The sequence below is a fragment of the Zingiber officinale genome, chromosome 6B, assembly GCF_018446385.1.
Source record: "Zingiber officinale cultivar Zhangliang chromosome 6B, Zo_v1.1, whole genome shotgun sequence".
NCBI classification, from domain to species: domain Eukaryota; kingdom Viridiplantae; phylum Streptophyta; class Magnoliopsida; order Zingiberales; family Zingiberaceae; genus Zingiber; species Zingiber officinale.
This window is the reverse complement of record NC_055996.1, coordinates 133,904,098-133,968,382: the sequence shown is the minus strand read 5'-3', so window position 1 is coordinate 133,968,382 and position 64,285 is coordinate 133,904,098. Positions and strand designations below refer to the sequence as shown.

Below are 64,285 nucleotides of genomic sequence, written 5' to 3'. Positions count from 1 at the left end.
AATCGAAGAATTGCCTGAAAATTTTTGTGAATCATTGAAAGAGTTTTTTATATTAGAAAATCAATTGTCAAACTTATCCTGCAAATTTGAAATATTATCGAAAGAGTTCTTCGAATTTCAAAATATGTTAATAAAAGAATTTTGCAAGTTGGAAACTTTGCTAAAAAACTTTTGTGAATCACAAAGAAGTTTTTCGAAAGAATTATGCAACTTAGAAATATTATCGAAAACTTTTTCTGGTCCTAAAAATTTGGAAGTACAAATTACTTTATTGAAAAAGTTTTATGAATTAGAAATTGATTCATCGAAAAATATTTTCGGATTAAGAAGCCTATTATTAATGGATTCCTGCAAATTCTTATTGTTAAAAAATTCTAGCAAATTACAAAATATTCTTTCAAACGAATTTTGCACATTGCCAAAAGATTTTTTTATATTATTGAGGAATTTGATCAAGTTAGAATTTATGCTATTTGAATATTTTTGTGAAGTTGAAATTCAAAAAATAATAGAAATTAACATGATACAAATTGTTGCATGTTTAATATTTGTGGCTTTAAATTTGAAACAGTGTGATTTAAGAAGTTTTGATAAATTAAAATGGAAATTTAAATCCTGTTGATAAAGAGCATTAGAACAACAATTAAATAAATGCAAAGAAATTTTTTTACGTTATTAATTTTGCTAAATTTTCTTAGAATGATTTTTTTTTTTGGGTGAAAATTATTGCAAAATTTTCAAAGTTCTCGAAATTGCTCTAAAAGGATCTTAATGACTTAGAAATTCTTTTGTTTAGAGGTATTTTTTTCTAAGTCTTTAACCCTTAGATTATTTTTTTTAAAACCCCATTTTTATTGTGATCAAAGGGGGAGAAGAGAAAGTATAAGTCTAGGGGGAGGTAGAGAAAATTGAAATTTTCTGTTAAATTCTGTTAAAATTTAATTTTATCTATCATGTTGCATGTTATTGCAATAAACTGTTTAATTTCATATCTATTTTTGACCCTAGCTTAACTTGGGTTGATCACACCAAAAAGGGGGAGATTGTTGGAACCCCAAGGTTGTTTTGGTGTGATCAACAAGTTAAGTTAGGTCCTGCGTTGTTTCTAACCTTGTGTCTAAGTGTGCAGGAGCTTAGGAGCACAGGTACTCGAGCGGAAGACGCAGCTAGCGAGAAGGACGGCACGCTGTGCGTCCGAGGGACGAGGTGCTGCGGAAGAGTACACCGGCGGACGAGAAGGAAGTGCGCGCGGTGGTTCCGAGGTACGAAAGCCAGAGCGGAAGATTGCTCGGGAGCAAGAGACGCAGTTAGCGCGAAGGTCGGCACGGGGTGCGACCGAGGGACGAAGTTTGCGGATGAGTATCCTGGTGGACGAGAAGGAACACGCGGCAATTCCGAGGGACGAGAAGCCGGAGGGAAGCACGCTCGAGAAGACCGGAAGATGGGTTCGGGTGAGGCCTATTCCGGATGGCAGAGATCACCCAAGCAAACGGAGCCGGAGCGAACAGATCCGGACCGAGATGAGCTGGATCGAGACGAGCTGAACCGGAGTCGAAAAGTCAACTTATGTTGACCTTAGGGCTCCGGGCGCCCGGAACCGACCGGGGCGCCCGGAACCCTTCCGGGCGCCCGGAATCGACTTTTCAACAGGATCGAGTTTTGACTCGATCCGACCGTTGGGGGATAAAATTTATCCCCCCCAGGGCGCCCGGAACCCTTCCAGGCGCCCGGACCAAGACTATAAATATAGCCTTGGTCCAGAAGCTTAAACAGAACTCACTGATTGTAAATCCAGTGCTTGCACACTCTCTTTTAGTCTAAGCTTCTGTTTTCTGCACTTCAACGTTGTACGAGGCTTCTCCGCCCGAAGGAGTTTTATTGAGCTTAATCTTCCTTGGATTAACAACCACATCGGTTGTAACCAAGTAAATCTTTTGTGCCTCGCTTTTCTTTATGCTTTTAATTTATCTGCTTAACTTAATTATGCAAGTGTTAGCCTAAAGAGTTCGAGGAGGGTTTGTTTTCTTTTTTGTGTTAGCAGGATATCCAACAACCCCCTTCTAGCCGGCCCAACGGTCCTACAGTATAGACTTTGATTGATCCACTTGAAGGGATCAAGCCCATTAGGTGATGGTCACATGCATACCTATAAGGGGCGATTGGTAGCTATAAGATTTAAGTAAATTCATGGTATAGACTATGATAAAACTTTTTCAACAATTGTGATACTTAAGTCTATTCTGATCATGCTTGCTATTGCATCTTCCCATGATTATGAGATCTGACAGATGGATGTCAAAACTACATTTCTAAATGGAAATCTACTCGAGGATGTGTACATGATACAATATAAGGGTTTTGTAGATCCAAAGGATACTGGCAAAGTATGTAAGTTACAAAAGTTCATTTATGGATTAAAGCAAGCTTCTAGTAGCTGGAATCTTCAATTCAATAATGCAATCAAAATGTTTGATTTAATAAAGAATGAAGATGAACCTTGTGTCTACAAGAGGATTAGTGGGAGCATAATCATCTTTCTAGTCTTGTATGTAGATAATATACTTTTTATTGGAAATAATAGTGGAAACCTGTAGATATATATGAACACTACTCTTAACTATTCTCAGTCAAACATTAATATACAAGAATAATATTAATGCATTGAGACTAGCATGTAGGTCAATTGATGACTCAATCCCACAAGTCCTGATATGAGATATCACATCGACACATGAATATATATTAGAGAATATGTATTAAATTGACTTGTCATGAGATGTTTCATGAATCATTATATGAGTATCATAAACATTCTCATAGTGACTATTGGTATGAATAATCTTTAGACCTGAAGTCACTACGGTTCTATACATAAAGAGTTGTGTACTTTGGTATCAGTAAATGCCACATGTAATAAGGTGGACTATAAAGTCTATCACTGTGTATATAATGAGTTATGTGGAGGGATGTGAGTGATATAAATACGATCTATCTCTTCTATATGACGGAAGTGATATCTGTGAGCCTATTGATTAAGTATGATACAAGAATGCATGACCATGCTCAAATTAGTCAATATGAGATATTGAGCTTATTTGATTGAGTGTGCCTACTTAGGGATCAAGAAACATAAAGATTGATAAGAGGATGATACAATCTATGCCTCATTGATTAATCTAGATATCAATGATAGAAGGATTGAGTTATACAAGATAATAGACATAGATAAGTTAGGTCGGATCTCGACATTCTTGTCACTTAGGTAGCAAGGATGCATTGCTAGATGCCACTCATTGCTTATGTATTTAAAGTGGTTTTAGATAATTGTTAATGTTACAAAAGTCTATTAAATCACACACAAAGAACATGTTATTTTGGAGATGAATTTAATTTAATTTGACTAAATTATTATGGGCCTTAAAAATAATGGGTTAATCTAAAGTGTTAGTGTTATCTTTGTAGTGATTATCATTAGTGCTAATGAAAGATTGTTAGTATTAGCCCTAAGAGTCAATTTTAAGATGATTAGACTTATTGGGTTATGAATATATATAGATTAATTTATTGAGTTAAAGGTTAATCCAATATGTTAAATCCAACCCATTAAGATTAATTCATCATTAATCAAAAGAAGATCAAAAGACATAAAAGACACAAATATTTGATATTCCTTGGATGAGTATAAATGCTTTTGGAATTTTTTTAATAAGATGAAATTTGATTCTTCTTCTTCTTCCTCTCCATCCTTTCCGGGCCAAATCTCCTAAAGTGGCTAGCACCACAAAGGTGGTTTCTCTTCGAATTGTAAGGTTGTGAGATGAATGGGAGAACATATTAGTGTGGATACCGGAAGAGGGGCGAACACTTGATTCTTCTGAGATCCATCGAGGACAAAGTTGTTGTCGGGAGTTCGTGTTTACGTAATAAATGTAGAATTCTTAATTAAATTAGGACTCTTAATTAAACTAGTATACGATTTCATTCACATGAATTTTCTAAAAAAATATCTTGTTAATATTCCACCGTACTTGTGTTATTTTGCACTCAAGATCATTATAGTGATGACCCCGCATGACAACAACATGCGATGAGCCCGTGTGACAATAAGGTGCGACGGCTAGGCAGGGGTGGCCCGCGCGACCGTCTTGCACGACCAACAATTTTTTTTTTTTTTGTTTTGTGTTTTTAATTTTTTTCTTCTGGGTTTCTTTTTTTTTTTTTTCCTTTCCCTTTCATTTTCCCATTTTTTAGAGATTTTTTTTAAATTTTGTTCCCTTTACTTTATCTTTCTTTAAGGATTTTTCCCATTTTGAATTTTTCCGTTCCATCTTTTGCACGGTTTAATTTTCGGGCCTAACGTTTATTGGGTCAAAATATCGGGCCTAAGTTTTATTGGGTCAAAATATCGGGCCTAAATTTTATTGGGTCAAAATTTCGGGCTAATTGAACCTAGGAATGGAGCCCGGCCCAATACTGACTCGTCTATGTTGACTTTGGAATTTGACCGGTGCATATGGTTCGGTCTAGTTGAGCCCAACTCCCTCGCTCGTTCGGTCATGGCGTTCCCTTCTTCCCGTGGCCGGCGTGGAGGCCGCGCCGATCTCTACTCCACTGTCGTCGTCCATGGAGACGACGATGACGCCGGATCTCAGCAGGACGCTGCCTCCTTGGATCAGGAGGAGGAAGATGAGGACCCCTCCCTTCCTCCCCTCCTCAAGCGCCTTCCCAAGGACTTCGGCGCCGCTGCCGACGACGACGAGAGCGAAGGAGACGACGGGAATGAATTATACGGAACTTTCATCGTGAGGCGAGATGCTCACCCCTCGCCCTCTCCTACTGGACGGCGAACTCTCCGGTCCCCCTTTATGGATCTACAGCGAGCGAGCCCAAGGAGCAGAGGAGGCGACCAGGATGACCCCTACTCCACGTTCCTGGTTCATTCTACCGCGGCGGGGTCGAGCATGAGCGAGTCCGTGTCCGGGACTTTTGTCCGGAAGACGGGTCGTAGGGATGAGGGTGGGTTTGGGTCTCCTTTTACGAGCGTGGCAGTGGAAGGGGTGCGGGGAGGAGAGGGAGGAGGGTTCGTTCAGTCCCAATGGGAGGAGTCGAAGCAGCAGCACCAGAGGAGGAAGGCGTCGGTCAGTTCGGTGCCTGACAGCGTCGCCAAAGATGATCCTTCATCTAAGTATGAATTACTTCATGAACTTGGTAAGCATTGGTGAGCGAGTAGATTATTCTCTTCAGCAAAGAACGAGTATTTCTGATCTCTCCGGACAGAACATTATTGTCTTCGGAAAAATGGAATCTTAGGGTAACACAGCGAAACAGAAGAATCAGCTTCTCCATATTCAGATTGTAGTGCTAGTAATCAGTTACCGTCGAGACTGTTAGGAATGATAAATTCGGCCAGAAATTGTTTTTTCATAGAATTCTCGATCTTTCTGGAAATGTTTCTTCTCAGGCGTACTTAGGAGCATATTTTTTCATGATTATTTTATGTCGTCCTCTGCAAAAATTTCTTTACTGTTCATATGGTTCCTCATGTTGCTTTGTGGCTAATTTACTAGAGAGATAAAAGGCATATCTTCTTTGTTGAATGATATTAATGCCGAAGTGCTTGGTCAATCAAGGATCTTTTTTTACCTGGCTCTTGATTGTCTGTGGAATTGTTCAATGGCAGGAAAAGGTTCTTATGGTGCAGTATACAAAGCAAGGGATGTAAAGACTTCAGAGCTTGTTGCTGTCAAAGTGATATCCTTGACCGAGGGGGTATTATTTTGCCCACATCATTTAATAATTTTCAGTTTCCTTTGAAGAAATTGTTGGCATTGTTCATGCCTATTTAGTTCCAACTATTTGGTATTGGCTGCATGCATCTTATTCTACTATTGAATTTTATCTTTATGCAAGATTGTATTACTATATTACTAGTAATATTTAATCACTTCAAGGTTAATTTGATTTTATTTTGGTCAACCTCTATCTTCTGCACGCCCAGCTTTAATTAATGTAATTTGCCTAAACAGAGAATAAATTCACCATCTTTGACATGTTTGTACTATCCTAACATATTTTTGTCATTTTATCCTCTATTGCATCTAACAACTAAATCTTACTAGTAATAGTAAGCTCACAATTTATCTCAACACTTTCATCTCTATTTGATTGGTTATATATATATAGATATATAATATTTGGATATTTTAAGCGTGATAGTCCATACTATGATTTTTATCAACTTTTCCTTTTAACCAAAGGGCAAATGACACTCACATAAGACTCCAGAATTCCAATTCCCCTAGAACTTATATTTAACAAGTATAAGATCTGATCCCTTTCACCATGATGTAAATATTTAAGAGCTTGTTGCCATCAAAGTTATAGCCTCGAGTGATCTGGTATTCCTTTCTTCATACCATTTAATAAATTTTGTTGTCAATCTCTAAAGTAAAGAAGATGAAAGAGTTGTTTGAGAGAGAATTCAAAGTAATTTTCTAAATGCACGTTAGATAGCAACACAAGAAATTTGGTCAACCTTAATTTTTTTGTAACTTATATTGATGCAACAATTAACCCTAATGCATGGTAGGTATGCTGTCTAGTGTCATAGCTATGCATGATGGTTCATTAGTGATTTATCTAACAACTTTATTTTCATACTTTGTAGCCTATAACATCAATGAATGCACTGTTCTTCTTCTGGAATTACTGTGTTCAAGAGAAATTAGTTTGTGCAAATCCCAGAATCTGGATAAAATATTCAAACTTGATAGTGATGCATCTAGTTTTTGTTTATGATGGATAAATTCATTTAACGTCAGGAAACCTTATAGTTAATTGAAGGATCAACAAAAGTTAGACCTGCATACTTGTCATAACATGAATCTGCAAGTGTTATCTCTATTAACTCTAAAATTTAGAATTTAGATGTGAATGTGCACATTCTTTGAGCTTATTTTCATACATCTTCAGGTAATTAATTGCTTATGATTGATTGAAAATCATAGAGAACTTAGATTTCCAATGATTATTTTGATGTAAACCTTTTTTCAGGAGGAAGGTTATGATGATATTCGTGGAGAAATCGAAATGTTGCAACAATGTAGTCATCCAAATGTTGTTCGTTATTTTGGGAGTTACCAGGGAGAGGAATACCTATGGGTAAGTCCAATGGCCTTCACATGTTCATAAACAGTAACACCAGAGTGAATATCTGTTTTTTTTTGTGTGTGTGTGTCCTTGCTGAGAATCTACCTTCAGATATAACCTATGAACTTTATATTGGCTGCAAATCCAACATCATGTAGGGGATGCTACTCTTCTCAGTGCTTTGTTTATGTCTTGGACTAAATGTGTTCGTATAAGATCGACATTGCAACCATACAAATTGTTTACCAACTCCAAAGCAGCTGCTTGTGGCAGTTAGAATTATTTCAATTGTTCATCTAATCATCTACCATGTCATATATGTCTATATATTGATAGAACAACGAGAGGATCTTGATCTTGGAAGTAAATTTCAGATTGTCATGCATCTTGATTGGGCTTTGCTATTGGATTATAGAGTTATTTTTATGTAATGTATAGGTGATTCTTAAGTTTTGTATCTCACATATGTTTTAGTTTACATTTGGCAGATAATAATGGAGTATTGTGGTGGAGGAAGTATTGCTGACTTGATGAATACTACAGAGGAATCTTTAGATGAGAACCAAATTGCCTATATCTGTAGAGAAGCTCTAAAGGTACCACTTAATTGTTTTATGGGTGAGACTATAGGCTGATCCATATTTATTATTGGATAAACCTGTAAGATTTCATATGAAAATATTACAGTATCATCAAGAAGAGTATTGAAATCACCATTTCATTTATGATTATCAATAACATAGTGGGTATATCATATTCGTTCTTGACAAATGAAAAAAGAATAGATTAAGAATCTCATTCTACCTTGCTTTAGACGGGCAAGAAGTACTGTTTCTTGCATACGTTGAGATGCAGAACATCATTGAAATGCTTGCCTATATGTTCATGCTTACTTATCTCATTAAGATTTTAGTAATAAATGCATAACAATTCTCTCATCAAAGGTTGACATTCCGTTCAAGGCCAAAAAACAACTTCAGCAAGGAATGCGATAGACAAACAACACAATTGGCAGCTTCACATCTCAGAGAACCTATTCTAGTATGCATAAATGTTCCTTTCTAGTAAGAACTCTTTTGAGGATTGAAAAATCAGGCTAGCATCCACATACTCTGGCTGGACTAGTGAGGTCATCATTAGGCAAAAGGACATGTATGATAGTAGTGATGAGTTAGCTGTAATGCACCGGAAGAAGAGTGGTGGTGTACCTGTTAATTATTAAACACAAAAAATGTAGAGAGACAGTTAAGCAGCTACTTTCTTTTACTCTTTTTCATCATAGTTTACCTTCTCTTACACTGCAGCTTTAGGAGAGACACTCATTAGTTGACCAGTACATGAACTTCTGTGTAGGTGCTATGTGCTAATCGATCTAATATCTGACTAGTAAATCTGGCTTGTCCAATCAATGGGAATCTAATTTCAAATGTTCAAATTAATCAATCCATCCAATATAATATAAGCTTTGGTAACCTATGATGGTCTAGCTGGATAAGGTGTAAAATGAATCATAATCAGTTATAACCAATCACACTAGAAGTGATTAAAGCTTCATTATACTCCCAAAATTGTACCATCCTCCAGCTGTTTTTGATTTGCAACTGGAGCATTAGAAGTTGTTCATTCAAAGATTCAGGCTGATTTATACTAAACTTGCAATGGTTGAATATTTACAGTAACAAACTGTCCAAATGAGAGACTGGACCCATTTATGTGATAGGTGCAAGCATCACTTCATTATGAAGCTGTGTTAAGAGTCCCAACTATTTAGGGGTTGACTACAAGGATTTTATCCCTTCATAGAACTCTATACAAAGCTATATCACTAATACTATTCAAATCTCGTAATTGTTTTATTATGTTAGCTAAGATTTATTTGGCCTTCCTCTATTTCTTGCCACTTCACCAACAACCAAGCCTTATCCCACTAGGAGGTCAACTATATGAATCTTCCTACACTATTATGCTTTATTTCCTACTATATCATCATCTATATTTAAAAATATTTTATTTTATTTTATAATTGCTAATCAAGCTTCTTTGTCTTCCTATTCCTCATTTAATATGTGTATTTGTCATAGTTTCACATTGCCTCATTGGAACATTTATTAATCTTTTAGGTACATATCTATGCTATTTTAAATGTGTCTATGGAAGTTTTCCTTCAATAGGCGCAATCTTGACTTTCTCTTTAATGTTCTCATTTCTTATTGTGTTCATCCTCATATGTTCGCACATCCACTTTAATATCCTGATGTTTGCGACTTTCATCTTCTACTTGTGTGCACCTTCAACACTAATAATTTATTTGACTATGGAATTTCTTGGTTGAACAAGCCTATATCAGCTTAACCTTTTTTTTTGTTATTTTATACACAATTACTTTTGATAGATTTTTTTTTTCTTTTTTCAAAAGTTATCTTTTCTAAATAACCGCATATATTTGTCTTGGCATATTGCCCTATCTTCTTATTAACTCTATTATACTTATTCTTTCTTAATTATCCAACTCTTCATTTGTAAAGTATGATGGCCATATCATAGCTTTTTAACCTTAGGGCACATTAATCATGATGATCACAAATGCTCACCTCCAATCCAGCCAGACTTTAATAATATCTTCATAAATGTTTCCTTGATGAATAACGGATCGAATATATTCTAACTCATAGAAATTCCATGTCCATTCATCTTAACTATTTCCTCGCTTATTTCCATCATCATTGAAACTATCTATATTTTGTTCTATTCTTCTAAACATTTTTTCTTTAAACTAATAACCTTTTGAATTTGTTGCACCTCCACTTACTCTCTGTGTATGTCACAGTCACACTTCTACCTTTGTACTCTCCTCTATCTTAAAGTATTCCTAACCTTATTAGCCATTGAACTCTTCACGATGTCATTTATGATCTCTTGTAGCTACACTTGACTGCTTCCTAATGCTAATAGTATATATATATATATATATATATATATATATATATATATATATATTCAAATTTTATTTTTCTTCTATCCTCTTATATATCATCATGTTCTGATCTATGTGTTCTTTCTTCTTCCCAACATTTGGAGGTTTGAATCATAAAGTATGATTGCTTGTATCACAATCTCATATTTTCTTTTAGCACAAGGAGCACATAGTGATCACAAGTTTTTAGAAAATTTTCTCCATTTTTAAAACTTAAGATTTATATTATAATTGATTTTTTTACTAGTATCTCCTTGTTGAATAATAGATTTGCACCAAAGTTGCCCTCCAATGGATCCTTGTTAACCTCATTAAGGGATTTAGATTGTACTAATTCCAACTACCATCCTCGAAGAACTTGATATGATATTCTTATTTATTGTTAGTACCTCCCCGCGTCAAGATTGAATTATTTGTACACTTGCTGCTTTCCTTGGATGTGGTAGCCATTTCACTCTTATAGAATATCCCAACAATCCAACCTATATATACTCTTTTCTTTTCGATATTAAAATTACATTTCATATATTGAACTTTAAGTCTACATTGTTTAAAATTTTAATTATTATAATTCCTCTATGATTCGAGCTTCAAGCTTACTCTAACTGGAGGCTTATCAGCTCTGATAATATCATATCCAAATAATATTAACTGTGATATTTTATCTTGAAGATGAATGGTAAATTCATTGAGGAATATAATATCCCTGAAACTTTCTATAATTCATCTAGTAAACAGAACAACAAATCATTTGATAATTACAAGGTTTTGGGAATGAGAAATCTTATGTAATTATTGCATATTGCCCCTTTTCTAAATCTAAATATTTAAATTTATTGATGCAGGGGCTTTCATATTTGCACTCAATTTTTAAGGTCCATAGGGACATTAAAGGTGGTAATATTTTACTTACGGAACAGGGAGAGGTAAAGTTGGGTAAGCACTTACCTGAGAAATGCTACTCTGGCTGCATCCATTTGAAGATGTATATGCATTGTAGCAAAATAGTTACCATTCAATTTTTTATTACCATATTTGTACCTGAAACAGGTGACTTCGGTGTGGCTGCCCAGCTTACTAGGACCATGTCAAAGCGTAACACAGTATGCTGAATTTCTTATACATTAGTTTTTTTTTTCACCCTAGATGATTAATTGAAGCAATTTTTAATATACTTAGATTCTTTGTGGTTTATTGATACAACAACAACAACAACAACAACCAAGCCTTTTCCCACTAAGTGGGGTCGGCTTTGTGGTTTATTGATATGCATAAAAATTTGTGATTTTTAGCTACACTTGGATTTTTCATTCTGATAAAGTTAGGATGTGTCACTTGTTCCTATATTTGATGCAATTGTTTACATCGTGGCATGTTTGGAAGAAAGACCCTAGTTACTAAGTTCTGTGCGTTACTTGATCCTCATGTTAATTTCTTGAAATAACATGTCATGGTGGAACTTATCATCTAACCATATATTCTCAGGAGCATTTATTATTCTAGGCATAATCATAACTTTTTTTATTGTGCCTCATTAGAAACTGTACTACCATAGCAAATGTCTTGGCAAGTGACTAGTTATTTTTGTTACCCCACCTTTGCACAATCTTTAATTTTGTTTAGCGTTTATTATCATATTCCTCATTAATCTTTAGCAGATAATCAACTGAGGAATTTTGCTAAGGTGTATCCAATTTGATGTTTCGGGCTTATGTAATGTTCTAATTATTTTGAATACACATTTATCAGTTCATGGGATTATCTCAAAACCCTAAAGTTCTTTGACTTGCTGTATAGTGTTCTTGCTAATATTATTGAGTAAATGATTCTGATGTGAGGTTCTCTTGTATAATTTGAATCTTTCGACTGTCTTTTCTCTTCACATTTGATGTCTGGTCAAGCCTAGACTTTGGATGCTTGTTTTAACACAAGTGCTTCAAGTGGTTAATAAACCATTGAGACTTGGAGATCACTTAGTATTTGACTGCATTTTCTTGCTGTAATGTGGAAAAAAAGGAATAATCACTTGTAAAAATAGTTTGAGTGAGGTCTATTTCGTTAGGGTTGCTGGTTTTCTATGATTCTCCAGATAATGTCATTTCACTAGTTTCATTCTTCTAAATGCACCATCTAGTACAATTGAAAATTGAATATCAAATCTAGGAGTGGCATTGGATCTGGTTTCTTTGTCAGAAAAAAATTCTAATGGATTTCGAATCATTTTCAGGTTTTGTCAGATTTCTTGGTTTTGTGTCCTATTGGTTGTCTTTCATATTTTCTTAATATTTAACAATTTTTTAAACAAAGTTTCTAAATCAAAGTTAGTTTCATTTTAGTCAAATATAGTCCACCTGAGTCACTTTATCATGGATAGTGAATTAGGATCATTTCTAAAACTTTTTTTTTCCTGATGAGTCAGGAATTGTGGTTTTTTTATATCACGTCTTGAAACTCAATAATACTAAAATGTGAAAAATCCAAACTCTGAACAGTCTAGGAAAATGCATTCTAATTTTTTTTTTTGTGTAGAGTCAAATCTCCAATTAAATGAGGTGTCTAGTGTGGTTCTTGCCCACCCTTGGTTAATTTATTGCCAAATAAGCTTCTCAATATTGGATTTTGAAGATTTTCTTTTGGATTTTAGTTTTTCTCATTCTCCTTTTGTCTTAATCTCATAATAATTTAATATTGTATATGTTGCTCAAGGTTTCCATGTTTAGGAGGGGAAAGTTCATCAAATTTGTGATACCAATTTACTCTCATATAGTGAGTTGTGGGCTAATAAATTATGTTTATAAGCTTAGATGGGTAGTTATTATTAACCTGGGCTTCACTATTTTGGGTCATTGGTTGAGCCTTACAAGTTAATAAGTCAATTCTCATATTTGATCATGACAAATGGTGAGTAGATTTAATTTTATTCATGGTGAGGTGATGGAAAAAAATGTCTAGGTGATGACAGAGCCATCATTGGACCTCATACCGCCAACTAAGACAATTCTAGAATGTGATGGAATATGAGTTGTACCACAACAACAATTAAGTCTTATCCCACTAAGTGGAGTCGGCTATATTGATCCTTTTACGCCATTGAGTTCTATCTCCTACTATATCATCATCTATACTTAAATAAATTTTATCTTGTTTTGTTTTATTGTTGCTAATCAAGTCTTTTTTGGTCTTCCTCGTTTGATATGCGTGTTTGTCATAGTTTCACATCGCCCAATTGGAGCATTTATTGGTCATCTAAGTACATGTCCGTATCATCTTAAACGAGTCTCTCGGAATTTTCTTTCAATAGACGTGACTTCGATTTTTTCTCTAATACTCTTATTTCTTATTCTATCCATAGGAATATGAGTTGTACCCATGGTTTAAAATCTTTTTTGCGTGATAAAGGTGAAGCATTTCGTTCCGCCTGCAGACCGACACAGACACTCCTTCGGTGCCAGCATGCTCCAAGGCCCCGTAGACGTGTTGCATGAGCCCAGCCATGCGTACGGAAGCAATGCGCGAGCCTGGTGAAGGGTTCAGATGCGTCTCATGAGCTAGGTGACGCTTCTAGACACTTTCCACAAGCTTGACGATGCCTCTGGACGCGTTGTGGAACATGGTGGAATAGGAGTGTGATGTGTCTGGATGCGTCACACGAGCCTGACGATGCTTTCAGACGCTTCGTGCAAGGCCGACAACGTGTCTGGAAGTGCCGCGTGAATCGGACGACGCCTTCGGAGGCGTCACACGATCCCGGGAGCATTGTGGAAAATGGCGAAACGGGAGGGGGTTTAGTTTTTAATTAAAAATTTAGATTGATAAATTTAATTAACTCATAGTTATGATTGAGATAATTAGATAAGGTTAATATAAATAAAATTTTATTTTTAATTAATATATTTTATATTTTAAAAATACCGAAATCATATCGGCATGACACGATATGGTACCGAAATTGTATCATTCCGATTTAGAGATTTTAAACCATGGTTGTACCTCCAATTTAATTCCATGTTATGAGCTGTGAGCTAATGAAGGGGTTATAAACGAACATTTTGGGTCAATAGTTGAGCATGGGTTAGTTCTCTCATCTATAAGCTTTGCATCCTTTTGATTTGATTATTGCTACTATGTTGTTCTACGGTTAATTTCATAATGTGTGAGACCCTTGAATTTCTTTGTTATATCAATTGTATTTTCATGTCATCTTCAGGTTATTGGTACTCCACATTGGATGGCTCCAGAAGTTATTCAAGAAAGTCGGTATGATGGAAAGGTAATTTGACTGTTGATTGCAAATATGTTAAACTAATTATGCATTCTGTAAGGTGTAATATAGAATCCCTTTAACATCTTCAAAAACTTCCATCTTCATGGATTCTATGAATTCATACAAGGGCGGAACCAGAAATTTTGTTTAAGGGGGTTGAATTGCACAGATATTTTTTTTTTGCGGCTAAATAAATATATGAGATTACATTAATCATCAGATTTCTCATTTGTTTACATAATTCCCCATGCCTATAGTCTATAGACTATAGTCGCAAAATGTAGCAAGAAACAACCAATAGTGATTTTGAGCATCCTTCCATAATTAAACAGGACATTATCACACTAGGATCTAGCAAAAACACAAGTGAGAGTTACCATTCTGTTGTGCATTTAGCTAATGAGCTGCACATCTACACTCCTTTGAGTTCCTTCACTTCACACCCTTTCCTTCCTCAGACAGTGGAAGAACTTAAGAACCTGTAGGGAAGCTTCACATTATGTCATTTTTATTAGGAAAGTTTTATTATTTTGGTAGAATACAACTATACAAAACAATGTAATCGCCAGTAAGAATAGACTCCACAAATTCTGGTAGAATACAACTATGCAAGGTGAATTGAGACGTCGAGGAGGGGGAGGAGGTCACCTCATCTATCATGGGAAGAAACTCCTTGGCTGGTTGGCACAGAAGTCTGCGATGGCCGACGAGTCGGCACAAGAGGAGGCAATTGGATTCTATGAGACTACATTTGTTGAAAATGTTTCAATGTTTGCTCATTTTCAATTGTAGAAAAAATATCCTTCTCAATGTACACAACTAGACTGTCATTCATCCATTCATCTCCCCGTAAATCAGTCTTCACATTCTTCAGTGCAGAAAAAACTCATTCAATGAAAGTAATTGCAACTGGTAAAATTAATGCCAACTCTATCATACGAAAAACCAATGGAAAACCAAATGTTTTTTTTTTTTTCAGTTTCAACCTATTTCCGAGCAAACATTCCCAAGTCATCAATTGAAGAAAATTGAGGTTCATCCCACAAATTATAAAAGTAACTCATAAGTTGTTCCAAAAATAAATAATCAGTACCAAAGAAGTCCTCGGGATAAAAATCAGCAAGATGGATGAGTTTGCGAACATCAAATTGAGAGAGAATTTCTTGGTTGAAGACATGTTATGCAACCGAGCAATTCAGTACAAACTTATGAAAAATGATTATTCATCTCTTGTATAATTAAATCAACAACTTAGTATTCAAATTTGCAACCATGATAACATTAATAATCAATGAAATCTCTTTAACAAAAAAAGGTTTTTTAGAATAATACCTGACAAAAAATCTCCACATAGTAATGATGAAAATTGGTGATGAGATGCCCTCTATGCTTGCCATGACCACAAGTTAGCATATTGTCCTCCATATTAAGTATTGGGATTATATTCAATTCACAAAATGTGTTAACTTGTTCCAAAATTATCTGCCATCCATGTCTTGTAGTCGACATTTCACACTTCTAATCAAGGACATGACTTGAATAATATTTTGATCCCCTTGTTGTAGGGAAAGTGATAACTCATTTGTAATTCCCAATATATACTTCATCAAATGCAGTACAAAAACAAATTGGTAACTCTCCATCTTTTCAATTAAACTTGTAGGAGCACCTTTATTCGCAGAATAAGAGATGCCATCATATACATTTCCTAACACTTCTATCACTGAAGACCACATAGAACATAGACGAAGTAATGTTAAGTAGTGTGATCCCCAACGAGTATCCCCAGGTCTTGCTAAACTGGTTTCTTGATTTTTTTTCCTTTTCCACTAGTGATTTCTCCACTTTCCAATTCAGCAATTATCTTGTCATGTTGAATCTTTCTAAGTTGAGCTCTCCTCTTACAAGATGCTCTAGATATATTCACAATCATGATGACATATCCAAAAAATTCACTAAAGTTGTCATGGGCAATAGCAACAAGAACTAATTGGAGTTGGTGAGAGAAACAGTGAACATACATTGTAGATGGATTTTCTTGTAGTATCAGATATTTCAACTCATTGAACTCACCATGTATATTGGAAGCTCCATCATATCCTTGGCCTCTCAATCTAGATAATGATAAATCATGTTGCATAAATAAAGCATCAATAACCCTTTTCAAAGAAAGATAACTAGTATCGGGCACATGCACAACTGCAAAAAATCGTTCAATCACACATCCTTTTTTATTCATATACTTGAAAACAACTCCTATATGCTCTTTCACTAAACTGTTCCGAGCCTCATCAACCATCAAAGAAAAAATTTTATCTCCAATATCATTGATTATAGCAAGTGTGATATCTGAGGCACAAGTACGTGTTAAATCCTTATGAATTTTTGGAGAAGTTAATTGATTGTTTGCATGAGCATTTTGTTTTATAACTTTGGAAACCTCTTCATTTCGTTGACTATACCATTCAAGCAACTCAAGAAAATTACCTCTATTTGAAGAACTAGTTGACTCATCATGTCCTCGAAAAGGCAATCCTTGCTTCAATAGAAAGCGTGTCACATTCAACATCATTGTTAAACGGGTACAATAATCAATTTCTATATCTCGACCATGTACTCGTAAAATATTTCCCACACTATGCCTTTGATCTTGAAAAGACTCAAATTGTATTCTAGCTTCATTGTGACAACTATTCACGGTCCCTTGTGACGATTGAATCTTTCTATTGCCCTTTTCCAATTATTGTATCCATCTTTTATAGAGGCATTATCTACATTTTATTTATTTAACGGTTTGAAAAGATAACACCAAAAATAAAATGTCGCATCTTTGATATGCTATACTCTAGCCATGTATATTTTTTATACCAAGTTTATTGAAAACTCGGATACACATGACTATTTGGTTGACAAAGCCCTTGGAGCGCATACTTCTTTGAACTTGATCTCAAATAGCAATATCAAATTCTTCAATTGGTTTTCGTAATCTTGGATCACTAATAATATCCTGCAAATTTAATTCTACACGGGATTGATTTTCCACTTGTTCAATAACATTAGGCTCATTAAAGGAGCAGGATTCGGAACTACGAATTTGTTTAAAAAATCTCTCCATATCCTACACAAATAAATAAGTAAATAACTAAAAATAAATTCATGTATACTGTATAATTTAATCGCAATTAATTTCAAATTTTGAACTAAAATTTTAATAAACTACAAATGTAAATATGTAATGAAAAACTAAAACTACAAATGTAATTGTGTAAATTTACAAAAAAAAATCAAATAATAATTAATTTAACACAACAAATCTAACCTTATCCACATGGCAAATGGTGTTGGAGACTTGGAGTGCTGTTGGGCGCTGGCTGTTGCTGCGATGCCGCCGGCGCTGCCGTCGCCTGGAGATGGAGGGTTGGAGGCTAGACTCGAGCAGTCTAGTCCGTGGTCCGTGGAGTTGGAGTTAGGGTTTTCACTTTCGTGTTTTCCTCCCTTTATGTTTGACGACAAAATGAGGAAGAATATTAGAAGGGGATTTATTTTCATTTGTTGACTTGGCCCCACCCCGCTTGCCATCTGACCCGATTTGGTGGTGTTTGGTTTCTTTTTTCTTTTTAATTTTGTTTAACTAAAAAGTAAAAAAAAAAAAACCAGGATGAAAAAAAATTGAATACTTGCCTTATTCGGTTCTTCTCCAGCATGACAACATCGACAACAAGTCGAGAATGTCAGAATGAGCTGTGTGGTGGGCGGTGCGCTAACGGCTAGGCGCGGGTTGCTGCTTGCTGGCGCCTGGCGTCTGTGGGCGACGACCGTCGGCCAGGGGCCCGCCAGGTTGGGGGAGGCTGAACCACTGAAACCTCCCTCAGCCTCCTCAACAACGTCCTGATTACTGGCGACATCTATGAGCGGCAGCCTGGTTGGGGGAGGCTGAAGCCTCCCTCAGCCTCCCAAGTCGGTCCGCCCCTGAATTCATAGTAGTCATATAATAGAGATACATTGGGATCTTTAGATTTTCTCAAGTATATGGTTCAAGTTAATCTCTAATTAGACTGTTTGCAATTCAGTTCACAAAAATCTGAGGTGGAGACAAGACTCCAGCTCATGAATAAAGTTATTCAGTGTTTCAACTTCTTATTTTCCCCGTAAATCTGCTTGCTGATAACTATCCACAAAAATTGATGCAAATAAATGTTAGCTTATTGTACCTTGGCTCAAGGCTTTCTTACTAACTTGACTTATTACTTCTTGCAAAGTTTTAAATTATGAATTATTTTTATGGCTATATTATGGCATGTGAGTTGGAATATTTTCCTTATCATAATCAAAATTATCAATCCATGTTTATTCCAACTATCTAATATTTGTCTATCTGTTAGATGTTGGATACATGGATCTAACCCTTTATATTGAGATTTATGCTAGACTATATCACTAACAATAGTTAAATCAATTAAATGTTTTTTTATTACAATAGCATGAGTTTGAATTTTCTTGTTCCCCTTTGACCTTCTGTTCTAGTCAAAATACCTTATCTAAACATAAAACCTATTGGTAATCTTTGAATATGTTCATATTACATTTTCTTCGTTTATTATCTATTGGAGCTACATATAATTTTGATCAAACAATAATATTTTATAGTTTTCCTTTCTAATTCATGTATCTATCTTTTCATTTTCATCTCTGTCATCCGAACTATTTTTTGTATGTTGTTTCTTAATTATCTAACACTTTGATCTTTGAATTATAGTGAGTTGTATTGCAATCTTTTAAAACTTTCTTTTTGCCTAGGTATTTGATGAGCGCATGACTCCAGAAACTTCTCTCCATTTCAACAATCCACTTTTTATCCTATCAATAATACCTTGAATACTCAAATATATCTAAAGATATTTAAAACTTTTACAAGAGTTTTATATCCAACTATTCACACAGGTTTTTTCTTATTATTAAAATTACATTTTGTTTTAGATCTACTTATCTTAAAACCTCAAATGTAAAAAAAATCTGAGGTGGAGACAAGACTCCAGCTCATGAATAAAGTTATTCAGTGTTTCAACTTCTCATTTTCCCCGTAAATCTGCTTGCTGATAACTATCCACAAAAATTGATGCAAATAAATGTTAGCTTATTGTACCTTGGCTCAAGGCTTTCTTACTAACTTGACTTATTACTTCTTGCAAAGTTTTAAATTATGAATTATTTTTATGGCTATATTATGGCATGTGAGTTGGAATATTTTCCTTATCATAATCAAAATTATCAATCCATGTTTATTCCAACTATCTAATATTTGTCTATCTATTAGATGTTGGATACATGGATCTAACCCTTTATATTGAGATTTATGCTAGACTATATCACTAACAATAGTTAAATCAATTAAATGTTTTTTTATTACAATAGCATGAGTTTGAATTTTCTTGTTCCCCTTTGACCTTCTGTTCTAGTCAAAATACCTTATCTAAACATAAAACCTATTGGTAATCTTTGAATATGTTCATATTACATTTTCTTCGTTTATTATCTATTGGAGCTACATATAATTTTGATCAAACAATAATATTTTTTAGTTTTCCTTTCTAATTCATGTATCTATCTTTTCATTTTCATCTCTGTCATCTGAACTTTTTTTTGTATGTTGTTTCTTAATTATCTAACACTTTGATCTTTGAATTATAGTGAGTTGTATTGCAATCTTTTAAAACTTTCTTTTTGCCTAGGTATTTGATGAGCGCATGACTCCAGAAACTTCTCTCCATTTCAACAATCCACTTTTTATCCTATCAATAATACCTTGAATACTCAAATATATCTAAAGATATTTAAAACTTTTACAAGAGTTTTATATCCAACTATTCACACAGGTTTTTTCTTATTATTAAAATTACATTTTGTTTTAGATCTACTTATCTTAAAACCTCAAATGTAAAAAAAATCTGAGGTGGAGACAAGACTCCAGCTCATGAATAAAGTTATTCAGTTTTTCAACTTCTCATTTTCCCCGTAAATCTGCTTGCTGATAACTATCCACAAAAATTGATGCAAATAAATGTTAGCTTATTGTACCTTGGCTCAAGGCTTTCTTACTAACTTGACTTATTACTTCTTGCAAAGTTTTAAATTATGAATTATTTTTATGGCTATATTATGGCATGTGAGTTGGAATATTTTCCTTATCATAATCAAAATTATCAATCCATGTTTATTCCAACTATCTAATATTTGTCTATCTGTTAGATGTTGGATACATGGATCTAACCCTTTATATTGAGATTTATGCTAGACTATATCACTAACAATAGTTAAATCAATTAAATGTTTTTTTATTACAATAGCATGAGTTTGAATTTTCTTGTTCCCCTTTGACCTTCTGTTCTAGTCAAAATACCTTATCTAAACATAAAACCTATTGGTAATCTTTGAATATGTTCATATTACATTTTCTTCGTTTATTATCTATTGGAGCTACATATAATTTTGATCAAACAATAATATTTTTTAGTTTTCCTTTCTAATTCATGTATCTATCTTTTCATTTTCATCTCTGTCATCCGAACTATTTTTTGTATGTTGTTTCTTAATTATCTAACACTTTGATCTTTGAATTATAGTGAGTTGTATTGCAATCTTTTAAAACTTTCTTTTTGCCTAGGTATTTGATGAGCGCATGACTCCAGAAACTTCTCTCCATTTCAACAATCCACTTTTTATCCTATCAATAATACCTTGAATACTCAAATATATCTAAAGATATTTAAAACTTTTACAAGAGTTTTATATCCAACTATTCACACAGGTTTTTTCTTATTATTAAAATTACATTTTGTTTTAGATCTACTTATCTTAAAACCTCAAATGTAAAAGAAATCTGAGGTGGAGACAAGACTCCAGCTCATGAATAAAGTTATTCAGTGTTTCAACTTCTCATTTTCCCCGTAAATCTGCTTGCTGATAACTATCCACAAAAATTGATGCAAATAAATGTTAGCTTATTGTACCTTGGCTCAAGGCTTTCTTACTAACTTGACTTATTACTTCTTGCAAAGTTTTAAATTATGAATTATTTTTATGGCTATATTATGGCATGTGAGTTGGAATATTTTCCTTATCATAATCAAAATTATCAATCCATGTTTATTCCAACTATCTAATATTTGTCTATCTGTTAGATGTTGGATACATGGATCTAACCCTTTATATTGAGATTTATGCTAGACTATATCACTAACAATAGTTAAATCAATTAAATGTTTTTTTATTACAATAGCATGAGTTTGAATTTTCTTGTTCCCCTTTGACCTTCTGTTCTAGTCAAAATACCTTATCTAAACATAAAACCTATTGGTAATCTTTGAATATGTTCATATTACATTTTCTTCGTTTATTATCTATTGGAGCTACATATAATTTTGATCAAACAATAATATTTTAGTTTTCCTTTCTAATTCATGTATCTATCTTTTCATTTTCATCTCTGTCATCTGAACTTTTTTTTGTATGTTGTTTCTTAATTATCTAACACTTTGATCTTTGAATTATAGTGAGTTGTATTGCAATCTTTTAAAACTTTCTTTTTGCCTAGGTATTTGATGAGCGCATGACTCCAGAAACTTCTCTCCATTTCAACAATCCACTTTTTATCCTATCAATAATACCTTGAATACTCAAATATATCTAAAGATATTTAAAACTTTTACAAGAGTTTTATATCCAACTATTCACACAGGTTTTTTCTTATTATTAAAATTACATTTTGTTTTAGATCTACTTATCTTAAAACCTCAAATGTAAAAAAAATCTGAGGTGGAGACAAGACTCCAGCTCATGAATAAAGTTATTCAGTGTTTCAACTTCTCATTTTCCCCGTAAATCTGCTTGCTGATAACTATCCACAAAAATTGATGCAAATAAATGTTAGCTTATTGTACCTTGGCTCAAGGCTTTCTTACTAACTTGACTTATTACTTCTTGCAAAGTTTTAAATTATGAATTATTTTTATGGCTATATTATGGCATGTGAGTTGGAATATTTTCCTTATCATAATCAAAATTATCAATCCATGTTTATTCCAACTATCTAATATTTGTCTATCTGTTAGATGTTGGATACATGGATCTAACCCTTTATATTGAGATTTATGCTAGACTATATCACTAACAATAGTTAAATCAATTAAATGTTTTTTTATTACAATAGCATGAGTTTGAATTTTCTTGTTCCCCTTTGACCTTCTGTTCTAGTCAAAATACCTTATCTAAACATAAAACCTATTGGTAATCTTTGAATATGTTCATATTACATTTTCTTCGTTTATTATCTATTGGAGCTACATATAATTTTGATCAAACAATAATATTTTATAGTTTTCCTTTCTAATTCATGTATCTATCTTTTCATTTTCATCTCTGTCATCCGAACTATTTTTTGTATGTTGTTTCTTAATTATCTAACACTTTGATCTTTGAATTATAGTGAGTTGTATTGCAATCTTTTAAAACTTTCTTTTTGCCTAGGTATTTGATGAGCGCATGACTCCAGAAACTTCTCTCCATTTCAACAATCCACTTTTTATCCTATCAATAATACCTTGAATACTCAAATATATCTAAAGATATTTAAAACTTTTACAAGAGTTTTATATCCAACTATTCACACAGGTTTTTTCTTATTATTAAAATTACATTTTGTTTTAGATCTACTTATCTTAAAACCTCAAATGTAAAAAAAATCTGAGGTGGAGACAAGACTCCAGCTCATGAATAAAGTTATTCAGTGTTTCAACTTCTCATTTTCCCCGTAAATCTGCTTGCTGATAACTATCCACAAAAATTGATGCAAATAAATGTTAGCTTATTGTACCTTGGCTCAAGGCTTTCTTACTAACTTGACTTATTACTTCTTGCAAAGTTTTAAATTATGAATTATTTTTATGGCTATATTATGGCATGTGAGTTGGAATATTTTCCTTATCATAATCAAAATTATCAATCCATGTTTATTCCAACTATCTAATATTTGTCTATCTGTTAGATGTTGGATACATGGATCTAACCCTTTATATTGAGATTTATGCTAGACTATATCACTAACAATAGTTAAATCAATTAAATGTTTTTTTATTACAATAGCATGAGTTTGAATTTTCTTGTTCCCCTTTGACCTTCTGTTCTAGTCAAAATACCTTATCTAAACATAAAACCTATTGGTAATCTTTGAATATGTTCATATTACATTTTCTTCGTTTATTATCTATTGGAGCTACATATAATTTTGATCAAACAATAATATTTTTTAGTTTTCCTTTCTAATTCATGTATCTATCTTTTCATTTTCATCTCTGTCATCTGAACTTTTTTTTGTATGTTGTTTCTTAATTATCTAACACTTTGATCTTTGAATTATAGTGAGTTGTATTGCAATCTTTTAAAACTTTCTTTTTGCCTAGGTATTTGATGAGCGCATGACTCCAGAAACTTCTCTCCATTTCAACAATCCACTTTTTATCCTATCAATAATACCTTGAATACTCAAATATATCTAAAGATATTTAAAACTTTTACAAGAGTTTTATATCCAACTATTCACACAGGTTTTTTCTTATTATTAAAATTACATTTTGTTTTAGATCTACTTATCTTAAAACCTCAAATGTAAAAAAAATCTGAGGTGGAGACAAGACTCCAGCTCATGAATAAAGTTATTCAGTGTTTCAACTTCTCATTTTCCCCGTAAATCTGCTTGCTGATAACTATCCACAAAAATTGATGCAAATAAATGTTAGCTTATTGTACCTTGGCTCAAGGCTTTCTTACTAACTTGACTTATTACTTCTTGCAAAGTTTTAAATTATGAATTATTTTTATGGCTATATTATGGCATGTGAGTTGGAATATTTTCCTTATCATAATCAAAATTATCAATCCATGTTTATTCCAACTATCTAATATTTGTCTATCTGTTAGATGTTGGATACATGGATCTAACCCTTTATATTGAGATTTATGCTAGACTATATCACTAACAATAGTTAAATCAATTAAATGTTTTTTTATTACAATAGCATGAGTTTGAATTTTCTTGTTCCCCTTTGACCTTCTGTTCTAGTCAAAATACCTTATCTAAACATAAAACCTATTGGTAATCTTTGAATATGTTCATATTACATTTTCTTCGTTTATTATCTATTGGAGCTACATATAATTTTGATCAAACAATAATATTTTTTAGTTTTCCTTTCTAATTCATGTATCTATCTTTTCATTTTCATCTCTGTCATCCGAACTATTTTTTGTATGTTGTTTCTTAATTATCTAACACTTTGATCTTTGAATTATAGTGAGTTGTATTGCAATCTTTTAAAACTTTCTTTTTGCCTAGGTATTTGATGAGCGCATGACTCCAGAAACTTCTCTCCATTTCAACAATCCACTTTTTATCCTATCAATAATACCTTGAATACTCAAATATATCTAAAGATATTTAAAACTTTTACAAGAGTTTTATATCCAACTATTCACACAGGTTTTTTCTTATTATTAAAATTACATTTTGTTTTAGATCTACTTATCTTAAAACCTCAAATGTAAAAAAAATCTGAGGTGGAGACAAGACTCCAGCTCATGAATAAAGTTATTCAGTGTTTCAACTTCTCATTTTCCCCGTAAATCTGCTTGCTGATAACTATCCACAAAAATTGATGCAAATAAATGTTAGCTTATTGTACCTTGGCTCAAGGCTTTCTTACTAACTTGACTTATTACTTCTTGCAAAGTTTTAAATTATGAATTATTTTTATGGCTATATTATGGCATGTGAGTTGGAATATTTTCCTTATCATAATCAAAATTATCAATCCATGTTTATTCCAACTATCTAATATTTGTCTATCTGTTAGATGTTGGATACATGGATCTAACCCTTTATATTGAGATTTATGCTAGACTATATCACTAACAATAGTTAAATCAATTAAATGTTTTTTTATTACAATAGCATGAGTTTGAATTTTCTTGTTCCCCTTTGACCTTCTGTTCTAGTCAAAATACCTTATCTAAACATAAAACCTATTGGTAATCTTTGAATATGTTCATATTACATTTTCTTCGTTTATTATCTATTGGAGCTACATATAATTTTGATCAAACAATAATATTTTTTAGTTTTCCTTTCTAATTCATGTATCTATCTTTTCATTTTCATCTCTGTCATCTGAACTTTTTTTTGTATGTTGTTTCTTAATTATCTAACACTTTGATCTTTGAATTATAGTGAGTTGTATTGCAATCTTTTAAAACTTTCTTTTTGCCTAGGTATTTGATGAGCGCATGACTCCAGAAACTTCTCTCCATTTCAACAATCCACTTTTTATCCTATCAATAATACCTTGAATACTCAAATATATCTAAAGATATTTAAAACTTTTACAAGAGTTTTATATCCAACTATTCACACAGGTTTTTTCTTATTATTAAAATTACATTTTGTTTTAGATCTACTTATCTTAAAACCTCAAATGTAAAAAAAATCTGAGGTGGAGACAAGACTCCAGCTCATGAATAAAGTTATTCAGTGTTTCAACTTCTCATTTTCCCCGTAAATCTGCTTGCTGATAACTATCCACAAAAATTGATGCAAATAAATGTTAGCTTATTGTACCTTGGCTCAAGGCTTTCTTACTAACTTGACTTATTACTTCTTGCAAAGTTTTAAATTATGAATTATTTTTATGGCTATATTATGGCATGTGAGTTGGAATATTTTCCTTATCATAATCAAAATTATCAATCCATGTTTATTCCAACTATCTAATATTTGTCTATCTGTTAGATGTTGGATACATGGATCTAACCCTTTATATTGAGATTTATGCTAGACTATATCACTAACAATAGTTAAATCAATTAAATGTTTTTTTATTACAATAGCATGAGTTTGAATTTTCTTGTTCCCCTTTGACCTTCTGTTCTAGTCAAAATACCTTATCTAAACATAAAACCTATTGGTAATCTTTGAATATGTTCATATTACATTTTCTTCGTTTATTATCTATTGGAGCTACATATAATTTTGATCAAACAATAATATTTTTTAGTTTTCCTTTCTAATTCATGTATCTATCTTTTCATTTTCATCTCTGTCATCCGAACTATTTTTTGTATGTTGTTTCTTAATTATCTAACACTTTGATCTTTGAATTATAGTGAGTTGTATTGCAATCTTTTAAAACTTTCTTTTTGCCTAGGTATTTGATGAGCGCATGACTCCAGAAACTTCTCTCCATTTCAACAATCCACTTTTTATCCTATCAATAATACCTTGAATACTCAAATATATCTAAAGATATTTAAAACTTTTACAAGAGTTTTATATCCAACTATTCACACAGGTTTTTTCTTATTATTAAAATTACATTTTGTTTTAGATCTACTTATCTTAAAACCTCAAATGTAAAAAAAATCTGAGGTGGAGACAAGACTCCAGCTCATGAATAAAGTTATTCAGTGTTTCAACTTCTCATTTTCCCCGTAAATCTGCTTGCTGATAACTATCCACAAAAATTGATGCAAATAAATGTTAGCTTATTGTACCTTGGCTCAAGGCTTTCTTACTAACTTGACTTATTACTTCTTGCAAAGTTTTAAATTATGAATTATTTTTATGGCTATATTATGGCATGTGAGTTGGAATATTTTCCTTATCATAATCAAAATTATCAATCCATGTTTATTCCAACTATCTAATATTTGTCTATCTATTAGATGTTGGATACATGGATCTAACCCTTTATATTGAGATTTATGCTAGACTATATCACTAACAATAGTTAAATCAATTAAATGTTTTTTTATTACAATAGCATGAGTTTGAATTTTCTTGTTCCCCTTTGACCTTCTGTTCTAGTCAAAATACCTTATCTAAACATAAAACCTATTGGTAATCTTTGAATATGTTCATATTACATTTTCTTCGTTTATTATCTATTGGAGCTACATATAATTTTGATCAAACAATAATATTTTTTAGTTTTCCTTTCTAATTCATGTATCTATCTTTTCATTTTCATCTCTGTCATCTGAACTTTTTTTTGTATGTTGTTTCTTAATTATCTAACACTTTGATCTTTGAATTATAGTGAGTTGTATTGCAATCTTTTAAAACTTTCTTTTTGCCTAGGTATTTGATGAGCGCATGACTCCAGAAACTTCTCTCCATTTCAACAATCCACTTTTTATCCTATCAATAATACCTTGAATACTCAAATATATCTAAAGATATTTAAAACTTTTACAAGAGTTTTATATCCAACTATTCACACAGGTTTTTTCTTATTATTAAAATTACATTTTGTTTTAGATCTACTTATCTTAAAACCTCAAATGTAAAAAAAATCTGAGGTGGAGACAAGACTCCAGCTCATGAATAAAGTTATTCAGTTTTTCAACTTCTCATTTTCCCCGTAAATCTGCTTGCTGATAACTATCCACAAAAATTGATGCAAATAAATGTTAGCTTATTGTACCTTGGCTCAAGGCTTTCTTACTAACTTGACTTATTACTTCTTGCAAAGTTTTAAATTATGAATTATTTTTATGGCTATATTATGGCATGTGAGTTGGAATATTTTCCTTATCATAATCAAAATTATCAATCCATGTTTATTCCAACTATCTAATATTTGTCTATCTGTTAGATGTTGGATACATGGATCTAACCCTTTATATTGAGATTTATGCTAGACTATATCACTAACAATAGTTAAATCAATTAAATGTTTTTTTATTACAATAGCATGAGTTTGAATTTTCTTGTTCCCCTTTGACCTTCTGTTCTAGTCAAAATACCTTATCTAAACATAAAACCTATTGGTAATCTTTGAATATGTTCATATTACATTTTCTTCGTTTATTATCTATTGGAGCTACATATAATTTTGATCAAACAATAATATTTTTTAGTTTTCCTTTCTAATTCATGTATCTATCTTTTCATTTTCATCTCTGTCATCCGAACTATTTTTTGTATGTTGTTTCTTAATTATCTAACACTTTGATCTTTGAATTATAGTGAGTTGTATTGCAATCTTTTAAAACTTTCTTTTTGCCTAGGTATTTGATGAGCGCATGACTCCAGAAACTTCTCTCCATTTCAACAATCCACTTTTTATCCTATCAATAATACCTTGAATACTCAAATATATCTAAAGATATTTAAAACTTTTACAAGAGTTTTATATCCAACTATTCACACAGGTTTTTTCTTATTATTAAAATTACATTTTGTTTTAGATCTACTTATCTTAAAACCTCAAATGTAAAAGAAATCTGAGGTGGAGACAAGACTCCAGCTCATGAATAAAGTTATTCAGTGTTTCAACTTCTCATTTTCCCCGTAAATCTGCTTGCTGATAACTATCCACAAAAATTGATGCAAATAAATGTTAGCTTATTGTACCTTGGCTCAAGGCTTTCTTACTAACTTGACTTATTACTTCTTGCAAAGTTTTAAATTATGAATTATTTTTATGGCTATATTATGGCATGTGAGTTGGAATATTTTCCTTATCATAATCAAAATTATCAATCCATGTTTATTCCAACTATCTAATATTTGTCTATCTGTTAGATGTTGGATACATGGATCTAACCCTTTATATTGAGATTTATGCTAGACTATATCACTAACAATAGTTAAATCAATTAAATGTTTTTTTATTACAATAGCATGAGTTTGAATTTTCTTGTTCCCCTTTGACCTTCTGTTCTAGTCAAAATACCTTATCTAAACATAAAACCTATTGGTAATCTTTGAATATGTTCATATTACATTTTCTTCGTTTATTATCTATTGGAGCTACATATAATTTTGATCAAACAATAATATTTTTTAGTTTTCCTTTCTAATTCATGTATCTATCTTTTCATTTTCATCTCTGTCATCTGAACTTTTTTTTGTATGTTGTTTCTTAATTATCTAACACTTTGATCTTTGAATTATAGTGAGTTGTATTGCAATCTTTTAAAACTTTCTTTTTGCCTAGGTATTTGATGAGCGCATGACTCCAGAAACTTCTCTCCATTTCAACAATCCACTTTTTATCCTATCAATAATACCTTGAATACTCAAATATATCTAAAGATATTTAAAACTTTTACAAGAGTTTTATATCCAACTATTCACACAGGTTTTTTCTTATTATTAAAATTACATTTTGTTTTAGATCTACTTATCTTAAAACCTCAAATGTAAAAAAAATCTGAGGTGGAGACAAGACTCCAGCTCATGAATAAAGTTATTCAGTGTTTCAACTTCTCATTTTCCCCGTAAATCTGCTTGCTGATAACTATCCACAAAAATTGATGCAAATAAATGTTAGCTTATTGTACCTTGGCTCAAGGCTTTCTTACTAACTTGACTTATTACTTCTTGCAAAGTTTTAAATTATGAATTATTTTTATGGCTATATTATGGCATGTGAGTTGGAATATTTTCCTTATCATAATCAAAATTATCAATCCATGTTTATTCCAACTATCTAATATTTGTCTATCTGTTAGATGTTGGATACATGGATCTAACCCTTTATATTGAGATTTATGCTAGACTATATCACTAACAATAGTTAAATCAATTAAATGTTTTTTTATTACAATAGCATGAGTTTGAATTTTCTTGTTCCCCTTTGACCTTCTGTTCTAGTCAAAATACCTTATCTAAACATAAAACCTATTGGTAATCTTTGAATATGTTCATATTACATTTTCTTCGTTTATTATCTATTGGAGCTACATATAATTTTGATCAAACAATAATATTTTATAGTTTTCCTTTCTAATTCATGTATCTATCTTTTCATTTTCATCTCTGTCATCCGAACTATTTTTTGTATGTTGTTTCTTAATTATCTAACACTTTGATCTTTGAATTATAGTGAGTTGTATTGCAATCTTTTAAAACTTTCTTTTTGCCTAGGTATTTGATGAGCGCATGACTCCAGAAACTTCTCTCCATTTCAACAATCCACTTTTTATCCTATCAATAATACCTTGAATACTCAAATATATCTAAAGATATTTAAAACTTTTACAAGAGTTTTATATCCAACTATTCACACAGGTTTTTTCTTATTATTAAAATTACATTTTGTTTTAGATCTACTTATCTTAAAACCTCAAATGTAAAAAAAATCTGAGGTGGAGACAAGACTCCAGCTCATGAATAAAGTTATTCAGTGTTTCAACTTCTCATTTTCCCCGTAAATCTGCTTGCTGATAACTATCCACAAAAATTGATGCAAATAAATGTTAGCTTATTGTACCTTGGCTCAAGGCTTTCTTACTAACTTGACTTATTACTTCTTGCAAAGTTTTAAATTATGAATTATTTTTATGGCTATATTATGGCATGTGAGTTGGAATATTTTCCTTATCATAATCAAAATTATCAATCCATGTTTATTCCAACTATCTAATATTTGTCTATCTGTTAGATGTTGGATACATGGATCTAACCCTTTATATTGAGATTTATGCTAGACTATATCACTAACAATAGTTAAATCAATTAAATGTTTTTTTATTACAATAGCATGAGTTTGAATTTTCTTGTTCCCCTTTGACCTTCTGTTCTAGTCAAAATACCTTATCTAAACATAAAACCTATTGGTAATCTTTGAATATGTTCATATTACATTTTCTTCGTTTATTATCTATTGGAGCTACATATAATTTTGATCAAACAATAATATTTTTTAGTTTTCCTTTCTAATTCATGTATCTATCTTTTCATTTTCATCTCTGTCATCTGAACTTTTTTTTGTATGTTGTTTCTTAATTATCTAACACTTTGATCTTTGAATTATAGTGAGTTGTATTGCAATCTTTTAAAACTTTCTTTTTGCCTAGGTATTTGATGAGCGCATGACTCCAGAAACTTCTCTCCATTTCAACAATCCACTTTTTATCCTATCAATAATACCTTGAATACTCAAATATATCTAAAGATATTTAAAACTTTTACAAGAGTTTTATATCCAACTATTCACACAGGTTTTTTCTTATTATTAAAATTACATTTTGTTTTAGATCTACTTATCTTAAAACCTCAAATGTAAAAAAAATCTGAGGTGGAGACAAGACTCCAGCTCATGAATAAAGTTATTCAGTGTTTCAACTTCTCATTTTCCCCGTAAATCTGCTTGCTGATAACTATCCACAAAAATTGATGCAAATAAATGTTAGCTTATTGTACCTTGGCTCAAGGCTTTCTTACTAACTTGACTTATTACTTCTTGCAAAGTTTTAAATTATGAATTATTTTTATGGCTATATTATGGCATGTGAGTTGGAATATTTTCCTTATCATAATCAAAATTATCAATCCATGTTTATTCCAACTATCTAATATTTGTCTATCTGTTAGATGTTGGATACATGGATCTAACCCTTTATATTGAGATTTATGCTAGACTATATCACTAACAATAGTTAAATCAATTAAATGTTTTTTTATTACAATAGCATGAGTTTGAATTTTCTTGTTCCCCTTTGACCTTCTGTTCTAGTCAAAATACCTTATCTAAACATAAAACCTATTGGTAATCTTTGAATATGTTCATATTACATTTTCTTCGTTTATTATCTATTGGAGCTACATATAATTTTGATCAAACAATAATATTTTTTAGTTTTCCTTTCTAATTCATGTATCTATCTTTTCATTTTCATCTCTGTCATCCGAACTATTTTTTGTATGTTGTTTCTTAATTATCTAACACTTTGATCTTTGAATTATAGTGAGTTGTATTGCAATCTTTTAAAACTTTCTTTTTGCCTAGGTATTTGATGAGCGCATGACTCCAGAAACTTCTCTCCATTTCAACAATCCACTTTTTATCCTATCAATAATACCTTGAATACTCAAATATATCTAAAGATATTTAAAACTTTTACAAGAGTTTTATATCCAACTATTCACACAGGTTTTTTCTTATTATTAAAATTACATTTTGTTTTAGATCTACTTATCTTAAAACCTCAAATGTAAAAAAAATCTGAGGTGGAGACAAGACTCCAGCTCATGAATAAAGTTATTCAGTGTTTCAACTTCTCATTTTCCCCGTAAATCTGCTTGCTGATAACTATCCACAAAAATTGATGCAAATAAATGTTAGCTTATTGTACCTTGGCTCAAGGCTTTCTTACTAACTTGACTTATTACTTCTTGCAAAGTTTTAAATTATGAATTATTTTTATGGCTATATTATGGCATGTGAGTTGGAATATTTTCCTTATCATAATCAAAATTATCAATCCATGTTTATTCCAACTATCTAATATTTGTCTATCTGTTAGATGTTGGATACATGGATCTAACCCTTTATATTGAGATTTATGCTAGACTATATCACTAACAATAGTTAAATCAATTAAATGTTTTTTTATTACAATAGCATGAGTTTGAATTTTCTTGTTCCCCTTTGACCTTCTGTTCTAGTCAAAATACCTTATCTAAACATAAAACCTATTGGTAATCTTTGAATATGTTCATATTACATTTTCTTCGTTTATTATCTATTGGAGCTACATATAATTTTGATCAAACAATAATATTTTTTAGTTTTCCTTTCTAATTCATGTATCTATCTTTTCATTTTCATCTCTGTCATCTGAACTTTTTTTTGTATGTTGTTTCTTAATTATCTAACACTTTGATCTTTGAATTATAGTGAGTTGTATTGCAATCTTTTAAAACTTTCTTTTTGCCTAGGTATTTGATGAGCGCATGACTCCAGAAACTTCTCTCCATTTCAACAATCCACTTTTTATCCTATCAATAATACCTTGAATACTCAAATATATCTAAAGATATTTAAAACTTTTACAAGAGTTTTATATCCAACTATTCACACAGGTTTTTTCTTATTATTAAAATTACATTTTGTTTTAGATCTACTTATCTTAAAACCTCAAATGTAAAAAATCCCAGTTGGAGACAAGACTCCTAGCACAATATTTTCAACAAATAACATACACCTATGAGCTTTTTCTTAAATGGAATCCATGTGTTCTTAGTATTAACATAAAAAAATGGAACAGACCCATTCCCATGATACAAATCAACAATTACAGAAAAATCATTGTCATAGAAAATACTTGTAGCTACATTATTATTGTTATTATTATTTATCATATCAATAAAATTGCTACATATTTTTCTCAAACAACCACCTCACTATTCTAGAACTCTATCAGAAACTCTTTCCAAGTTTTTAAAAAGTACGTGGACATCTATTTTTCATTAGTTGTCACTAAGAGTAGTATTCATATGCGATCTTTTATACATGTATCCAAATTGATTTTCAAAGGTGCCTTAACTCTTATTTCTCTCAGTGATTCTTTATTGTGCATTCATAGTATGAATCATAAGTTTGATCCCTCTATAATTAGAACATCTACACTTTTGTTTCTTTAATGGTACTTAAACAATTTTCCTTCTACAAGCATCGTATTAGTCCTCAAAATTTTGTTGAAATATAACTTAGTTAACCAAACAATTTCTCCTATAGTGCAATATGCAGACCTACAATTTAACCGTCATTTTCCTTCTTATTTAACCTCATCTTGAATTGGAATATTGGACCACATTCTGAGTTGGGCATCAGCTTTCAATCTCATCCGATTGTGATATGGATCAACAAATTTTGACTGGATTGGCAAACTCTGACAATCTTTCCTAAGAAATCAAACATCTAAAGAAGAATGACAACAACCAAACCTTTATCTCACTAAACGGGGGTCGGCTATATGGATCCTCCTTCGCCATTGGGCTTAATCCCCTACTAATGACATAGGAGGATCTATATAAATTTGCTAAGATTGCTAGAGAAAGTAACAAAATAACTGAGTTGTAGAATTATGTTTGAAATAGGATAAATTTGCTATACTTGGGTTAAAATTGATTGAAATTTGGTGAGATTGAGTTGCACATGTGCACACGAAGGAGAGAGATTATTGTCGTCACTGTTAAGAATGTCTTCACCATCCAAAGATAGTACCTTCTGAGTTCCCATGAGAGATATATGCTACAACCTGTTGTTGCCATTGACTCATGTCTGAATCTTCTCCTTCGATTCTTCTGCTTTACATTCTGTCAGATTTACTAAAGGTACGTGGACATATTTTGCCTTTAGTAATCTGGCACTGAAACATTTTTCAGGTTGATGTTTGGGCGCTTGGTGTCACAGCTATTGAAATGGCAGAGGTATTTTTCTTAAGATGCTAGTTCTGTTCTTTTGCTTCTCGTATAGCGGGCAATACTTGTCATTTATCTGTGATCTCCTAATCATGCTAGGTAACATTCTTATACTGCTAACATTTTATTGCTGTATCTATTGATTTCAGGGACTACCTCCAAGATATGCGGTGCATCCAATGAGGGTTAGTACAAATATATGATTCATCTCAAAGAAATTATTCATGTATTTATATCATGATAAGTTTTTGTTCAATAGTTCTTTCATGTCCTTGCATTAGCCTACTATTGCCATTGCATTGTGCAATTGTTTCCTTTTTCTTGGTCTTGGGTTTTATTGGTTAATACGTGATCCTAATCTTATGCAAGCCAGTAGTGTGTTCAATCTGTATCTGCAGAAATTGAGAGAATGAATAGCTGCAAAGTTTTAGCACATACCTACAGTTGTTCCCTCCCTCCATTTACGTGGTAGTTAAGAGGTTGAAATCAATGTTTCGGTTTTCTCAAATCTGTTCTTTCAATGAGTATCAAAGGCAGTTTTAGGTCCTGCCGATTGGGTTATTCTCTTTCCTACCTCTTGGTCTACTGTTTTCCATTCAAGCCATTGTTTGCCCAAACATATCATGATGATGCATTCCATGATTTAGCACATAAAAAAAATGTATTCTTGGACATTACACTGTTTTTTTAAATTCAGCTCGAGGTGTAGAGAAAGACAATAGTATATGATGTCTTTTAGTGCAAACATAGATATTTCTGCAAAAATTTTAGTCAATAGTGTGCATGCATGCATGCATAACTTTTTCTATGCATTAATTTTACAATAGTTATAGGTTTGATGCTTAGGATAAAAACAGCTGAATCAGTCATTTCTCTATTTATCATCTGATCATGAAGGTGGTGCAACAAGCAAACATCTTAACTAATCTTAAACCATGTATCATTGTCAAACAAGTTTCTTGGTTCGTAATAACACATGGTTTAAGAAACTTCTTTGTGCCACTAGTTTTCGATTCAAATTGACATACTATTTAGGTTGCTAAGTTATTTTTGTTGTTGTCAACCATGCAATGGATTTGATTTTAATTAATCTATAGCATGAAAAAATGACTATTACCAAATATGTGAATTGCAACTCCAATGTTTGGTGTTCTTGCCACTTCTGTTGTTGGTTTTCCTCATTCTTACTCTTCTTCATTTGCATTTCCTTTTCTTTCAGTATATATAATAAATTGATCATGTTGATATTTTTTCCAAGTAGGTGCTGTTTATGATATCAAGTGAGCCTGCTCCAATGCTTGAAGACAAAGAAAAATGGTATGTTTTTTTACAGAAATGATTCTAGAATTTGTTATTTATGTTTTTTCTATTTAGTTAAAAGGGATATATATAACTAGTCTATTCCATGTGAATAATAGATATTTAAGATTACCAGAGATGGTGAAGTTCAAGATCATGCTGAGACCTGACTTTCTACCAACTTATTGCCATTATCTCTATTTTAAGATCATCCTTTAACCATCATATACCTTGTATTTGGTTTCTCACTTTGCTTCGAAATTCAAAATTCTTGTGGTACAGTTATTCTCTTTTGTTGCTTATTCTGTGCTTATCACAAATGGAAACTTGCACATATATTATGATGGCTTTCTCACTGTCGTATTATTCTTAGAATACACAACTTTTTGAGAGGACATGATAAGAGATGAGATCACCACTTGAAGACAACACGAAAGAGAAAGACTTTCCTCATAAAATCCAGATTAACAATATAGGAGAACAATCAACAAAATTTCTATTTAGTTAAAAGGGATATATATAACTAGTCTTAATAAATATTTAAGATTACCAGAGATGGTGAAGTTCAAGATCATGCTGAGACCTGACTTTCTACCAACTTATTGCCATTATCTCTATTTTAAGATCATCCTTTAACCATCATATACCTTGTATTTGGTTTCTCACTTTGCTTCGAAATTCAAAATTCTTGTGGTACAGTTATTCTCTTTTGTTGCTTATTCTGTGCTTATCACAAATGGAAACTTGCACATATATTATGATGGCTTTCTCACTGTCGTATTATTCTTAGAATACACAACTTTTTGAGAGGTATAAATGTGGTAATGTTGGACATGATAAGAGATGAGATCACCACTTGAAGACAACACGAAAGAGAAAGACTTTCCTCATAAAATCCAGATTAACAATATAGGAGAACAATCAACAAAATGATAACAAAACCTGATTCACTTAGGAGATAATTTCTTTGTTTTTACCTTGAGTTATTTTGTACATTACAGATATTATAGTTGATTGATATAATTTACACAATTATACATGGACAGCATAGCCTCATACATCCCTTTAGCAGCTATGGCATGCTTATCTTAAATAGCACCACTTTTTATACTTCCTTTGTAATGAATGATGTTAAATTTTATACTAGCTCTTACAATTCTATTACCCAGTTCACATCTAGGTGTGTGGAAAAGTAAGTCCAACAACCTTGCTCCTAGATACATTTGATGTTCACTTCATGCCATTAAATTGAATATTATGATTTGGTTCTTTTATGGTCATTTCCTTCTTGCAGGTCACTTCTTTTCCATGATTTTATTGCTAAGTGCCTAACAAAAGACCCACGATTACGTCCATCTGCAACTGAGATGCTAAAGGTATCCCATATTGTCAAACTTTCGCATGCTATGTAACCTTAAGTTTCTTATTTAATTGGAGATATGAGTTAGTCCTATTAGTTGGTCTTGTTATATTAGTCTCAGTAGTAGTTTTGCTCAGATTATGATTGTGAGGTTACGACTACTTGATCACTTTCATATTATTAATTTTTCCTGCTATATTTTAATTAAAGTAGTTTACAGCATAAATTCATTGAAAAATGCAATTGGGGGCCTCCAAAAATGTTGCCAAAAATTAAAAAAGCTAGGCAAATAAGAGCATCAATGGCTGCACAGGCCCAACATCAACAAGCAGGAAGTGAACCTGTATGATCTCTCTGATCAATTTTTTTTTTTTTTCAGAATTAACATAAACCAAAGTTCTTACTTATTATCCCTAATTTCATTCACTGTTGCAGAGAGTAGAAGGAGCTGTATATGGAGACACTGTTCCTTCAAGGCCTATGGGTTATCCAATCAACAGTGTTGAAACTGATGCAGGTAATTAGAAACTTATTTTGCTAGTGTTGTATCACATCAAATAAGTAGCATAATCTTTTGTATGCCTTCTCTTCAGCAACTTGTAGTTTTGCTTTGTCTTTTTTTTTTCTTGTAATGAGGGAGACACCCTGTTTATTCCCAAGGACAGATCGTGTTTTGCAAGTTGACCCATAGTAGAAGTTGAAACGATGGATGCTGAGTTGCAAAGACTTTATGAAAGTAATAAATTAAATGATTCTGTTGCAGTTATTAGATTGCTAAATCAATTCTCGCGTGCCTGATGAAATTTAAGATACCTTGATCAGTTATATGATTCCATTCGATTAATTTTCTTTGCAAGTGGAATTTGAAGTGTTTGGTTTGTTGGGGATTCAGTTTTAATTACTAGGCACTTAAGAATATTATCATTTTTCATTGACAGTCATTCATGGTGCATTATGGTAGCATTTTCTAATTTTCAGTATTTGTCACTTTTCTAACTGAAGTTTAATCATATTTTAAATATTATTTATAGTCAATCCAATTCAATTACCTAATGGTATAAGTTGTATAAATAGCTAAATCTATTTAGTCACATAGAATACATAAATTTGATTGTGTTTCCATTAGATTCATGATCATGCCAATATGAAACTGAAAATAGGTTTTGTGATCCAAAGAGTATAAAATGCAAGTCATTGTGAATGTTCAAGACATGTTTTTTAAATTTATATTCCTGCTGTTATATAATTTCATTATGATGTACACACTCGAATTTGGGGCCCCAAATGAGTAAAGATCCTTGGTTGAAACGAGCTGAATGCCCAAGTGAATAACCTGCCAAAGTGAATTACCAACATTGCCAAACCATATCAGGATATTCCCCTCATAGTTTTGCAAATCCTACAGCATTTGATGAACCAAATGCTTCCTTTAATCTCTAAGAAAAATATTAAAAGAGTAAGGTTGTTTAAAATTTGAAGGAATCATGCATAACTTACATGAGTAAATATGAGTAGACATCTTTATTTTGAAATCACTGAGCTATCAGTCATTAGTTCCTCATGTATCAATTAATTTCCCCTGTATGATGATTTGTTAAGCAAATAATCTCCATAGCCTAGTTGCATTAAAACAACCGCAGAAACTATATTTTACCTAATGAATTAGGATATATATCCTTCTTGTCAAGTGTACTTAAACTTTGTAAAAATAATTGTTTTTTTTATTTAGATAAAAGTATTATCCTAGGCTAAAATCTCAGATTGAGATGTTTTACAATCTAGCCTGCTCTTCCTTGAACAACAACAAGCCTAGAGCCTCCTTTCCTTAAAGGTGACCTAAATCCTTCACTCTATTTATTTTTATTCCTTCCCAAAGGAAATATATTCTTAAAATTGAACTTGTGTCAAGTTAGTCATCAACAAATTTATCAATTTGACATCTTTTCTATGTAGGGGAATTTGGTACTGTCGTAGTTCATGATGAAGTTGGAAACAGGGATGAACTTGTTGAATCTCCTATATCTAAGAAACCAGAATTCATACCTGGACTTGGTGACATCAGTTCTTTCAATCATGATCCTGGGGATAGTTCTTTTGATTTTTGGTATGTTTAATAGATTCAAGATTTTCCTTTCTTTTTGGATAGTTGTGAACTAATGTTTTATGCAATGACCTAAATTTTTATACAAGACAATGATCATAATGTTTCCAAAGCAGTAAAGTGAACTCTGAAGGGTAACTATTTAAATACTGCAATGATATACTGCTTCAAGTGCTATAGTCTAAGTGCTAATTATTATTTTTTTCTTTCTTTCCTGGTAACCAACTTTTGTTTAACTATCCTTTCACAATTATTTATTTATTTTTTTGGCGCAGGGTTGACAATTTGAGTGGTACTATAGTTACTAAAAAACCTGATGCAGTGGAAATGCTTGATTCCCAACCAATCCAACGGTTGCCGTCGTCCTCTGGTTATGTTGAAAGAGTCAATTCAAATGTCGTCTTGCAGCAACATAGTTCAGGCAAAAGTTATGCAGTGTCTGATAACTCTGACAAGAGCAGCACTCTGAGAAGTGCCACCATGAACCGTAAAGCATTTTCAGTACAAGATAAGGTGCATTTAGCTATAAAAAGCATCTTCCCTGACCACTGTATTTTGAGATCAAGTAAACAATAATGAAATGAAAAATCTATTTTTCACTTTATGAATTTATTCCTCTCTGGCTTATTGAGTTGTTCATGTCCTAGATCCGGTCCATCTATGCTGCTGGCAATACAGTACCTATTCCATTTCTTAAGGCAATAGACATTTCTCCTCTTGCTCTAGTCTCCGAGAATGTAGCTGGGGATAGAGTGCTGGAATCTAAGTCTCATGCTGCATTGGAAGCAGTGAAGGAGCTTTTTAGTGGCGATGGGCAATCCAAAAAAGGACGTAAAGGGCAAAATGAGGTACTGCCAAAACTTTGCTTGTTGCATTTTTTTAACGGTTAGATTCAGTGTGTTGCTTTGGTGGCCTAGATCCAGCTTCCTCCAGGAGTTTATCAGAGATTGACTACAAGCCCAACATTGATGAATCTAGCACAAGCACTGGCTTATCATAAAACGTAAGATCATATTTACTTTTTCAGAAGCATTTTATTTGAGACTGTCAAATTTTGTCAGCCTTGAGTCTGTTGCCATGCCCCTATTGTTTCCAGGTGTTATGAGGATATGCCACTTCAAGAGTTTCAAGAAGCACAAGAGAAGCAGACTATTCAAAACCTTTGTGACACACTCCGTACTATTTTAAGGTTATAGATAGCAACCTCATGATCTGGTCAGTGAAGGGGAGCATGTTGGTTGTTATTTATGGTAGATGACCGCATCATAGATTATAATAGATGCATCCCTTCAAGTTTAAGAGGTAGTGCACCCTTGTGAATTTTTATGGTTGCATGTCATGCTTTCCCATCTTTATCGATAGATAATCCATAACCTTTGCTCATTCCTCTTGCTGCCAAGCATCATCTTTTTCCAACTAAAATTTTTCCCCCGATATTTCCATCACTGATGATTTCAAATAGACTTCGTGCTGCTGTTGTGGCAAGGTGCTCGGAATGACACCCGTAAATCTTCACTACAGATTGAGTAATGTAATCCAGTCATTAGATCTAATGTAAAGAATAGGCATGCCCATTCTAACATTTGAGAGCAAAGTAAAATCTCTTGTTCAGTTTATTTCTGCTATTCTTGAGTAAGTTGTGGATGATAACTAATAAAAATATTATCTGTTAGCTGTTTTTATTTCTGATTCCGCTCGTTGAAGAACCATTTCTTGTCTCATGATGGATCGGGTGAATGTATCCTTTGAAGATAGATGTGAGCACGATGAACATAGCAATATATATTTGTGAATGTTTTGATGTGATGCACTTTATTATCTTCATTTTTTTCAGGAAAAAATGTTTTAAGATCAATATTTATGAATCTTAACTTTTGATTGCTCATAGATCTTTTAATTCCGATAAGGTCACGACCCTTTCCATACTGTTTTTCCAAGATAGCCTTCTTCTTGGGAGATCCTCCCATCCGTAATCTTTGGTTTCTTTTTGATCCTTTTCATAATTTGTACATCGGATCGCGATTAAAATCTAGTCAAAATTAGTTGCGATCTTTCCTGGGTTCATCTTCTTATTTAGGTTATAATTTTGGACCGAGTCAAGTGGTTGGAGGTTGCTGGAGGTGAATATATTGTATGGTATTGAGTAGGGAGTGGCCTGTCCATTATCGACCTTCAATCGTTTGGCTTGATTTAAAATTATAATCTAGGTGGGAAGGTGAATTAAGAAAGATCATAATTAATTTTGGTTATATTTTAACTATAATTTGATGTGTAAATTGTGCAAGGGATTAGAACATTGTCAGCCTTCAATCGTTTGGCTGGATTTAAAATTATAATGTAGGAGGAAGGTGAATTTTGGTTGTATTTTAATTATAATTTGATGTGTAAATTGTGCAAGGGATTAGCAATCGTTTGGTTTGACTTCAAATTATAATCTAGGTGGGAAGGTGAATTTAAGGAAGATCATAATTAATTTTGGTTATATTTTAACTATAATTTAATGTGTAAATTGTGCAAGGGACTAGAAAAGGATCATTACGGATAAGAAAATCTCAACTCCTATCCTTGTGAGTTTTTATTTGTCAAAACTTGTTTCAACCCATATTAAAATAAAAAAATTAAGAAAATTTGTATTTTTATTTCTTAAAATGATTTCTCCTTAAAAAAACAAGCCGCTGTTATCAATAAAATTTATTTATTTATTCTCAGAAAATCATCGTAACGAAGAAAAATACTTTTAAAACTGAGATAGTTTAAACAGTTCGGACATCAATTCACGCGTAAACATTTTCTACAGATTTCAAATGAATTAAAAGGTCAGAATTAATTAACTCTTTTTATTAAAATAAATTTTCATCAAAATACTATTTTTAAAAATTATGAATAAATCAAAACACTAAATTTTAAAGCAGATTTTTGCCAAAAACCTTTTATCAAATATGAAAACTATTTATATTTCTTCATGAAATTACTTGCCATAATGGATAAAATCAATGACTTGCTGTAATACACGAGCTTAAATGCTTAATTACCTAATAACTTTCAGTTAGTAGCTTTGCTGTAATACACGAAGCTCTTATCATGTGGGGTCCCGGTGAAAGATTTATTGTATAAAGTCTTATTCTACTTTTTGTAAAAGGCTGTTTTCAGGATTCGAACCCGTGACCTTTTGATCACATGACAACAATTTTAATATTACGCCAAGGCTCCCTTCAAATGAGTTGCTATAATAGGGGAGCTCAAATGCTTAATTTACCTAATAACTTTCCTTTAGTAGCTTTGCTCAAAACTCCTAATACATTTTAAAAATTCTAAAAAGGATGTTCCATTCTGCAGGTATTAATGGTTTCGCATTCAATATAATTTTAAAAATATATTAAATCATTTAATATTAATAAAAATTCAACCTTTTAATTCTTGTAAAGTTTAGTGTATAAAGACAGTAAAGCAAGAACGGCCCAAGAAAAGTTCACCTGAGCAATGGCGTGCTCCGTTACGCTCACCCTGCTCCTCCTCCTCCTCCTCTTAACTCCATGCCTTGGGAGATCAACGACGGTCTCAAAATCTGAAAGGCCATCGGTGATCATCGTGGGAGCAGGGATCTCCGGTAAGCTCATGCCTTGATAAGCCTTTTCTGTTCTTGAATGAACGAGTACTGTTGTTGTTCTTAGAAAAACATTTCTCAGGAATATCAGCAGCAGTGGCTTTGGCCAGAGCTGGCGTCCATGATGTCTTGATACTGGAAGCCACTGACAGCGTCGGCGGCAGGATTCACAGGAAAAGATTCGCCGGACACCAGATTGAGGTCGGGGCCAACTGGATTCAAGGGGTCCACGGTGAGAAAATGAACCCAATCTGGCAAATGGCGGAGAAGCTCCACCTCAAGACATTCTTCTCAGATTACTCCAACATCTCCTCCAACACTTACTCGCAGAGGTACACAGTCGATCAGCATCGTCCTCTTCTATCAAGATACAACAATCGTTAATAGATAAATTCTGCAGTGGTGTGCTTTATGAGAGATCAGTGGTCGAGCAAGCGCTGAAAGTTTCAGAGAAGGTGGTCGAGGATGGTGGAATCTACTCACATTCTCTGCCTTCCGACGGCCATGAAGACATCTCCATTTTGGGGTTTCAGAGAATAAAGAAACAGTACGATTTTTTTTTTTTCTGTTCTGATTTTTTTGATACTGAACGAGAAAATTCACTCGTTGGATATGCAGTGCTCCTGCTACTCCATTGGAGATGGCAGTGGACTACTACACGAACGACTATGAGAGCGCCGAGCCGCCTCGCGTAACAAGCTTGCAAGGAACACTGCCAATCCGCACGTTTACAGACTTTGGAGAGGACGACTACTTTGTTGCTGATGAAAGAGGTTTCGAGAGCTTGGTGCATCACTTGGTCAATCAATCCCTCGACACTGATTCCATCAAACTAAACCAGGTTCATTACATTTCTCAATAGTTTTTGTTGTTCTTCCTGCAGTTTATAGATTTTGAATGGTACTAATTAACAAAACCAGGTCGTGAGGTCCATAAACCAATCGAGAAATGGAGTGACTGTAACCACAGAGAATGGCAGCCATTACAGAGCAGATTATGTGATGGTTTCTGTGAGCATTGGAGTCCTCCAAACGGACTCGATCAAATTCCACCCTCAACTTCCAGTGAGTTAAAAATTCCACTTCAGTTCCATCCTTTCTCAGTTTTGTTTCCAAATTAATTTCTTCCTCTCTTTTTGCAGCAATCTAAGTTCTCAGCCATTTGTCAGCTTGATATGGCAGTATTCACTAAGATTTTCCTCAAGTTTCCCTACAAGTTCTGGCCTGACAGAAACAAGACTGAGTTCTTCTTGTACGCCAGTGAAAGAAGAGGATATTACACAATTTGGCAGGTGTAAATTTCTGAATATATATTCAATCCTTGTTAATTATTTTGATTCATTATGGTTTAATCATGCACAGGAGCTCGAGAAAGAACTCCCAGGAGCCAATGTACTGCTTGTTGTGGTGACTGATGACGAAGCAAAAAGGATAGAGTTGCAGCCAGATGAATCGACCAAAGCCGAAGCCATGCAAGTTCTGAAGAACATGTTTGGGAAGAAAATCCCAGAGGCCACAGACATATTTGTCGCGAGATGGTGGACCAATAGGTTCTTCAGGGGCTCCTTCTCCAATTGGCCTATTGGCCTCCACAGCCATGACTTCAATCGAATTAAGGTTTTTTTTTTCTTTTTCTTCTTCTCTGAAGTTGATAGTGAAATAATTCTTCTTCATGTTCAAATTTATTGTCTTGTTTTCAGGAACCTTTTGGGAGGATTTTCTTCACTGGAGAGCACACGAGCAGACTCTACAATGGCTATGTGCATGGTGCATACTTGGCAGGTTTGATCGATGGAGCACATTCTTCATTCAGTTGCTCTTGTGCTTGTTTTTTCATTGAGACCTTGGATTTCAGGAGTTGACTCTGCAAACAAGTTGGTTCAACGCATCAAGAAGATGGAGAGAGCCAAGAGCTGAAATTTGGGTCAATGGACTAGATATTTAGACCAATTTTGTAACTCGTAAAGTCGAGATCCATGACTCCAATAACTATCGAGAGTTTCTCTTGCCATGATTTGAAGTTGATTGTTGAAAAGAACAATAAACAAACAAACATGCTCACAAAAATATCAAAACAAGAACAACAAACATTGTTTGATTTGAGGTCGATGCACATTGAGTGAGATATAATTTTGTTATTCAACTCCTAAATCCAATTAAATATTTTAGTATAATTAATAAATTCTAAAGATATTTGGTAATTAGTTTAGTATATTAAGCAAAGCTATTGTATTAGAAAATAAATAAATGAAATAAATATTAATAGACTGTCTTTTTATTTGATGTGGCCAATAAGGGGGGCTCCATGTGGCGATGCAAAAGAAGAAGTCAAGCCCACAATCACGCGTCAAGCGGAGCGGTACTTTAAGGGGGCAGAAAGTCAACCATAATTAAAGCGACGCATCCGACTCTCTAAAGTCGGTGACTCTAATGATTCCATCACCCGACTCTCTCAAATTAGTTGCCCAACTCTAATGACTTGATCATCCGATTTCATCATTTCAGGAACCCGACTCTAACGGTTTGGTCACTCGATTCTATAAGCTCAAGAACCTGACTCCTTCAAGTCAGTCGTCTAGCTCCAATGGCTTGGTCATCCGATTCCATCAACATAGGAGCCTGATTTCAACAACTCAGTTTCTCGACTCCCCCTAGCTTAGTCTCTTGACTCTTGAAGGCGGGACTTATATCTTATGCAACTTGTTGAGCCATTGCCCTTGATAAATATGGACAACATAGCCGTTACTTGTAAAGGATGCGAGCAACGTAGTCGTTTAATCTTGGAAGACAATGATAATGTAGCCGTTTATTCTGAAAAACGCGAGCAACGTAAGCGTCCATCTCAGAGCACATGGGAAATAGAACGGTGTAGCTACAACTATCAAAACTTCACTACTTCACAATCTTCATCTTCTCCTAGCCCTTGTGCTAACTTGTGCGTCAGAGTGGTCATGCCAAGTTCAACCTCGACGACCATTCTAATCCCTTTTGCGGAGTGTCCACATGATCTTCTGGCAACCCTCTTATCCTCATGAAACCTGCAATCTCCTCCTAACAGTTGCTCTACTGACTCATCAGTGTTGGTGCTAGATGTATAATATTTAACTTAGAGTCTTGATATATAACTAAGATTAAAGTTATGTTAGTTGTGATCTAACCAGTTGTGTTAAGTTTGTATGTGCAAAATACATGACAAATGTTAAAGTCTTGGTTATGAACCAGGAGTGACTAAATCCCAATGGATCTAGGCATCGAAAAGTCTTGATTGGGAGTTAGACATGAACTAAGTTTTGGTTGAAATCAAATAGACAAATTCTTAGTTGGAGGTTCGATGAATCAAGTCTAAGTGATTAAGCTTTGATAGACAAATTCCTAACTAGAGGTTAGGTAACTCAAGTCCAAGTGATTAAGACTTATCAAACAAATTCCTAGCTAAAGGTTAGGTAACTTAAGTTCAAGTGATTAAGGTTAGACAGACAAATTTTTAGCTAGGTACTAGGTGAATCAAGTTTAGGTGGAGTTAGATGGGAGTTGAAGGCTTGGCAAATAAGTTTAAGTGGAAGCAGCTGGGAGTTGTGGCTTGGCAACTTAGTCTGGATGAGTCGGCTGGAGGCTAAACATCTAGACCCAACGTAAGTGTGAATAACTTCACATTATATATCTTACTCATTACGTGTAAGTGGGGAAGCATATTCAATGGTTCTAGGCAACCTGATGGAGTTTGGGGTGATTGGCTAGTGATAACTCAGTGACCGTATATGGTCCAAGCTACAGGGGAAGCCTTATCTTCCTAGACATGCATAGACTAAGCTTCCCTAACGTACTATCATTCAAAACTTTACCAGTATCATATGTCAAGTTAAACTGTTGTCCCTTTTTATTCTAATCCTAATTACCCTACCGGGTAGGTTACTTTTGGTTACCCTGTCGGGTAGATTATTTTTGGAGGTGCCAGCTATTCTGGAGCCTCCCCTCAATTATTGGCCTGTATTTTCTTTTTAATATATATATATATATATATTTATTTATTTAATTTGTAATTTAAATTTAAGTTTTTAATTTTGAATTAATTAGATGAGTTAAATTGTCCTCTTTAAAGGAGTGTATTTAATGTTTAAATTTTCATTTAACTTTAATTTTATTAAGTTAATTGAATTATCTTTCTTTAAAGCTTTTTTTTAATGTTTAAGTTTTTATTAATTTTTAAATTTGAATTAATTAAATTGTTTGAATTATATTTCTTTAAAGATTTATCTTTTAGCCTTTTATTAATTGCTAATTTTGAATTTTCTAGATTATCTTTGTTTAATATGTTATTTTTAATATTTAATTTTAAGTTTGTTAAATTTAGTTTTGATTTTATCAAAGTGTTTGATTTTATCCTTATATTTTCTTTGCCTTTTAAGTTGATATGATTAGTGAAATTTATTATATTAATCTTATCATTAAAATTTAATTTTTTGTTAATTAAATTATCTTGGGTTTGGATAGAATTTTCTAGATTAATATTGTCTAGATTATTAAATAGTTTATTAAGAAGTTTATTAATTTTATCTAGATCAATATTGACATTGTCATCTTTATCATTTGAATTTTCATATTTGTTTAGGTTTAAATTTGAATTTTTAGGTTTATTAATTATTTTCAGATTTTCTGTATTTTCTAAATTAATTAGATTTGTTTTATCAGAAAATATCCTACGGGTATTTTTGCATGCATTGTCAAGTACACTATTTTCACATAAATTTTTAGAAATATCTAAATTAGCATGCATATTATTTAAACTACTATTAGCAGGGGTATTTTGGTAAATATTACTATGCATTTACCATGGATGTCCACAGAGTATTCCTCAGAAAGGCATTGAGTAGCATACCTGATTATATCGTGGTTTTCTACCTTTTGGCCGATTGCATGAAGGCCGTTCAGCAGGTCCTGAATCTGCACGTGAAGTTAGCTAGCTGACTCACCTTCCTGTATTTTTATGTTATACAATTTGTTTACAATCAAATCATGCTTTCTTACTTTAGTGTCGGAGGTGCCTTCGTGTAGTTCGATCAGCTTCTCCCATAGTTCTTTTGTGCTTGAGAAAGGACCAACTCGGTTCAGTTCTTCTTTTGTCAGCCCACATTGTAGCATCTGGGTAGCTTTTGCATCAGCCTCGATTTTTTTTCTTGTCGGTGCATCCCATTTGTCGCACAGGGTGAGGACTCCATCTTCAGTTGGATAAAAAAATCCCGTCTGGATAATTATCCCCATCTCGACTTGCTTCTCAAGGTGGTATTCCATTTAGCTTTTCCAGTATCCAAAATCGTCGCCTGTGAAGAGGGGCGGGCGAGCAATGCTATATCCCTCTTGGTAGGCCATTAAAGATCTACATGCACACACACAAAAAAAAAAGAAGAGAAAACTTGTTCCAAGACTCGGTCTTAGATTAGTAGTGTGGGATTAAGAAATTAAATACGCGAATTCGAGTGGTGTTGCACTAACTTCAAGAGAAAATTTTGATTGCGATAAAAATAGATCGGAAGGTGGCAATTTACCTATTCCAATCGACTCCAAAAATAAAAAAAAAATTACCATGAAAAAAGAAATGCTTGAATGGTGGTTTCACCGATTCGAAGCGACACCGCTTTGATACCAATTGTAGGATCGAAAGCGCTAGAGGGGGGGGGGGGGTTTATAGTGCTCATGGCTAATTCGTTTGTTAGAACTAAACACACAGTGGAAAAATAAAAATAATACACGAACACCAAGGATTTACTTGGTTCGGAGCCTGTAGCGACTCCTACTTCAAGGCCTGCACGTAAGAGTGCTTTCGATGGGCAATCACTATAGCTTCAAAAAATTACAACTTGAAGTACAATATTAAAGCAATAATGAAAATTATACCGACAACTAAGAACAGAGAATTTTAAAACTTCTGGTTGTCGGTGTCGAGTTACAACTTTGTCGGATCGTCCTTTGAGCAACACGGAAGAATGATTGCAAGTTGGAAGTTGTACTTAGCTGATGCTCGAACTAGGCTTAAATAGCCCGTTGAGGGTGCCTCCAACCTCCATAGGAGGCGCCTCCAGCCCCGAGCCAACCGCGCGTTGATAAGCTTCGCACTGTCCGCTGCTTATCTACCCGAGGGCACCTCCAAGCTCCATGGAGGGTGCCCTCCATCCAGCATCCAGGGCGCCTCCAAGCTCCATGGAGGGCACCCTCGCGCCTTGCTATGAGGCTGTCAACCAAGACACCCGAGGCGCCTCCAAGCTCCATGGAGGGCGCCTCGGGACTGTTCATCTGAGGCTTTTCTGTGAAATTTCCTTCCTGCAAAGCATATTAGTCTACAAACAAAGTATTACCTACAAAACAATGTTAGCACAATAAGATTAATAGAAAGTTATTTTGTCAGTCTTCGGACTATCCAGTCCTGACTTCAGATTTCACCTCTGGAAATCCTAGGTCAACCGACGCCTACTATTCCCTCACTGGGGAACGCGTCCTCACCTACTCCACTCAAGAGATTTTACCTGTTGCCAGACCGGTTCTCTAGACCGACTGGACTTTTGCTCAGCGCCTGAGTCTCCAGGACTTTCTGCTGGACGTTCGCTCCACGACCCGTCCAGTCTTTTCACCTGGTCCGCCACCACCAGGACTTTCAACCTAGAGTCCCCGACTCTGGGATTTTTCCCGAAGCTCTCGACCCGCCAAGACTTTCTGCCTAGGGTTACCTCCACCTAGGACCTAGGGTTACTGTCTCCTAGGGTTTTCCACCCGCCTAACTGTAGCTAGGACTTTCCATCACCTAGGGTTACCGCCTCCTAGGACCTAAGGTTACCACCCCCTAAGGTTTTCCACCTGTCTAGAATCCACTAGGACTTATGCTTAAGAACACTTAGGACTTTTCCTGCAGTCTCATTCAACCTTGTCAGATAATAAGACAACTTAACTTTGGACACTTAGATATAATCAAAACACAGGTTTGATCGTCGGATGCTTTCCGCACCAACACAACCTGCGACTCATTTCCTTTTTCTTATTGTTGGTATTAGTTTAATAATTCCTGCACTTATTTTGTAATCATTTTTGTGAATTACTAGTGATTACCCAATGAAAACACTCAACGAGTGCGGGCCTTAGAGTAGGAGTCGATGAAGGCTCCGAACCAAGTAAAATTGGTTGTGTTAGCGTTGCCCTCACTTTCCTTATTTCCGCTACGTACTCGAATTGATTTTTGAATTCTTAAAGATCACTATTCACCCCCTCTAGCAAACTCTACGATCCAACATTATCTTGTCGATCTCATTATCTGATGCTCCCCCTGTATAGCTACTTTCTTTTGATGTTGCTCCCCCTTCATTGATGCTCTTGATGCTCATCTCCGATGAACTTGCTCCATCGTCTTCTTGGTGACTTGCCATCAATGCAAGTCCGGCATAGGCTACGACATCTGAATCTGATGACGATGTTTCATCCCATGTCACGTTTTGATTCTTGTGCTTCTTCTGGGTTGCTCTTTTATCCTTTTTCTTATCCTTGTCCTCGTTCTTCAGTTTTGGGCAGTTGTCTTTGACGCGCCATTCTTCATTGCAATGATAACACCTTACTTTTTTCTTTCTTCTTTTGGTCCGCACTTGATTAAACTTATTAGCTTTAAAAAAACTTTTGAACTTCTTTACCATGAATGTTGTTTCATCATCATTAAGAGATGTTTCAGATTCTGGTTCATCTATTTTTGTCTTCAAGGCAAGATTGTGCTTTGAATCCTTCTTTAGATCTGCATATCTTGACTCACAAATTTCAAAAGTAGAGAACAATTCTTCTAAATTGCTTACCTCTAAGTCCCTAGAGATGAAATATGCATCTACTAGGGTTGCTCATTTAGGAGTCTTAGGAAAAGCGTTAAGCGCATACCTTAGTGAATCTCGGTTAGTTACCTTTTCTCCGAGATTCGTGAGTCTGGTGATGAGTTCTTTGATTTTCGAGTGGAGGTGTGCGACGATTTTGCCTTTTTCTAACTAGAGGTTGCTGATATGGTTTCAGAGTAGGTCTCATCTCACGAGTTTTACCTCCGAGGTTCCTTCGTGTAGTTTCAGAAATTTTTCCCAGAGATCTTTCACTGACTCGTAGGCACCGATCCAATTTGCTTCTTGTGGCAGTAAAACACTTAGCTGATGGAATTCTGCCTTACCATTTGCCACAAAGTCGACTTGCTTTTTTTCGTCCATTGATGTTCTTTTTTGTCGTTCCCTTGCTAATCCTTCAGTGCTACAGAAACATACTTCATTATTATTAATAAATCAAAGTCAATTTTGAAGAATACCTTCGTCTTTTCCAGTTCACAAACTCCCCCTCAAACTTAGGCGAGTAGATGCTCAGTCCGACCATCGTCTTCTGTGCTTCGATCAGTGGTTAGTCCTTCTGAAGCGGTTGGGCTCTGATACCACTTGTTGGTCCCTTACGATCAACAAGAGAGGGTGAATTGCCCTACACAAAATAAACAACAATACATTTCTCAACTCGATCGGGCTTTATCAATTACACACTTAAATAAAATATAAAGCAATAAAATAAGTACGAGACAAATAAATTTTTTACTTGGTTCGTAATCAGTGGATTGCTACTCCAAGAAATGTAAGCTCACTATCAAGATCTCCTTCTCGAACATAACGTCGGAGGTGGAGAAGCCTTGTACACGAGAGTAATGCTCAGAAATGAAAAACTAAAAGAGAATTGAAGTACAGAGTGTGTTATTCTGAAAGGAGAAGACCAGGGCCTTATTTATAGCTCACTGGTCGAAACCGACCGTTATTGACATGATACGGCCCGGGCGCCTGGAAGGGCTCCGGGCGCTTGGAAGGGCTCTAGGTGCCTGGGTATGGATAAAAGTTTATCCACATCGTAATGGCTACGTAACGGTCGACAGATAAAATCTTATCTTGTCCGGGCGCCTGGAACAGTTCCGGGCGCCTGGACCTCCTTCGAGCAGGGGCGCCTCGCTGAGGCACCCTCCGCTAGACCAAATTGGTCCGGGCGCTCAGACCAAAAAGTCAACTCCATAATGACTTTCTGTCCGTGACTTCCTCTCTCGCTCCACTCGCTTGGGTAATTTCAGTCATTCGGAATAGGGCTCACTCGAACCCTTTTTTCGACCTTTTCAAGCAACTTTCCGCTCTGGCTTCTCGTCCCTTGGAAAGACCGTGCGCTTCCTTCTCGTCTGCCAACGTACTCTTCCGCAGCACCTCATCCCTCAGATGCACCTAGCCCGTTGACTCTCTCCCATGCCATCCTTCTCTCTAGCTGTGTCTTTTTCTCCTAAATTCCTGCACACTTAGACATAAGGATCAGACCATAACAGAACCTAACTTGACTTAGTTGATCATATGAAAACTATCACGGGGTACTTACAGGACACACGTGTCATTCTATTAGACCTGAAGAAGAGACTTGTGATACAACGTATTGTGAGTGATCCTAGAGGTAAGGTGGGGGTGATAGTCAAGATGAGATGGTAGTCTAAATCAAGGTGAGGTGATGGTCAAAGTTAAGGTGTACGCGTCAACCACCATCACCGAGGCGGGGCTCCCAGCATACATCTGCCTGGCCCCAGAGCTGGTCGAACCTCTAGAGTTTAGTTCCTCATCTCTCTTGGGCACGACTCCAGCATATGTTCACCCGACCCAAGAGCCGGTTGGACCTCTAGAGTTTAGTTCCTCATCTCTCCTAGGCGCGACTCCCAGCATATATCTGCCCGGCCTAAGAGTCAGTTGTACCTCGAAAGCTTAGTTCCTCATCTCTCCTAGGCGCGACTCCTAGAATATATCCATCCATCCATTCAGTTGATCGGACCTCCAGAGCTTATTTCCTCATCTCTTCTGGGTATGACTCCTAGCATATATTCGCTCGGCCATAGAACCAGTCAAACCTTTAGAGCTTAGTTCCTCATCTCTCATGGGCACAACTCTCAGGATATATACGCTTGGCACTAGAATAAGTCAGACCTCTAGAACTCAGTTCCTCAACTCTCCTAGGCACGACTCCTAGCATGCATCCACCCCCTAGAGCCGGTCGGGTCTCCTCTAGGAGACAACATTGTCAGAGAATAATGACTACTCATCAAAGAATATTCCTCTACTCTAACACATATACATGTCCCAGAACCTCTTCTGCCTAAGAGAAGGATGCCGTGTTGGTGCAATTTTCCTTGGATCAAGGTTGACTAGGTTGACTAAGCTTGAGTTAGCTCAAGCTTGAGTCTTGATATTTGAGTTTTGATGTTTGACAATGTATAGAGATTGTAGGTGCAATTATCCATATGGGATATTGACAGTCAAAGATTGACCAGAAGAGTCAAGTAGGTTAAGGTTGACCTGATACTTGATCGGGAAGTCCTAACTAGAAGTTAGACAATGACAAGATCAACAGACAGGTTGGAAGAAAAAGAAAATCCAAGTGAGTCAGTGTTGTCCAGACACTTGGTATGGAAAGTTCTAGTGAGTGAAGTCAGATAATTGGAAAACTCTAGTGAATGAAGCTAGGAAGTGAGAAAAGTCTTGGTGAGTGAAACTAAGTGAAAAGCCTTAATAATTGAAACTACGCAGAGGAAAATCCTGGTGAGTGAAAAGCCTTAATAATTGATCAATTGGGGACCGTTCTGTGTGGGTAATTCAAGCGTCCAATCGATCGACTGATTGATTGGGCTGCTGTTTGTCGTAGCACTGTGCCCAATCGATCAGCTGATCGATTAGGCTTAGTCAAACTTGATCACTTGATCAATTTGACCAACCCTAGCTCGCCCGAGTCACATCTATGTCTCCCAAATCCAACATCCGGTCAATTGTGACCTATTGGAACTCCTCGTACCTAGCATCTGGTCAACCTTTACTTGCTGGGACTTCTTCAGCAAGTGACCGGTCAATCCTTTGACCCACTTGGACTTTTCTCCTCGTGCCAAGTGTCCAGTCAACCTTGACCCACTTGGATTTACCGTCTCGTGCCAAGTGTCCGGTCTTATATGACCCACTTGGACTTCCTTCCACTAGATTTCCGATCAACCTTGACCCACCTGGATCTCCATGTGCCTAGTTTCACTCACCAGGTCTTTCCATCTGCATAGTTTCACTCACCAGGATTTCTCATCCGCCTAGCTTCACTCACTAGGACTTTTTATCTGCCTGACTTCACTCACCAGGACTTCCCATCTGCCTAGCTTCACTCACTAGAACTTTCCATCTGCCTAGCTTCACTCACCAAGACTTCCCATCTGCCTAGCTTCACTTACTAGGACTTTTCTCTGTCTGGCTTCATTCACCAGGACTTTCACCTAGTTTCACTCACTAGGATTTTCACATGGCTTCACTCATCAGGATTTTCCCACTGCCCGGCCTCACTCACTAGGACTTTTATTTGCCTGGCTTCACTCACCAGGGCTTTCACCTAGCTTCACTCACTAGGATTTTTACTTGCCTAACTTCCAGTTAGGATTTTCCTAGTCAAGTATCCGGTCAACCTTGACCTACTTGACTCTTCTTCTCATCAAATTGGTCAAACCTTGACTAGAGGGGAATTGCACCAACAAACTCCCCAATTGGATGATCGCATCTGCAATCTCCACATATTGTCAAACATCGAAACCTAAACATCAAGACTCAAGCTTGAACCAACTCAAGCTTAGTCAACCTGACCCAGGGGATATTGTACCAATAATCCCCCTTTTTAATGTTTGACAATACCTTTAAGTTAGGCTAATCTCATAGCCTCATATTTCTCTTCATGTCAATGCATGAATGAGGGTTTCCTTTATTCTCTCCCTTTCCTAGAGGGAAAACCCCTCCTTTGGATAATGAAGGCATAATTTATACCATATTTTCTCCCCTAAACTTTCCTAAAGGGGTAAAAAGCCTAACTTAAACCCTACATTCTCCCTCTATTGGTATACATCAAAAACTCTCCCCTTGAAGAGTTACTTAATGTTGTTCATAACCTACCATGTTGGTTACAACACCACAATGAAGGTCCCATTGTTGGTTGTTTCTCGGAATATCGTACTGGTTCATCTGTATAAAAATTTTGTATAAGTCCCGAACCTTCCCTAACAACCTATTGTGTTCTTTAGAAATTAAATTTAGAATCACAAATAGAACTTAGCATTATTAATTCCAAATTCAACTTATCTATTCTCAGAGGTTTAGACTTGGATCACAAACGATACTTAACATTATTAATCCAAATCCAGCCATGTTACAAATTTGATTAAATATTTATTTCAGAGACCGGCTTCCAGGTTAAACATGATGAGACACTAGGCTTTCTTGGTTATGGGAGCATCCACCACTTTTTAGACAAAGCCTTTCAACGAAATTCAATATTTAATCTCCTTATAGTAACCCTAGCCACTAAGAACAATCGAATCACAAGGTTGAAAATGTTGGAGCAATCCCAATGGTCCGCGGGACCATGTATTTTGGTGTTTGGGCAAAGAGTTTAAGTTAGGTTTACCCTCGTTATTTGATATGTGTACTTGAGTTGTGCAGGACTGCAGGTGACACATGTGACTCAGGTTGACGGCTTCGGGTCCGGTGAAGGATGGAGCATCCGAGGGACCATGGACAAGGCAGCAAGGACAATGGCCAAGGGAAGCGACTTCGAGGCATACGCGAAGGATGGCATTGGAGACAAGCCGCGGGCTTGGATGCATCCGAGGGACGAGAGCCAAAGGAAGTAGGCTTGAAGGCAAGAGGTCAAGGCTGCAAAGAAGAGTCAAATGAGTCGTGAGGGTACGAGTGCATGAGAGATTGTACTCGGAGTAAAAATCCTAGTTTTAGGGTTTTAATGTAGCGGCACTGTAGCAGTTACTGTAGTAGTCGATTGGTGTATGGACCAGTCGACTGATGCACTGTAGCAGATAGCCGTTGAGAGAGCCGTTGGGCTGGCATCAGTCGACTGGTGCAAGGACCGGTCGACTGGTGCAAGGACCAGTCGACTGGTAACGGGCAAATCAGGTTCTGATTTGTTCCAAGCTCTATAAGAAGGAGCTTGGTATGGCCGGCCAAGGTGACGAAATTAGACTTGGTTAAAGCCTAATTAGTAGTCACAAGAGTTCTCAAGTGCTTGTGTAATCCAAGAGGTCTTGGTGAGTTTGTGGTGAGGTTTCTCCACCCACAAGGAGTTGCTTGAGTAGCCGGAGTTTGCCGGGAGCTAATCCACCGAAGGATCGGGATCGTCCACCTTACGGACAGCCGTGGAGTAGGAGCATCATCTCGGAACCACGTTACATCGACGTGCATTGGTTTGCTTGTTCTTTTCTTTGTCATTAGCTTTTGTATTCGTTATTAGTATTTGTATTTCCGCTTGCGCACTAACGAATACGTAGGAAGCGAGTAATTGGGGGCGCCGTCTATCCAACCCCCCTTCAAGCCGGCCCCAAGATCCTCCAACAGAAAAAACAAAAGAAACACAAAATCGAATCATAAATTCGAAACCTAGAATCCTTAGCCTCTTGTATTTGGTATTTCAAAATCCATACAAAGAAAACTAGTATGATGCGGAATAAGACAACTAGTTATACCTTTCTTTGTAGCTTATAGACCTCACGATCTTCTATTGTATTCCTCTTCTTATCTTGGACGTCGTGTGGGCGACGATCTACCAAGACGAGACTCCACCAAAACCTTCTTCTTCCTTCCAAGTTTTGGCCACCAACAATCTCCTAGAGATGAAGAACTTCAGCCACCAACCAAGCTCCAAGGGATGTTAAGAAACAATGTCTCCTGTATCTCCTTCTTCCTCTAACAAGATCCGACCACCTTGAACTCCTTGAGATGAGATGCCGCCGGCCACCAAGGAAGAAGAATAGGAGGAAGAAGAGGGCCAGCCACCACCGAGGAAGAGAGGAGAGGAATAATAGATGTGTTATCATAAGGTGGGGCACCTCTACCCTCTCTTTTATATTCCTTGGTCTTGGCAAATAAGGAAAGTTTTAAACATAATTAAAACTTCCTTATATTCCTTGCCAATGTCTAAGAAGGAAAATTTAATTAAAAACTTCCTTATAAACCATTAATGGTCGACCCCTACCTTGTCCTCCAAACAAGGAAAGTTTTAAACAAAAATTAAAACTTCCTTAATTGTTTCCGGTAAGAAATTTTAATTAAATAATTTCTTTCTTTAAATCCCTTCATGGTTGTTTATAAAAGGAAATTTTTATAAATTAAAATCTCTCTTAAAATATGTAGATGGTTACAAAAAGGAAAGTTTTATCAAAAATGCAAACCTCAACCTAAACTCCAATTTAGTATTCTTTAACAATTTCTCCTTATTTTCATCATGAAAACTACCCTTAAATATATATAAATATATTCCAAGGGGTTAGAAATGGTTAAAGAGGCTAAAAATGATTTAAAATGATGAATCAGACTTTTCCAGTCAAAATCAGCCTTTTCAATCGATTGGGTTGGGACTCAATCTATTTCCATTTACTCAATCGATCCACTGATCGATTCAGCAAGATTCTGGTCGCAGAAAAAATGCTTGAATCGATCAACCGATCGATCCAGAAGAGTTGAATCGATCGGCTGATAGATTCAATGAGCTTCTGCTTGCGAAACTAACCTTTCTCAATCGATCGGCTGATCGATTGAGGCTGCCCAATCGATCACCTGATCAATTGGGTTTCTGAATTTCTGAAATTGAATTTCAGTCAAAATTCAGAAATACCTTAAAAAGTTCTATAAAATTCTAAAAATCATGAAAATCGATGTAGACATTATATAGGGTATATACTATCATGGAAAAATAGTTTTATAAGAAAATACATCTTATTTTCAAAAATTAACACAAACTTGGAAACTTCCAAAAACTTCAATGTTTCTTCCAAGTTTGTGCCTAACTTTTCAATGATGATTGCTATCAAAAGATAGCCTTCACCAAGGTTTTCCAAAATATATTTAAAATGATTTTCAAAACCAATTTTCAACCATGTTCTTTGGGTTCAATCACTACTAGAAAACTAGGCTTTTGAGACAAAAAGTGTAAGACAGTGACAAAATTCGTCTCAAATACTAAATAATTAAGACAGTAATAATAGATGTCTCAAATTTTATATTAAGACATTAAATTTAAGATAGTATTTAAGATTTTGTCTAAAATTCAATTAATAAGATACATAATAAAGATGGTTAAAAATATAATTATATAAGACATTCAAATAAGACGATAAAAAAATATTTGTCTCAAATGATCTTGAATATGATTCATTGGAACAGTTGCGGTAACCGTCACGGACTTTACCCTTCTAGTTCCATATCATTTCATAGAACGGTCACGATGATATATATATATATATAACTTAATTTAATTTTTTAATTTATAATTTATGTTTAAACATTGATAATTTAAGAATTATGAAAATAAATTATATTAAATATTTAATGGCATACTAACCTTTTGTGGATATGTTTAAAACACTAAATAACATAATAATAAGAATAAATAATAAATTTATTATATATAGAGAGAGGGGATGATGATATTAATTAAAATTTAATCTAATTAAATTTATTTAGGAAAATAATAATAATATAATTAATAGTTAATAAGAAAATAAATTTATATGATTATATAGATTTTTTTTTTCAGATTTTTTAAAATTTAAGATGATTTTTATTATATTATATTGTATTTTTAATTATTATATTTTATAAAATAAATTACTTTATCAAAACTAAAGCTAAGTCCTAAATTTCTATTAACATGTTTCATCTTCTCATCTTCTCATGCGTCGAAACCTAAAAGCCATCGTCGTTATCGTCGCTTCCACCGCCGCTGTTGCCATCACCTTCGTCTTCTTCTTCTTCTCACCCTATTGTGTCAGCCCGCCGCTACTGCCACAGCTTCCTCCGCCGCCGTCGCTGCCTTCTCTTCTTCTTCTCACCCTGTCGTGCCTGCCCGCTGCTACCAACGCTTCCACTGCCTTCTTCTTCTTCTTCTTCTCGCCTTGTCGTGCCCACCCTGAGTTGCCCGATCAGGCCATGCCTGAGTGCCGATTCATCCGAAGGTAATCATGGCTCTATGTTTATATATGCTATATGCCTCCAACCTTAAATTATGTCTCCGACAGCTTTTTTTCTAGATTTTGATATAGGATATTGGACTTGGAACAATGTTTAGAGATGAGCCAATAAATCAATTTACATGATATATCTCTTATTTCCTTTGATGTCATGATGCACTTTTAATTTTTTTACAATTTTATTTGTAGGTACTGAATACTGACAATTATGAAATTAGAGTTTTATCATATTGGAGAGAAGTTTTAGAAAAGGTGCTATTCTTTCATTAGTTAAAATTTACTTGTACTTGTAAGTGTTATCCATGTAGTAAATATTTAGTTGTGATCTAAGAAGTAACTTTTTCTTTTATAAATAATTATTTTTATCAGTAAACTGTTCCTCAATGAAGACCGGTGATATGGAAAAAGTTGGATTCATTTAAAGAATAGGAATTCAGAAGAATATAGAAGAAAAGTTAATGAATTTTTAGAGTTAACTTATAAAGATAGGACTGAAGATAGCAGAATTTATTACCCATGTTGTGATTGCAAGAATCGTTATTTTGTCTCTAAGGTAGATGCTAGGATGTATATTATTGTTAGAGGCTTTTATAACAAATATAGAGTTTGAGTTTACCATGGGGAAACTTACAATTCTCAACAAACAACCTCATCTTATGGAGGTACAAGTGATATGAAAGAGATGATGATATGAATGAAATTGTGTAGGAAATTATTTTTAGCATATTTTAATGTCCAAAAAGGATGCATTTTTGGAACCTCTTGTTAAATATAAGTGAATGGAGAAGAAATGGAAGAGGAAAGAGGCTCTATTGTGAATGAAACTTTAGTCCCACATTAAAAGTTTCAAGGCATTTTTATTAGTTTATATTGATTCATATACATTGAGAATGTGAACAAATGCATGGGGAGAGACTCTCTTTCACGCGTGGGTGCGTAGGGGGGTGCAAATTCAGGGCCCAGAATGCACTGAACCATGTTGACTCGTGTGTGAGCGCAACCTGCGCACACGAATGCCAAACCGATCGGGACAACATTTACCTAAGCGAAACAACCAGCATTTTACCACGTAGATCTTGTACTGCTGTGAAACAGATGCATTAATAATGTACTGCTGTAACTTCATGTGCTAACAACATTGAAGTATTGTCAAGTTTAATCAGCATCTTATTACATCATTAATAGTTTTATCCTGTGATGAAATATGGCATATAGGTTAGAAGCCTCCCAAGAGATCACTCATCCTAAAATTGCACCACATGGAATGTGACTCCAAGGTGATGAGCTTCCTATGAGATCACCCATTCTGAAATTGTAACATCCCAAGCACACTTATAACTAGAAAGTTCTTATATAGAAATGAACCATTTTAGAGAATACATACACACATAATCCATTTAACTCAAGTCACACCAATGGACCAGTCCCACCTTTCTAGTTTTTGTGTGTTCTAGGTTCTAGGTTTTGTTCCTTCTAGAAATATGTTAGAAGCCACCTTGTGTGACGACCACCCTTCTTACTATACTATTCTACTCTCTAAGGATGATCGTTACTTAACTACTAACCCTACTTAACCGATATGATCGAAACCACGAAGAGTCTCTACCGAAAAATTTCGACAAAATCTACCCTGTACCGGTGACCATAAACCGAGATACAAACATAGTATACGTCAGCCACAGGTGGCTGGATCATTTATCAAACACCCACGCAATTAAATAAGTATCAAACACACAAATATCTATTTACTAAACTGAACTCATCCTACATGCAACCTAGAACAAGAATAAACTCGAATGACACGGAGTGTAAAGTACAGTCTCAAATGTTTACAATGCGGAAACTAAAAAAAAAAATAAGGAAAGAAGACTAAAGGAACTCCTTTCTAGTCCCAAGACTTCCATAGTCCTGGCATCACACATCATCCGCGCCACCTTATCGCCTTCCTTTATATGCAGTAAGAGGAAATGCAATCTATAAGCAAAATGCTTAGTAAGCACTATCTAACTCACAAAATCTCGATATGCATGTGAATATACTGAAAACTCAAACTGAATGCTCAAAAGGAAAACTACTCATGCTCATCTACTAGTAAAAGAAACAAACATACTGAAATGCTAAACATGTAAAGCTACTCATGCTCTTCTAATAGCAAAGAACAGTAAGCTAATCTAAATAACATGCTAACATAAAAGAAAACTCAACTTGTTGATTTTAAAACAAAGTGAAACTTAATTCATTTGTTCTAAACTTATTCTTTTATCTAACTTATTTAAAACTTATCCTTTAATACTCTTTAAACTTATGTAAAAACTTGTTTTACTTGTTCAAAAACTTATACTTATAATACTTCAAAATAATAATCAACTTCTCTTGGGCCCAGGCATAGTACCATCTTATGCATGTTCCCTAATAGGTTGGGGTAGCGAGCCACCAATCCTAAAAGAGCAGACCTTGGTCTACCAGGGTCAAGATTTTGGAATTGGACACCTAAATTTGTTTAACGACAACCTTGCGAAGTCGGGTACTAGCCTCTTCTTAAAAGTAAAATACTTATAATTTTAATTACTTCTTCCTTAAATGCCTTGGCATTTTAATAGGCACCTTGTGTGCCAAAATCCCTAAAGTCTTGACTTTGGGATCTACTTAAGACCTTGGCCTTTTCTTTATCTTTCTTATACTTTTCTTAAACCCAAAATACTGTTAGGGTATTTTTCCATATGCATCTATAAGTGAAATCAAGTAAGTAACACACAATCATGCATATTGAAGTAGCAAATAAACTCAAATCTGTATGCTTAAACGAATTCTAAAACTATAATTCTTAATCAAAATCTGTACTATGATACTTAATAAAAATCTGCACTATACTAAGCTTATAAAAAATCTGCATATTAAGCTTAACAAAAATCTGCACTAAGGCTTAACAAAAATCTGCACTAATGCTTAACAGAAATCTGTACTAATTCGCTAATCTACACCACTAAACAACTTAACACTGCATGTTAAAGAATTAATAACAAAATGGGTCTAACAGTAGGTTAATCAATTAATAACGCAAGGTCTAGATAAGCTCATTTCTTCTTCTCAAGTAGATGCCAAATCGTCCCTCAATCTAACGCATGATATCTTCTCATTGTCTGTAGCGTAATTTTAGATATTGAATCTCTCTTCTAATTAATTGCTTGTCAAAATATGAATATTGGAATCCAATTCTATCCATTTTCTCAATTGTCCAGTTTGAAAGAGAATTTGTTGGATCGAGACGCGCTAGAGGGGGGGGGGGGGTGAATAGCGCTCGCGGCTATAATCGTTCTATTATCGGAATCGTAAAACGTAAGAGTTAATGCAGCGGAATAAAATAACACAGAGAGACAAGGGATTTTTACTACGTTCGGAGCCTGTGACGACTCCTACTCGAAGGCCCGCGATCCTTGATCGCTTTTCGTGGGCAACAACTATAAGCTCGACAAGAGTACAAGTATTACAGTTAAGTATTAAAAAGAATACAGTTATACCGACGACAATATCGTAATCTGAAGATTCAGAGCTCCGGGTCGTCGATGTCTCGCAACAGCACTTCGGAATCGCCTCGTGAGCAGCTTGTAGCAGTAAGATCACTTGGAAAGTTGTTGTTTGAAGCTGCTGGTCGAGACCCCTTATAAAGGGGGTTCAAGGCGCCTTATACTGTTCACCAAGGCGCCTTGAACGAGCCGAGTCACCCGCGTGGATCAGCACGGACTTGGTCGAACTCTATCTGGTTCAAGGCGCCTTCAGCCTATCCAAGGCGCCTTCAACCTCCGGTCCAAGGCGCCTTGAACTCCATTCAAGGCGCTGGCCTTTTCCTGGCTCGCACCCGAGGCGCCTCCAAGCTCCATGGAGGCGCCTCGGCACTGTTCATCCGAGGTCTTTTTTTTGCACTTTGGTCCCTGCAAGATATGTTAATCCCAAAAATACCCTGCAGCACAAAGTTAGCACAAAACAATGATTGAAATATTTAACAGTCTCTGGACTGTCCGAGTCTGACTTCAGGTTTCCTACCGGAAACCCTAGGTCGACCCGACGCCTACTGTTCCCTCTACGGGGAACGCATCCTCACCTACTCCACTCAGGAGATTTACCTGTTGCCAGTACGATCCTCCAGATCGACTGGACTTTTGCTCGGCACTCGATGCTTCCGGACTTTCTGCTGAACATCCGCTTCACCGGCCAGTTCAGACTTTCACCTGGTTCGCGACACCAGGACTTTCCACCTAGGGTTACCACCCCCTAGGACTTTTGCCTGAAGCCATCGACCTGCCAAGACTTTCCGCATAGGGTTACCACCCCCTATGACCTAGGGTTACCACCCCCTAGGGTTTTACCTTGCCTAACCGCAGTTAGGACTTTCCTGAAACACTCGTCAGATAACAAAGCACCTTAACTTTGAATCCTTTGCCATTATCAAAACTTAGGTTCGATCGTCGGATGCTTCCCGCACCAACAATCTCCCCCTTTTTGATTATGGCAATACGTAATTCAAAGTTAAGAAAAACAACATATGTAATAACTGCATAAAGTTAACCAAGCTTAAGTAAATAACCTTCAAATGCAATAACAGTTAAGCTGGAAACTTTTAACTTTGTAATATTAGACTCCCCCTTAATAAAAGCCCTCCTTTTATTAAATACTTTGAATTTTCCTTTAATTTTAATTTACCTACTCTCCCCCTTTGCCATATATAAAAAATAAACCAGTTTGAAAGTAGATTTGTATTTTTCTGAAGGAAAATTTTCAAAGAGGGATAAAAATAAATTTTCTTCTTAGCAAAACGACTTAGCTTTTTGAATTTTGGAATTTGCCAAATTTGAAAATACTTAGCTATATATTCAGCTTCGAAATGATTTGTATTGAGAAAATATTTTGCCAAATAGCTAAGTTTAGAGTACAATCTAACTAAGTCTAGTTAAAATAGTTTTAAAATTAACTAAGTTTGAAAATATGAGTATTTGAATTTTCAATAAAAGGATTTGCTTAGAAGTTATAAAATATGAGGTCACTTGAAAAAAATAACTTTAAAACGTTATAAAAGTTGACTAGATTTGAAAATATTTGAATACTCAATTACATGGACAAGTTTTTTTTTTTTTTTTTTTTTTTGAAAAACTGTAATTAAGTTTTGAATACTCATTTTGAAGAAACTTTGATATTAAAGAAAAATATTTAGTTTTAGGACAGA

At 34.6% G+C, this 64,285-nt stretch overlaps 2 protein-coding genes across 2 annotated transcripts; both read left to right on the top strand.

Moving 5' to 3' along the window:
- Nucleotides 1-4,517: 4,517 nt before the first annotated feature.
- LOC121989630 (serine/threonine-protein kinase Nek5-like) lies at nt 4,518-41,089 on the top strand. Its single transcript, XM_042543777.1, has 18 exons — nt 4,518-5,208; nt 5,681-5,769; nt 7,054-7,161; nt 7,638-7,745; nt 10,969-11,059; nt 11,174-11,226; nt 14,331-14,393; nt 34,612-34,656; nt 34,797-34,832; nt 35,909-35,964; nt 37,241-37,322; nt 37,527-37,649; nt 37,742-37,823; nt 39,260-39,410; nt 39,683-39,920; nt 40,055-40,255; nt 40,325-40,410; nt 40,504-41,089. The coding sequence occupies exons 1-18, from the start codon at nt 4,557-4,559 to the stop codon at nt 40,601-40,603; spliced, it is 2,364 nt and encodes a 787-aa protein (XP_042399711.1). The 5' UTR covers nt 4,518-4,556; the 3' UTR covers nt 40,604-41,089.
- Nucleotides 41,090-42,875: 1,786 nt separating this feature from the next.
- LOC121990692 (polyamine oxidase 6-like) lies at nt 42,876-45,097 on the top strand. Its single transcript, XM_042544783.1, has 9 exons — nt 42,876-43,014; nt 43,094-43,343; nt 43,412-43,558; nt 43,630-43,852; nt 43,932-44,075; nt 44,153-44,302; nt 44,373-44,627; nt 44,711-44,792; nt 44,866-45,097. The coding sequence occupies exons 1-9, from the start codon at nt 42,888-42,890 to the stop codon at nt 44,925-44,927; spliced, it is 1,440 nt and encodes a 479-aa protein (XP_042400717.1). The 5' UTR covers nt 42,876-42,887; the 3' UTR covers nt 44,928-45,097.
- The last annotated feature ends 19,188 nt before the right edge of the window (nt 45,098-64,285 follow it).

Bases quoted from the DNA above. Each gene is read 5' to 3' on its own strand.
- LOC121989630 (XM_042543777.1), top strand. From the start codon at position 4,557: ATGGCGTTCCCTTCTTCCCGTGGCCGGCGTGGAGGCCGCGCCGATCTC. The intron at 14,394-34,611 runs GTAATTTGACTG...AACATTTTTCAG, and splicing joins AAAGTCGGTATGATGGAAAG to GTTGATGTTTGGGCGCTTGG. The intron at 40,411-40,503 runs GTAAGATCATAT...TATTGTTTCCAG, and splicing joins GCACTGGCTTATCATAAAAC to GTGTTATGAGGATATGCCAC.
- LOC121990692 (XM_042544783.1), top strand. From the start codon at position 42,888: ATGGCGTGCTCCGTTACGCTCACCCTGCTCCTCCTCCTCCTCCTCTTA. The intron at 43,853-43,931 runs GTTCATTACATT...TAACAAAACCAG, and splicing joins ATTCCATCAAACTAAACCAG to GTCGTGAGGTCCATAAACCA. The intron at 44,303-44,372 runs GTGTAAATTTCT...AATCATGCACAG, and splicing joins GATATTACACAATTTGGCAG to GAGCTCGAGAAAGAACTCCC.